Source organism: Triturus cristatus, chromosome 11 (genome assembly GCF_964204655.1).
Source record: "Triturus cristatus chromosome 11, aTriCri1.1, whole genome shotgun sequence".
In the NCBI taxonomy this organism is placed as follows: Eukaryota; Metazoa; Chordata; class Amphibia; order Caudata; family Salamandridae; genus Triturus; species Triturus cristatus.
This window is the reverse complement of record NC_140594.1, coordinates 207,510,340-207,582,428: the sequence shown is the minus strand read 5'-3', so window position 1 is coordinate 207,582,428 and position 72,089 is coordinate 207,510,340.

Here is a 72,089-nt window from a genome sequence, read left to right as displayed (position 1 = left end):
GGGCGATTTTACATCTCTGGCCATCTGGTCACCCTATAGAAACTAATTTTGTTTATAATCAAGTGAGTTTTTATGCTATTACGCTCATAATGCATCACATTAATCCTTATCATGTCTATAATGAGCTACAATTGAACAATAGATGAAAATGCATTCTAAACCATTTTTTTTTTACCTTAAAAATCCTCATTGAAATAGACTTGTTACACCTATGCAGCTTTTAGCTTATGTGTAATAAGAAAATGTGCCATAAAAAAGTGAAAATGACACATAGAGGTGTTTTTTCATCTGTTTATACAGCCTAATGTGAAAACAAGTCAAACCAATGTTTTACTTTACAAAAAATAAATTCCCAAATTTCCGCATTTTACCACTTACTTAAAACATCTCCTGAGAAAGTTGCATATAAATGAGTCAGGGTACATTTTTTTTTTTAACGTTTCCGGCTTGAGAATCAACATAACAAAAGGCTTAATTTGATATATCACATACCCTAAAAAAAAATCACAATATTGATTTTTTTGCATTTTTCCAAGCTCAATGTAAAACATCCGTTGCACTGGTGCTACGAAAGGTTAAGTCGGAAAACGGAAACAGCTATAAAAAAAAATCTGAAATATATATTTCAAAAATTCCTTTTGTTTCTTTGGCCTAAACCCAAAAGGCTTCCAAAAACACCTTTTTTTCAAAAATCGAACAATGTAAAAACTGTCCTGCGAACTTTTTTTCTTTTAAAAATATTGTCAAAAATAGTAATTTTTAGTATAAATAAGTGAGCGTTTGAGATTTTTTCACCAGATAAAGTTTTTTATGGTCACTGTACACTTAGGCTTCGGGTCCACATGTTTTCAATTTTTTGGTTGACCCAGAAAAAAAAAATCTTTTTTCAAAAAACTGCACTGGTGTAGCTTTCTGAAAAAAGGCACGCCCGAATATTTTTTTCTGAAAAAAGGGGGGTGCATATGAAAGAGGGCGTCGAAATATTATGATTGAGCACGATTTTTTTTTCCAACATGGGCGAATTGCAGTATGTAGCTAAGACATGTACACTTTATAGTGGCAACTCTGATGTTTGTGGCTTATAGGGACAAGGTACAAATCACGTGTAACCTTCAGGTTGATTTTTCTTTTTCACCTTCATGTATGTTGAAGAACTCTTTTTGCTTTTGGCTATAATTCACAATATATATATGATAGAGACATAATTTAAACAACACATTGTTCCTAGTCTTGTGCTACTTACCCATGTGAATTATCATGTTTGTGGCATATTGGATAGTAGTCAAAATGTGAAGTTGAATGTATGATGTTTTTCAATTACGTCATAATTTCGAAAAAGTATGCCTTACATTTTGGCCCATAATTCTGAAACCATACAATCTGGATCTCAATTCAAAGTGCCGCATAATAATAACATCATGCCACTGTTCTGTGTCCATTTTCATGCTTGTGCCATGCTTAGAAGTGGTGAGAATCTTTCAGTGATTAAATGCATGTTTTAAATACAAAAAATCTCAATTTATTTCAAACATTTCACGTATATTGTGTCATAATTCATGATCCATACTAGATAGAGCTTCATTTGCAAATGCAACACATTCTATAGAATATCCCACTGCAGGATGCCAAATTACATGCCTCTAGGATGTAGAGAAAGTACATAAAACTAACATTGACTCCATACTGGGTGATTTTACATCTCCGGCCATCTGGTCACCCTATAGAAACTAATTTTGTTTATAATCAAGTGAGTTTTTATGCTATTACGCTCATAATGCATCACATTAATCCTTATCATGTCTATAATGAGCTACAATTGAACAATAGATGAAAATGCATTCTAAACCATGTTTTTTTTTCCTTAAAAATCCTCATTGAAATAGACTCGTTACACCTATGCAGCTTTTAGCTTATGTGTAATAAGAAAATGTGCCATAAAAAAGTGAAAATGACACATAGAGGTGTTTTTTCATCTGTTTATGCAGCCTAATGTGAAAACAAGTCAAACCAATGTTTTACTTTACAAAAAATAAATTCCCAAATTTCCGCATTTTACCACTTACATAAAACATCTCCTGAGAAAGTTGCATATAAATGAGTCAGGGTACATTTTTTTTTTTAAACGTTTCCGGCTTGAGAATCAACATAACAAAAGGCTTAATTTGATATATCACATACCCTAAAAAAAATCACAATATTGATTTTTTTGCATTTTTCCCAAGCTCAATGTAAAACATCCGTTGCACTGGTGCTACGAAAGGTTAAGTCGGAAAACGGAAACAGCTATAAAAAAAAATCTGAAATATATATTTCAAAAATTCCTTTTGTTTCTTTGGCCTAAACCCAAAAGGCTTCCAAAAACACCTTTTTTTCAAAAATCGAACAATGTAAAAACTGTCCTGCAAACTTTTTTTCTTCTCAAAATATTGTCAAAAATAGTAATTTTTAGTATAAATAAGTGAGCGTTTGAGATTTTTTCACCAGATAAAGTTTTTTATGGTCACTGTACACTTAGGCTTTGGGTCCACATGTTTTCAATTTTTTGGTTGACCCAGAAAAAAAAATTCTTTTTTCAAAAAGCTGCACTGGTGTAGCTCTCTGAAAAAAGGCACGCCCGAATATTTTTTTCTGAAAAAAGGGGGGTGCATATGAAAGAGGGCGTCGAAATATTATGATTGAGCACGATTTTTTTTTCCGACATGGGCGAATTGCAGTATGTAGCTAAGACATGTACACTTCATAGTGGCAACTCTGATGTTTGTGGCTTATAGGGACAAGGTACAAATCAAGTGTAACCTTCAGGTTGGTTTTTCTTTTTCACCTTCATGTATGTTGAAGAACTCTTTTTGCTTTTGGCTATAATTCACAATCTATATATGATAGAGACATAATTTAAACAACACATTCTTCCTAGTCTTGTGCTACTTACCCATGTGAATTATCATGTATGAGGCATATTGGATAGTAGTCAAAATGTGAAGTTGAATGTATGATGTTTTTCAATTACGTCATAATTTCGAAAAAGTATGCCTTACATTTTGGCCCATAATTCTGAAACCATACAATCTGGATCCCCAATTCAAAGTGCAGCATAAAGCTTACATCATGCCACTGTTCTGTGTCCATTTTCATGCTTGTGCCATGCTTAAAAGTGGTGAGAATCTTTCAGTGATTAAATGCATGTTTTAAATACAAAAAATCTCAATTTATTTCAAACATTTGACGTATATTGTGTCATAATTCATGATCCATACTAGATAGAGCTTCATTTGCACATGCAACACATTCTATAGAATATCCCACTGCAGGATGCCAAATTACATGCCTCTAGGATGTAGAGAAAGTACATAAAACTAACATTGACTCCATACTGGGCGATTTTACATCTCCGGCCATCTGGTCACCCTATAGAAACTAATTTTGTTTATAATCAAGTGAGTTTTTATGCTATTACACTCATAATGCATCACATTAATCCTTATCATGTCTATAATGAGCTACAATTGAACAATAGATGAAAATGCATTCTAAACCATTTTTTTTTTTACCTTAAAAATCCTCATTGAAATAGACTTGTTACACCTATGCAGCTTTTAGCTTATGTGTAATTAGAAAATGTGCCATAAAAAAGTGAAAATGACACATAGAGGTGTTTTTTCATCTGTTTATACAGCCTAATGTGAAAACAAGTCAAACCAATGTTTTACTTTACAAAAAATAAATTGCCAAATTTCCGCATTTTACCACTTACATAAAACATCTCCTGAGAAAGTTGCATATAAATGAGTCAGGGTACATTTTTTTTTAAACGTTTCCGGGTTGAGAATCAACATAACAAAAGGCTTAATTTGATATATCAAATACCCTAAAAAAAAATCACAATATTGATTTTTTTGCATTTTTCCCAAGCTCAATGTAAAACATCCGTTGCACTGGTGCAACGAAAGGTTAAGTCGGAAAACGGAAACAGCTATAGAAAAAAATCTGAAATATATATTTCAAAAATTCCTTTTGTTTCTTTGGCCTAAACCCAAAAGGCTTCTAACAACACCTTTTTTTCAAAAATCGAACAATATAAAAATGTCCTGCAAACTTTTTTTCTTCTCAAAATATTGTCAAAAATAGTCATTTTTAGTATAAATAAGTGAGCGTTTGAGATGTTTTCACCAGATAAAGTTTTTTATGGTCACTGTACACTTAGGCTTCGGGTCCACATGTTTTCAATTTTTTGGTTGACCCAGAAAAAAAAAATCTTTTTTCAAAAAGCTGCACTGGTGTAGCTCTCTGAAAAAAGGCACGCCCGAATATTTTTTTCTGAAAAAAGGGGGGTGCATATGAAAGAGGGCGTCGAAATATTATGATTGAGCACAATTTTGTTTTTTACATGGGCGAATTGCAGTATGTAGCTAAGACATGTACACTTTATAGTGGCAACTCTGATGTTTGTGGCTTATAGGGACAAGGTACAAATCAAGTGTAACCTTCAGGTTGGTTTTTCTTTTTCACCTTCATGTATGTTGAAGAACTCTTTTTGCTTTTGGCTATAATTCACAATCTATATATGATAGAGACATAATTTAAACAACACATTCTTCCTAGTCTTGTGCTACTTACCCATGTGAATTATCATGTATGAGGCATATTGGATAGTAGTCAAAATGTGAAGTTGAATGTATGATGTTTTTCAATTACGTCATAATTTCGAAAAAGTATGCCTTACATTTTGGCCCATAATTCTGAAACCATACAATCTGGATCCCCAATTCAAAGTGCAGCATAAAGCTAACATCATGCCACCATTCTGTGTCCATTTCCATGCGTGTGCCATGCTTAGAAGTGGTGAGAATCTTTCAGTGATTAAATGCATGTTTTAAATACAAAAAATCTCAATTTATTTCAAACATTTCACGTATATTGTGTCATAATTCATGATCCATACTAGATAGAGCTTCATTTGCAAATGGAACACATTCTATAGAATATCCCACTGCAAGATGCCAAATTACATGCCTCTAGGATGTAGAGAAAGTACAAAAAACTAACATTGACTCCATACTGGGCGATTTTACATCTCTGGCCATCTGGTCACCCTATAGAAACTAATTTTGTTTATAATCAAGTGAGTTTTTATGCTATTACGCTCATAATGCATCACATTAATCCTTATCATGTCTATAATGAGCTACAATTGAACAATAGATGAAAATGCATTCTAAACCATTTTTTTTTACCTTAAAAATCCTCATTGAAATAGACTTGTTACACCTATGCAGCTTTTAGCTTATGTGTAATAAGAAAATGTGCCATAAAAAAGTGAAAATGACACATAGAGGTGTTTTTTCATCTGTTTATGCAGCCTAATGTGAAAACAAGTCAAACCAATGTTTTACTTTACAAAAAATAAATTCCCAAATTTCCGCATTTTACCACTTACATAAAACATCTCCTGAGAAAGTTGCATATAAATGAGTCAGGGTACATTTTTTTTTTTTAACGTTTCCGGCTTGAGAATCAACATAACAAAAGGCTTAATTTGATATATCACATACCCTAAAAAAAAATCACAATATTGATTTTTTTGCATTTTTCCCAAGCTCAATGTAAAACATCCGTTGCACTGGTGCTACGAAAGGTTAAGTCGGAAAACGGAAACAGCTATAAAAAAAAATCTGAAATATATATTTCAAAAATTCCTTTTGTTTCTTTGGCCTAAACCCAAAAGGCTTCCAAAAACACCTTTTTTTCAAAAATCGAACAATGTAAAAACTGTCCTGCAAACTTTTTTTCTACTCAAAATATTGTCAAAAATAGTAATTTTTAGTATAAATAAGTGAGCGTTTGAGATTTTTTCACCAGATAAAGTTTTTTATGGTCACTGTACACTTAGGCTTCGGGTCCACATGTTTTCAATTTTTTGGTTGACCCAGAAAAAAAAAATCTTTTTTCAAAAAGCTGCACTGGTGTAGCTCTCTGAAAAAAGGCACGCCCGAATATTTTTTTCTGAAAAAAGGGGGGTGCATATGAAAGAGGGCGTCGAAATATTATGATTGAGCACGATTTTTTTTTCCGACATGGGCGAATTGCAGTATGTAGCTAAGACATGTACACTTTATAGTGGCAACTCTGATGTTTGTGGCTTATAGGGACAAGGTACAAATCAAGTGTAACCTTCAGGTTGGTTTTTCTTTTTCACCTTCATGTATGTTGAAGAACTCATTTTGCTTTTGGCTATAATTCACAATCTATATATGATAGAGACATAATTTAAACAACACATTGTTCCTAGTCTTGTGCTACTTACCCATGTGAATTATCATGTATGTGGCATATTGGATAGTAGTCAAAATGTGAAGTTGAATGTATGATGTTTTTCAATTACGTCATAATTTCGAAAAAGTATGCCTTACATTTTGGCCCATAATTCTGAAACCATACTATCTGGATCTCAATTCAAAGTGCCGCATAATAATAACATCATGCCACTGTTCTGTGTCCATTTTCATGCTTGTGCCATGCTTAGAAGTGGTGAGAATCTTTCAGTGATTAAATGCATGTTTTAAATACAAAAAATCTCAATTTATTTCAAACATTTCACGTATATTGTGTCATAATTCATGATCCATACTAGATAGAGCTTCATTTGCAAATGGAACACATTCTATAGAATATCCCACTGCAGGATGCCAAATTACATGCCTCTAGGATGTAGAGAAAGTACAAAAAACTAACATTGACTCCATACTGGGCGATTTTACATCTCTGGCCATCTGGTCACCCTATAGAAACTAATTTTGTTTATAATCAAGTGAGTTTTTATGCTATTACGCTCATAATGCATCACATTAATCCTTATCATGTCTATAATGAGCTACAATTGAACAATAGATGAAAATGCATTCTAAACCATTTTTTTTTTACCTTAAAAATCCTCATTGAAATAGGCTTGTTACACCTATGCAGCTTTTAGCTTATGTGTAATAAGAAAATGTGCCATAAAAAAGTGAAAATGACACATAGAGGTGTTTTTTCATCTGTTTATGCAGCCTAATGTGAAAACAAGTCAAACCAATGTTTTACTTTACAAAAAATAAATTCCCAAATTTCCGCATTTTACCACTTACATAAAACATCTCCTGAGAAAGTTGCATATAAATGAGTCAGGGTACATTTTTTTTTTTTAACGTTTCCGGCTTGAGAATCAACATACCAAAAGGCTTAATTTGATATATCACATACCCTAAAAAAAAATCACAATATTGATTTTTTTGCATTTTTCCCAAGCTCAATGTAAAACATCCGTTGCACTGGTGCTACGAAAGGTTAAGTCGGAAAACGGAAACAGCTATAAAAAAAAATCTGAAATATATATTTCAAAAATTCCTTTTGTTTCTTTGGCCTAAACCCAAAAGGCTTCCAAAAACACCTTTTTTTTCAAAAATCGAACAATGTAAAAACTGTCCTGCAAACTTTTTTTCTTCTCAAAATATTGTCCAAAATAGTAATTTTTAGTATAAATAAGTGAGCGTTTGAGATTTTTTCACCAGATAAAGTTTTTTATGGTCACTGTACACTTAGGCTTTGGGTCCACATGTTTTCAATTTTTTGGTTGACCCAGAAAAAAAAATTATTTTTTCAAAAAGCTGCACTGGTGTAGCTCTCTGAAAAAAGGCACGCCCGAATATTTTTTTCTGAAAAAAGGGGGGTGCATATGAAAGAGGGCGTCGAAATATTATGATTGAGCACGATTTTGTTTTCCGACATGGGCGAATTGCAGTATGTAGCTAAGACATGTACACTTTATAGTGGCAACTCTGATGTTTGTGGCTTATAGGGACAAGGTACAAATCAAGTGTAACCTTCAGGTTGGTTTTTCTTTTTCACCTTCATGTATGTTGAAGAACTCATTTTGCTTTTGGCTATAATTCACAATCTATATATGATAGAGACATAATTTAAACAACACATTGTTCCTAGTCTTGTGCTACTTACCCATGTGAATTATCATGTATGTGGCATATTGGATAGTAGTCAAAATGTGAAGTTGAATGTATGATGTTTTTCAATTACGTCACAAGTTCGAAAAAGTATGCCTTACATTTTGGCCCATAATTCTGAAACCATACAATCTGGATCCCCAATTCAAAGTGCAGCATAAAGCTAACATCATGCCACTGTTCTGTGTCCATTTTCATGCTTGTGCCATGCTTAGAAGTGGTGAGAATCTTTCAGTGATTAAATGCATGTTTTAAATACAAAAAATCTCAATTTATTTCAAACATTTCACATATATTGTGTCATAATTCATGATCCGTACTAGATAGAGCTTCATTTGCAAATGGAACACATTCTATAGAATATCCCACTGCAGGATGCCAAATTACATGCCTCTAGGATGTAGTGAAAGTACATAAAACTAACATTGACTCCATACTGGGCGATTTTACATCTCTGGCCATCTGGTCACCCTATAGAAACTAATTTTGTTTATAATCAAGTGAGGTTTTATGCTATTACGCTCATAATGCATCACATTAATCCTTATCATGTCTATAATGAGCTACAATTGAACAATAGATGAAAATGCATTCTAAACCATTTTTTTTTACCTTAAAAATCCTCATTGAAATAGACTTGTTACACCTATGCAGCTTTTAGCTTATGTGTAATAAGAAAATGTGCCATAAAAAAGTGAAAATGACACATAGATGTGTTTTTTCATCTGTTTATGCAGCCTAATGTGAAAACAAGTCAAACCAATGTTTTACTTTACAAAAAATAAATTCCCAAATTTCCGCATTTTACCACTTACATAAAACATCTCCTGAGAAAGTTGCATATAAATGAGTCAGGGTACATTTTTTTTTTTTAACGTTTCCGGCTTGAGAATCAACATAACAAAAGGCTTAATTTGATATCACATACCCTAAAAAAAAATCACAATATTGATTTTTTTGCATTTTTCCAAGCTCAATGTAAAACATCCGTTGCACTGGTGCTACGAAAGGTTAAGTCGGAAAACGGAAACAGCTATAAAAAAAATCTGAAATATATATTTCAAAAATTCCTTTTGTTTCTTTGGCCTAAACCCAAAAGGCTTCCAAAACACCTTTTTTTCAAAAATCGAACAATGTAAAAACTGTCCTGCGAACTTTTTTTCTTCTCAAAATATTGTCAAAAATTGTAATTTTTAGTATAAATAAGTGAGCGTTTGAGATTTTTTCACCGGATAAAGTTTTTTATGGTCACTGTACACTTAGGCTTCGGGTCCACATGTTTTCAATTTTTTGGTTGACCCAGAAAAAAAAAATCTTTTTTCAAAAAGCTGCACTGGTGTAGCTCTCTGAAAAAAGGCACGCCCGAATATTTTTTTCTGAAAAAAGGGGGGTGCATATGAAAGAGGGCGTCGAAATATTTTGATTGAGCACGATTTTTTTTCCGACATGGGCAAATTGCAGTATGTAGCTAAGACATGTACACTTTATAGTGGCAACTCTGATGTTTGTGGCTTATAGGGACAAGGTACAAATCAAGTGTAACCTTCAGGTTGGTTTTTCTTTTTCACCTTCATGTATGTTGAAGAACTCATTTTGCTTTTGGCTATAATTCACAATCTATATATGATAGAGACATAATTTAAACAACACATTCTTCCTAGTCTTGTGCTACTTACCCATGTGAATTATCATGTATGTGGCATATTGGATAGTAGTCAAAATGTGAAGTTGAATGTATGATGTTTTTCAATTACGTCATAATTTCGAAAAAGTATGCCTTACATTTTGGCCCATAATTCTGAAACCATACAATCTGGATCTCAATTCAAAGTGCCGAATAATAATAACATCATGCCACTGTTCTGTGTCCATTTGCATGCTTGTGCCATGCTTAGAAGTAGTGAGAATCTTTCAGTGATTAAATGCATGTTTTAAATACAAAAAATCTCAATTTATTTCAAACATTTCACGTATATTGTGTCATAATTCATGATCCATACTAGATAGAGCTTCATTTGCAAATGCAACACATTCTATAGAATATCCCACTGCAGGATGCCAAATTACATGCCGCTAGGATGTAGAGAAAGTACATAAAACTAACATTGACTCCATACTGGGCGATTTTACATCTCCGGCCATCTGGTCACCCTATAGAAACTAATTTTGTTTATAATCAAGTGAGTTTTTATGCTATTACGCTCATAATGCATCACATTAATCCTTATCATGTCTATAATGAGCTACAATTGAACAATAGATGAAAATGCATTCTAAACCATGTTTCTTTTTACCTTAAAAATCCTCATTGAAATAGACTTGTTACACCTATGCAGCTTTTAGCTTATGTGTAATAAGAAAATGTGCCATAAAAAAGTGAAAATGACACATAGAGGTGTTTTTTCATCTGTTTATGCAGCCTAATGTGAAAACAAGTCAAACCAATGTTTTACTTTACAAAAAATAAATTCCCAAATTTCCGCATTTTACCACTTACATAAAACATCTCCTGAGAAAGTTGCATATAAATGAGTCAGGGTACATTTTTTAAAAAAAAACCTTTCCGGCTTGAGAATCAACATAACAAAAGGCTTAATTTGATATATCACATACCCTAAAAAAAATCACAATATTGATTTTTTTGCATTTTTCCCAAGCTCAATGTAAAACATCCGTTGCACTGGTGCAAAGAAAGGTTAAGTCGAAAAACGGAAACAGCTATAAAAAAAAATCTGAAATATATATTTCAAAAATTCCTTTTGTTTCTTTGGCCTAAACCCAAAAGGCTTATAACAACACCTTTTTTTCAAAAACGAACAATGTAAAAATGTCCTGCAAACTGTATTTCTTCTCAAAATATTGTCAAAAATAGTCATTTTTAGTATAAATAAGTGAGCGTTTGAGATTTTTTCACCAGATAAAGTTTTTTATGGTCACTGTACACTTAGGCTTCGGGTCCACATGTTTTCAATTTTTGGGTGACCCAGAAAAAAACATTCTTTTTTCAAAAAGCTGCACTGGTGTAGCTCTCTGAAAAAAGGCACGCCCGAATATTTTTTTCTGAAAAAAGGGGGGTGCATATGAAAGAGGGCGTCAAAATATTATGGTTGAGCACGATTTTTTTTTCCGACATGGGCGAATTGCAGTATGTAGCTAAGACATGTACACTTTATAGTGGCAACTCTGATGTTTGTGGCTTATAGGGACAAGGTACAAATCAAGTGTAACCTTCAGGTTGGTTTTTCTTTTTCACCTTCATGTATGTTGAAGAACTCATTTTGCTTTTGGCTATAATTCACAATCTATATATGATAGAGACATAATTTAAACAACACATTGTTCCTAGTCTTGTGCTACTTACCCATGTGAATTATCATGTATGTGGCATATTGGATAGTAGTCAAAATGTGAAGTTGAATGTATGATGTTTTTCAATTACGTCACAAGTTCGAAAAAGTATGCCTTACATTTTGGCCCATAATTCTGAAACCATACAATCTGGATCTCAATTCAAAGTACCGAATAATAATAACATCATGCCACTGTTCTGTGTCCATTTTCATGCTTGTGCCATGCTTAGAAGTAGTGAGAATCTTTCAGTGATTAAATGCATGTTTTAAATACAAAAAATCTCAATTTATTTCAAACATTTCACGTATATTGTGTCATAATTCATGATCCATACTAGATAGAGCTTCATTTGCAAATGCAACACATTCTATAGAATATCCCACTGCAGGATGCCAAATTACATGCCGCTAGGATGTAGAGAAAGTACATAAAACTAACATTGACTCCATACTGGGCGATTTTACATCTCCGGCCATCTGGTCACCCTATAGAAACTAATTTTGTTTATAATCAAGTGAGTTTTTATGCTATTACGCTCATAATGCATCACATTAATCCTTATCATGTCTATAATGAGCTACAATTGAACAATAGATGAAAATGCATTCTAAACCATGTTTCTTTTTACCTTAAAAATCCTCATTGAAATAGACTTGTTACACCTATGCAGCTTTTAGCTTATGTGTAATAAGAAAATGTGCCATAAAAAAGTGAAAATGACACATAGAGGTGTTTTTTCATCTGTTTATGCAGCCTAATGTGAAAACAAGTCAAACCAATGTTTTACTTTACAAAAAATAAATTCCCAAATTTCCGCATTTTACCACTTACATAAAACATCTCCTGAGAAAGTTGCATATAAATGAGTCAGGGTACATTTTTTAAAAAAAAACCTTTCCGGCTTGAGAATCAACATAACAAAAGGCTTAATTTGATATATCACATACCCTAAAAAAAATCACAATATTGATTTTTTTGCATTTTTCCCAAGCTCAATGTAAAACATCCGTTGCACTGGTGCAAAGAAAGGTTAAGTCGAAAAACGGAAACAGCTATAAAAAAAAATCTGAAATATATATTTCAAAAATTCCTTTTGTTTCTTTGGCCTAAACCCAAAAGGCTTATAACAACACCTTTTTTTCAAAAACGAACAATGTAAAAATGTCCTGCAAACTGTATTTCTTCTCAAAATATTGTCAAAAATAGTCATTTTTAGTATAAATAAGTGAGCGTTTGAGATTTTTTCACCAGATAAAGTTTTTTATGGTCACTGTACACTTAGGCTTCGGGTCCACATGTTTTCAATTTTTGGGTGACCCAGAAAAAAACATTCTTTTTTCAAAAAGCTGCACTGGTGTAGCTCTCTGAAAAAAGGCACGCCCGAATATTTTTTTCTGAAAAAAGGGGGGTGCATATGAAAGAGGGCGTCAAAATATTATGGTTGAGCACGATTTTTTTTTCCGACATGGGCGAATTGCAGTATGTAGCTAAGACATGTACACTTTATAGTGGCAACTCTGATGTTTGTGGCTTATAGGGACAAGGTACAAATCAAGTGTAACCTTCAGGTTGGTTTTTCTTTTTCACCTTCATGTATGTTGAAGAACTCATTTTGCTTTTGGCTATAATTCACAATCTATATATGATAGAGACATAATTTAAACAACACATTGTTCCTAGTCTTGTGCTACTTACCCATGTGAATTATCATGTATGTGGCATATTGGATAGTAGTCAAAATGTGAAGTTGAATGTATGATGTTTTTCAATTACGTCACAAGTTCGAAAAAGTATGCCTTACATTTTGGCCCATAATTCTGAAACCATACAATCTGGATCCCCAATTCAAAGGGCAGCATAAAGCTAACATCATGCCACTGTTCTGTGTCCATTTTCATGCTTGTGCCATGCTTAGAAGTGGTGAGAATCTTTCAGTGATTAAATGCATGTTTTAAATACAAAAAATCTCAATTTATTTCAAACATTTCACATATATTGTGTCATAATTCATGATCCATACTAGATAGAGCTTCATTTGCAAATGGAACACATTCTATAGAATATCCCACTGCAGGATGCCAAATTACATGCCTCTAGGATGTAGAGAAAGTACATAAAACTAACATTGACTCCATACTGGGCGATTTTACATCTCTGGCCATCTGGTCACCCTATAGAAACTAATTTTGTTTATAATCAAGTGAGTTTTTATGCTATTACGCTCATAATGCATCACATTAATCCTTATCATGTCTATAATGAGCTACAATTGAACAATAGATGAAAATGCATTCTAAACCATTTTTTTTACCTTAAAAATCCTCATTGAAATAGACTTGTTACACCTATGCAGCTTTTAGCTTATGTGTAATAAGAAAATGTGCCATAAAAAAGTGAAAATGACACATAGATGTGTTTTTTCATCTGTTTATGCAGCCTAATGTGAAAACAAGTCAAACCAATGTTTTACTTTACAAAAAATAAATTCCCAAATTTCCGCATTTTACCACTTACATAAAACATCTCCTGAGAAAGTTGCATATAAATGAGTCAGGGTACTTTTTTTTTTTTTAACGTTTCCGGCTTGAGAATCAACATAACAAAAGGCTTAATTTGATATATCACATACCCTAAAAAAAAATCACAATATTGTTTTTTTGCATTTTTCCAAGCTCAATGTAAAACATCCGTTGCACTGGTGCTACGAAAGGTTAAGTCGGAAAACGGAAACAGCTATAAAAAAAATCTGAAATATATATTTCAAAAATTCCTTTTGTTTCTTTGGCCTAAACCCAAAAGGCTTCCAAAACACCTTTTTTTCAAAAATCGAACAATGTAAAAACTGTCCTGCGAACTTTTTTTCTTCTCAAAATATTGTCAAAAATTGTAATTTTTAGTATAAATAAGTGAGCGTTTGAGATTTTTTCACCAGATAAAGTTTTTTATGGTCACTGTACACTTAGGCTTCGGGTCCACATGTTTTCAATTTTTTGGTTGACCCAGAAAAAAAAAACTTTTTTCAAAAAGCTGCACTGGTGTAGCTCTCTGAAAAAAGGCACGCCCGAATATTTTTTTCTGAAAAAAGGGGGGTGCATATGAAAGAGGGCGTCGAAATATTATGATTGAGCACGATTTTTTTTTCCGACATGGGCGAATTGCAGTATGTAGCTAAGACATGTACACTTTATAGTGGCAACTCTGATGTTTGTGGCTTATAGGGACAAGGTACAAATCAAGTGTAACCTTCAGGTTGGTTTTTCTTTTTCAACTTCATGTATGTTGAAGAACTCATTTTGCTTTTGGCTATAATTCACAATCTATATATGATAGAGACATAATTTAAACAACACATTGTTCCTAGTCTTGTGCTACTTACCCATGTGAATTATCATGTATGTGGCATATTGGATAGTAGTCAAAATGTGAAGTTGAATGTATGATGTTTTTCAATTAAGTCACAAGTTCGAAAAAGTATGCCTTACATTTTGGCCCATAATTCTGAAACCATACAATCTGGATCTCAATTCAAAGTGCCGCATAATGCTAACATCATGCCACTGTTCTGTGTCCCTTTTCATGCTTATGCCATGCTTAGAAGTGGTGAGAATCTTTCAGTGATTAAATGCATGTTTTAAATACAAAAAATCTCAATTTATTTCAAACATTTCACGTATATTGTGTCATAATTCATGATCCATACTAGATAGAGCTTCATTTGCAAATGCAACACATTCTACAGAATATCCCACTGCAGGATGCCAAATAACATGCCTCTAGGATGTAGAGAAAGTACATAAAACTAACATTGACTCCATACTGGGCGATTTTATATCTCCGGCCATCTGGTCACCCTATAGAAATTAATTTTGTTTATAATCAAGTGAGTTTTTATGCTATTATGCTCATAATGCATCACATTAATCCTTATCATGTCTATAATGAGCTACAATTGAACAATAGATGAAAATGCATTCTAAACCATGTTTTTTTTACCTTAAAAATCCTCATTGAAATAGACTTGTTACACCTATGCAGCTTTTAGCTTATGTGTAATAAGAAAATGTGCCATAAAAAAGTGAAAATGACACATAGAGGTGTTTTTTCATCTGTTTATGCAGCCTAATGTGAAAACAAGTCAAACCAATGTTTTACTTTACAAAAACTAAATTCCCAAATTTCCGCATTTTACCACTTACATAAAACATCTCCTGAGAAAGTTGCATATAAATGAGTCAGGGTACATTTTTTTAAAAAAACGTTTCCGGCTTGAGAATCAACATAACAAAAGGCTTAATTTGATATATCACATACCCTAAAAAAAAATCACAATATTGATTTTTTTGCATTTTTCCCAAGCTCAATGTAAAACATCCGTTGCACTGGTGCAACGAAAGGTTAAGTCGAAAAACGGAAACAGCTATATTTCAAAAATTCCTTTTGTTTTTTTGGCCTAAACCCAAAAGGCTTCTAACAACACCTTTTTTTCAAAAATCGAACAATGTAAAAATGTCCTGCGAAATTTTTTTCTTCTCAAAATATTGTCAAAAATAGTCATTTTTAGTATAAATAAGTGAGCGTTTGAGATTTTTTCACCAGATAACGTTTTTTATGGTCACTGTACACTTAGGCTTCGGGTCCACATGTTTTCAATTTTTTGGTTGACCCAGAAAAAAAAAATCTTTTTTCAAAAAGCTGCACTGGTGTAGCTCTCTGAAAAAAGGCACGCCCGAATATTTTTTTCTGAAAAAAGGGGGGTGCATATGAAAGAGGGCGTCGAAATATTATGATTGAGCACGATTTTTTTTTTTACATGGGCGAATTGCAGTATGTAGCTAAGACATGTACACTTTATAGTGGCAACTCTGATGTTTGTGGCTTATAGGGACAAGGTACAAATCGAATGTGTAACCTTCAGGTTGGTTTTTCTTTTTCACCTTCATGTATGTTGAAGAACTCTTTTTGCTTTTGGCTATAATTCACAATCTATATATGATAGAGACATAATTTAAACAACACATTCTTCCTAGTCTTGTGCTACTTACCCATGTGAATTATCATGTATGTGGCATATTGGATAGTAGTCAAAATGTGAAGTTGAATGTATGATGTTTTTCAATTACGTCATAATTTCGAAAAAGTATGCCTTACATTTTGGCCCATAATTCTGAAACCATACAATCTGGATCTCAATTCAAAGTGCCGCATAATAATAACATCATGCCACTGTTCTGTGTCCATTTTCATGCTTGTGCCATGCTTAGAAGTAGTGAGAATCTTTCAGTGATTAAATGCATGTTTTAAATACAAAAAATCTCAATTTATTTCAAACATTTCACGTATATTGTGTCATAATTCATGATCCATACTAGATAGAGCTTCATTTGCAAATGCAACACATTCTATAGAATATCCCACTGCAGGATGCCAAATTACATGCCGCTAGGATGTAGAGAAAGTACATAAAACTAACATTGACTCCATACTGGGCGATTTTACATCTCCGGCCATCTGGTCACCCTATAGAAACTAATTTTGTTTATAATCAAGTGAGTTTTTATGCTATTACGCTCATAATGCATCACATTAATCCTTATCATGTCTATAATGAGCTACAATTGAACAATAGATGAAAATGCATTCTAAACCATGTTTTTTTTTTACCTTAAAAATCCTCATTGAAATAGACTTGTTACACCTATGCAGCTTTTAGCTTATGTGTAATAAGAAAATGTGCCATAAAAAAGTGAAAATGACACATAGAGGTGTTTTTTCATCTGTTTATGCAGCCTAATGTGAAAACAAGTCAAACCAATGTTTTACTTTACAAAAAATAAATTCCCAAATTTCCGCATTTTACCACTTACATAAAACATCTCCTGAGAAAGTTGCATATAAATGAGTCAGGGTACATTTTTAAAAAAAAAACCTTTCCGGCTTGAGAATCAACATAACAAAAGGCTTAATTTGATATATCACATACTCTAAAAAAAAATCACAATATTGATTTTTTTGCATTTTTCCCAAGCTCAATGTAAAACATCCGTTGCACTGGTGCAACGAAAGGTTAAGTCGAAAAACGGAAACAGCTATAAAAAAAATCTGAAATATATATTTCAAAAATTCCTTTTGTTTCTTTGGCCTAAACCCAAAAGGCTTATAACAACACCTTTTTTTCAAAAATCGAACAATGTAAAAATGTCCTGCAAACTTTTTTTCTTCTCAAAATATTGTCAAAAATAGTCATTTTTAGTATAAATAAGTGAGCGTTTGAGATTTTTTCACCAGATAAAGTTTTTTATGGTCACTGTACACTTAGGCTTCGGGTCCACATGTTTTCAATTTTTTGGTTGACCCAGAAAAATAAAATCTTTTTTCAAAAAGCTGCACTGGTGTAGCTCTCTGAAAAACGGCACACCCGAATATTTTTTTCTGAAAAAAGGGGGGTGCATATGAAAGAGGGCGTCGAAATATTATGATTGAGCACGATTTTTTTTTTTACATGGGCGAATTGCAGTATGTAGCTAAGACATGTACACTTTATAGTGGCAACTCTGATGTTTGTGGCTTATAGGGACAAGGTACAAATCAAGTGTAACCTTCGGGTTGGTTTTTCTTTTTCACCTTCATGTATGTTGAAGAACTCTTTTTGCTTTTGGCTATAATTCACAATCTATATATGATAGAGACATAATTTAAACAACACATTCTTCCTAGTCTTGTGCTACTTACCCATGTGAATTATCATGTATGTGGCATATTGGATAGTAGTCAAAATGTGAAGTTGAATGTATGATGTTTTTCAATTACGTCATAATTTCGAAAAAGTATGCCTTACATTTTGGCCCATAATTCTGAAACCATACAATCTGGATCCCCAATTCAAAGTGCAGCATAAAGCTAACACCATGCCACTGTACTGTGTCCATTTTCATGCTTGTGCCATGCTTAGAAGTGGTGAGAATCGTTCAGTGATTAAATGCATGTTTTAAATACAAAAAATCTCAATTTATTTCAAACATTTCACGTATATTGTGTCATAATTCATGATCCATACTAGATAGAGCTTCATTTGCAAATGGAACACATTCTATAGAATATCCCACTGCAGGATGCCAAATTACATGCCTCTAGGATGTAGAGAAAGTACATAAAACTAACATTGACTCCATACTGGGCGATTTTACATCTCTGGCCATCTGGTCACCCTATAGAAACTAATTTTGTTTATAATCAAGTGAGTTTTTATGCTATTACGCTCATAATGCATCACATTAATCCTTATCATGTCTATAATGAGCTACAATTGAACAATAGATGAAAATGCATTCTAAACCATTTTTTTTTACCTTAAAAATCCTCATCGAAATGGGCTTGTTACACCTATGCAGCTTTTAGCTTATGTGTAATAAGAAAATGTGCCATAAAAAAGTGAAAATGACACATAGAGGTGTTTTTTCATCTGTTTATGCAGCCTAATGTGAAAACAAGTCAAACCAATGTTTTACTTTACAAAAAATAAATTCCCAAATTTCCGCATTTTACCACTTACATAAAACATCTCCTGAGAAAGTTGCATATAAATGAGTCAGGGTACATTTTTTTTTTTTAACGTTTCCGGCTTGAGAATCAACATAACAAAAGGCTTAATTTGATATATCACATACCCTAAAAAAAATCACAATATTGATTTTTTTGCATTTTTCCCAAGCTCAATGTAAAACATCCGTTGCACTGGTGCTACGAAAGGTTAAGTCGGAAAACGGAAACAGCTATAAAAAAAAATCTGAAATATATATTTCAAAAATTCCTTTTGTTTCTTTGGCCTAAACCCAAAAGGCTTCCAAAAACACCTTTTTTTCAAAAATCGAACAATGTAAAAACTGTCCTGCGAACTTTTTTTCTTCTCAAAATATTGTCCAAAATAGTAATTTTTAGTATAAATAAGTGAGCGTTTGAGATTTTTTCACCAGATAAAGTTTTTTATGGTCACTGTACACTTAGGCTTTGGGTCCACATGTTTTCAATTTTTTGGTTGACCCAGAAAAAAAAATTCTTTTTTCAAAAAGCTGCACTGGTGTAGCTCTCTGAAAAAAGGCACGCCCGAATATTTTTTTCTGAAAAAAGGGGGGTGCATATGAAAGAGGGCGTCGAAATATTATGATTGAGCACGATTTTTTTTTCCGACATGGGCGAATTGCAGTATGTAGCTAAGACATGTACACTTTATAGTGGCAACTCTGATGTTTGTGGCTTATAGGGACAAGGTACAAATCAAGTGTAACCTTCAGGTTGGTTTTTCTTTTTCACCTTCATGTATGTTGAAGAACTCTTTTTGCTTTTGGCTATAATTCACAATCTATATATGATAGAGACATAATTTAAACAACACATTCTTCCTAGTCTTGTGCTACTTACCCATGTGAATTATCATGTATGTGGCATATTGGATAGTAGTCAAAATGTGAAGTTGAATGTATGATGTTTTTCAATTACGTCATAATTTTGAAAAAGTATGCCTTACATTTTGGCCCATAATTCTGAAACCATACAATCTGGATCCCCAATTCAAAGTGCAGCATAAAGCTAACGTCATGCCACTGTTCTGTGTCCATTTTCATGCTTGTGCCATGCTTAGAAGTGGTGAGAATCTTTCAGTGATTAAATGCATGTTTTAAATACAAAAAAATCTCAATTTATTTCAAACATTTCACGTATATTGTGTCATAATTCATGATCCATACTAGATAGAGCTTCATTTGCAAATGCAACACATTCTATAGAATATCCCACTGCAGGATGCCAAATTACATGCCGCTAGGATGTGGAGAAAGTACATAAAACTAACATTGACTCCATACTGGGCGATTTTACATCTCCGGCCATCTGGTCACCCTATAGAAACTAATTTTGTTTATAATCAAGTGAGTTTTTATGCTATTACGCTCATAATGCATCACATTAATCCTTATCATGTCTATAATGAGCTACAATTGAACAATAGATGAAAATGCATTCTAAACCATGTTTTTTTTTACCTTAAAAATCCTCGTTGAAATAGACTTGTTACACCTATGCAGCTTTTAGCTAATGTGTAATAAGAAAATGTGCCATAAAAAAGTGAAAATGACACATAGAGGTGTTTTTTCATCTGTTTATGCAGCCTAATGTGAAAACAAGTCAAACCAATGTTTTACTTTACAAAAAATAAATTCCCAAATTTCCGCATTTTACCACTTACATAAAACATCTCCTGAGAAAGTTGCATATAAATGAGTCAGGGTACATTTTTTTAAAAAAACGTTTCCGGCTTGAGAATCAACATAACAAAAGGCTTAATTTGATATATCACATACCCTAAAAAAAAATCACAATATTGATTTTTTTGCATTTTTCCCAAGCTCAATGTAAAACATCCGTTGCACTGGTGCAACGAAAGGTTAAGTCGAAAAACGGAAACAGCTATAAAACAAAATCTGAAATATATATTTCAAAAATTCCTTTTGTTTCTTTGGCCTAAACCCAAAAGGCTTCTAACAACACCTTTTTTTCAAAAATCGAACAATGTAAAAATGTAATGCGAACTTTTTTTCTTCTCAAAATTTTGTCAAAAATAGTCATTTTTAGTATAAATAAGTGAGCGTTTGAGATTTTTTCACCAGATAAAGTTTTTTATGGTCACTGTACACTTAGGCTTCGGGTCCACATGTTTTCAGTTTTTTGGTTGACCCAGAAAAAAAAATTCTTTTTTCAAAAAGCTGCACTGGTGTAGCTCTCTGAAAAAAGGCACGCCCGAATATTTTTTTCTGAAAAAAGGGGGGTGCATATGAAAGAGGGCGTCGAAATATTACGATTGAGCACGATTTTTTTTTCCGACATGGGAGAATTGCAGTATGTAGCTAAGACATGTACACTTCATAGTGGCAACTCTGATGTTTGTGGCTTATAGGGACAAGGTACAAATCAAGTGTAACCTTCAGGTTGGTTTTTCTTTTTCACCTTCATGTATGTTGAAGAACTCTTTTTGCTTTTGGCTATAATTCACAATCTATATATGATAGAGACATAATTTAAACAACACATTCTTCCTAGTCTTGTGCTACTTACCCATGTGAATTATCATGTATGTGGCATATTGGATAGTAGTCAAAATGTGAAGTTGAATGTATGATGTTTTTCAATTACGTCATAATTTCGAAAAAGTATGCCTTACATTTTGGCCCATAATTCTGAAACCATACAATCTGGATCCCCAATTCAAAGTGCAGCATAAAGATAACGTCATGCCACTGTTCTGTGTCCATTTTCATGCTTGTGCCATGCTTAGAAGTGGTGAGAATCTTTCAGTGATTAAATGCATGTTTTAAATACAAAAAATCTCAATTTATTTCAAATATTTCACGTATATTGTGTCATAATTCATGATCCATACTAGATAGAGCTTCATTTGCAAATGCAACACATTCTATAGAATATCCCACTGCAGGATGCCAAATTACATGCCTCTAGGATGTAGAGAAAGTACATAAAACTAACATTGACTCCATACTGGGCGATTTTACATCTCCGGCCATCTGGTCACCCTATAGAAACTAATTTTGTTTATAATCAAGTGAGTTTTTATGCTATTACGCTCATAATGCATCACATTAATCCTTATCATGTCTATAATGAGCTACAATTGAACAATAGATGAAAATGCATTCTAAACCATGTTTTTTTACCTTAAAAATCCTCATTGAAATAGACTTGTTACACCTATGCAGCTTTTAGCTTAAGTGTAATAAGAAAATGTGCCATAAAAAAGTGAAAATGACATATAGAGGTGTTTTTTCATCTGTTTATGCAGCCTAATGTGAAAACAAGTCAAACCAATATTTTACTTTACAAAAAATAAATTCCCAAATTTCCGCATTTTACCACTTACATAAAAAATCTCCCGAGAAAGTTGCATATAAATGAGTCAGGGTACATTTTTTTTTTTTTAAAGTTTCCGGCTTGAGAATCAACATAACAAAAGGCTTAATTTGATATATCACATACCCTAAAAAAAAATCACAATATTGATTTTTTTGCATTTTTCCCAAGCTCAATGTAAAACATCCGTTGCACTGGTGCTACGAAAGGTTAAGTCGAAAAACGGAAACAGCTATAAAAAAAAATCTGAAATATATATTTCAAAAATTCCTTTTGTTTCTTTGGCCTAAACCCAAAAGGCTTCCAAAAACACCTTTTTTTCAAAAATCGAACAATGTAAAAACTGTCCTGCGAACTTTTTTTCTTCTCAAAATATTGTCAAAAATAGTAATTTTTAGTATAAATAAGTGAGCGTTTGAGATTTTTTTCACCAGATAAAGTTTTTTATGGTCACTGTACACTTAGGCTTCGGGTCCACATGTTTTCAATTTTTTGGTTGACTAAGAAAAAAAAATTATTTTTTCAAAAAGCTGCACTGGTGTAGCTCTCTGAAAAAGGCACGCCCGAATATTTTTTTCTGAAAAAAGGGGGGTGCATATGAAAGAGGTCGTCGAAATATTATGATTGAGCACGATTTTGTTTTCCGACATGGGCGAATTGCAGTATGTAGCTAAGACATGTACACTTTATAGTGGCAACTCTGATGTTTGTGGCTTATAGGGACAAGGTACAAATCAAGTGTAACCTTCAGGTTGGTTTTTCTTTTTCACCTTCATGAATGTTGAAGAACTCTTTTTGCTTTTGGCTATAATTCACAATCTATATATGATAGAGACATAATTTAAACAACACATTGTTCCTAGTCTTGTGCTACTTACCCATGTGAACTATCATGTATGTGGCATATTGGATAGTAGTCAAAATGTGAAGTTGAATGTATGATGTTTTTCAATTACGTCACAAGTTCGAAAAAGTATGCCTTACATTTTGGCCCATAATTCTGAAACCATACAATCTGGATCCTCAATTCAAAGTGCAGCATAAAGCTAACATCATGCCACTGTTCTGTGTCCATTGTCATGCTTGTGCCATGCTTGGAAGTGGTGAGAATCTTTCAGTAATTAAATGCATGTTTTAAATACAAAAATATCTCAATTTATTTCAAATATTTCACGTATGTTGTGTCATAATTCATGATCCATACTAGATAGAGCTTCATTTGCAAAGGCAACACATTCTATAGAATATCCCACTGCAGGATGCCAAATTACATGCCTCTAGGAAGTAGAGAAAGTACATAAAACTAACATTGACTCCATACTGGGCGATTTTACATCTCCGGCCATCTGGTCACCCTATAGAAACTAATTTTGTTTATAATCAAGTGAGTTTTTATGCTATTACGCTCATAATGCATCACATTAATCCTTATCATGTCTATAATGAGCTACAATTGAACAATAGATGAAAATGCATTCTAAACCATGTTTTTTTTACCTTAAAAATCCTCATTGAAATAGACTTGTTACACCTATGCAGCTTTTAGCTTATGTGTAATAAGAAAATGTGCCATAAAAAAGTGAAAATGACACATAGAGGTGTTTTTTCATCTGTTTATGCAGCCTAATGTGAAAACAAGTCAAACCAATGTTTTACTTTATAAAAAATAAATTCCCAAATTTCCGCATTTTACCACTTACTTAAAACATCTTCTGAGAAAATTGCATATAAATGATTCAGGGTACATGTTTTTAAAAAAACGTTTCCGGCTTGAGAATCAACATAACAAAAGGCTTAATTTGATATATCACATACCCTAAAAAAAAATCACAATGTTGATTTTTTTGCATTTTTCCCAAGCTCAATGTAAAAAATCCGTTGCACTGGTGCAACGAAAGGTTAAGTCGAAAAACAGAAACAGCTAAAAAAAAATCTGAAATATATATTTCAAAAATTCCTTTTGTTTCTTTGGCCTAAACCCAAAAGGCTTCTAACAACACCTTTTTTTCAAAAATCGAACAATGGAAAAATGTCCTGCGAACTTTTTTTCTTCTCAAAATATTGTCAAAAATAGTCATTTTTAGTACAAATAAGTGAGCGTTTGAGATTTTTTCACCAGATAAAGTTTTTTATGGTCACTGTACACTTAGGCTTCGGGTCCACATGTTTTCAATTTTTTGGTTGACCCAGAAAAAAAAAATCTTTTTTCAAAAAGCTGCACTGGTGTAGCTCTCTGAAAAAAGGCACGCCCGAATATTTTTTTCTGAAAAAAGGGGGGTGCATATGAAAGAGGGCGTCGAAATATTATGATTGAGCACGATTTTTTTTTCCGACATGGGTGAATTGCAGTATGTAGCTAAGACATGTACACTTTATAGTGGCAACTCTGATGTTTGTGGCTTATAGGGACAAGGTACAAATCAAGTGTAACCTTCAGGTTGGTTTTTCTTTTTCACCTTCATGTATGTTGAAGAACTCTTTTTGCTTTTGGCTATAATTCACAATCTATATATGATAGAGACATAATTTAAACAACACATTGTTCCTAGTCTTGTGCTACTTACCCATGTGAACTATCATGTATGTGGCATATTGGATGGTAGTCAAAATGTGAAGTTGAATGTATGATGTTTTTCAATTACGTCACAAGTTCGAAAAAGTATGCCTTACATTTTGGCCAATAATTCTGAAACCATACAATCTGGATCCTCAATTCAAAGTGCCGCATAAATCTAACATCATGCCACTGTTCTGTGTCCATTTTCATGCTTGTGCCATGCTTAGAAGTGGTGAGAATCTTTCAGTGATTAAATGCATGTTTTAAATACAAAATATCTCAATTTATTTCAAACATTTCACGTATATTGTGTCATAATTCATGATCCATACGAGATAGAGCTTCATTTGCAAATGCAACACATTCTATAGAATATCCCACTGCAGGATGCCAAATTACATGCCTCTAGGATGTAGAGAAAGTACATAAAACTAACGTTGACTCCATACTGGGCGATTTTACTACTCCGGCCATCTGGTCACCCTATAGAAACTAATTTTGTTGATAATCAAGTGAGTTTTTATGCTATTACGCTCATAATGCATCACATTAATCCTTATCATGTCTATAATGAGCTACAATTGAACAATACATGAAAATGCATTCTAAACCATGTTTTTTTACCTTAATAATCCTCATTGAAATAGACTTCTTACACCTATGCAGCTTTTAGCTTATGTGTAATAAGAAAATGTGCCATAAAAAAGTGAAAATGACACATAGAGGTGTTTTTTCATCTGTTTATGCAGCCTAATGTGAAAACAAGTCAAACCAATGTTTTACTTTACAAAAAATAAATTCCCAAATTTCCGCATTTTACCACTTACTTAAAACATCTTCTGAGAAAATTGCATATAAATGAGTCAGGGTACATTTTTTTAAAAAAACGTTTCCGGCTTGAGAATCAACATAACAAAAGGCTTAATTTGATATATCACATACCCTAAAAAAAAATCACAATGTTGATTTTTTTGCATTTTTCCCAAGCTCAATGTAAAAAATCCGTTGCACTGGTGCAACGAAAGGTTACGTCGAAAAACAGAAACAGCTAAAAAAAAATCTGAAATATATATTTCAAAAATTCCTTTTGTTTCTTTGGCCTAAACCCAAAAGGCTTCTAACAACACCTTTTTTTCAAAAATCGAACAATGTAAAAATGTCCTGCGAACTTTTTTTCTTCTCAAAATATTGTCAAAAATAGTCATTTTTAGTACAAATAAGTGAGCGTTTGAGATTTTTTCACCAGATAAAGTTTTTTATGGTCACTGTACACTTAGGCTTCGGGTCCACATGTTTTCAATTTTTTGGTTGACCCAGAAAAAAAAAATCTTTTTTCAAAAAGCTGCACTGGTGTAGCTCTCTGAAAAAAGGCACGCCCGAATATTTTTTTCTGAAAAAAGGGGGGTGCATATGAAAGAGGGCGCCGAAATATTATGATTGAGCACGATTTGTTTTTCCGACATGGGTGAATTGCAGTATGTAGCTAAGACATGTACACTTTATAGTGGCAACTCTGATGTTTGTGGCTTATAGGGACAAGGTACAAATCAAGTGTAACCTTCAGGTTGGTTTTTCTTTTTCACCTTCATGTATGTTGAAGCACTCTTTTTGCTTTTGGCTATAATTCACAATCTATATATGATGGAGACATAATTTAAACAACACATTGTTCCTAGTCTTGTGCTACTTACCCATGTGAATTATCATGTATGTGGCATATTGGATAGTAGTCAAAATGTGAAGTTGAATGTATGATGTTTTTCAATTACGTCACAAGTTCGAAAAAGTATGCCTTACATTTTGGCCCATAATTCTGAAACCATACAATCTGGATCCTCAATTCAAAGTGCAGCATAAAGCTAACATCATGCCACTGTTCTGTGTCCATTTGCATGCTTGTGCCATGCTTAGAAGTGGTGAGAATCTTTCAGTGATTAAATGCATGTTTTAAATACAAAAAAATCTCAATTTATTTCAAATATTTCACGTATATTGTATCATAATTCATGATCCATACTAGATAGAGCTTCATTTGCACATGCAACACATTCTATAGAATATCCCACTGCAGTATGCCAAATTACATGCCTCTAGGAAGTAGAGAAAGTACATAAAACTAACATTGACTCCATACTGGGCGATTTTACATCTCCGGCCATCTGGTCACCCTATAGAAACTAATTTTGTTTATAATCAAGTGAGTTTTTATGCTATTACGCTCATAATGCATCACATTAATCCTTATCATGTCTATAATGAGCTACAATTGAACAATAGATGAAAATGCATTCTAAACCATGTTTTTTTACCTTAAAAATCCTCATTGAAATAGACTTGTTACACCTATGCAGCTTTTAGCTTATGTGTAATAAGAAAATGTGCCATAAAAAAGTGAAAATGACACATAGAGGTGTTTTTTCATCTGTTTATGCAGCCTAATGTGAAAACAAGTCAAACCAATGTTTTACTTTACAAAAAATAAATTCCCAAATTTCCGCATTTTACCACTTACATAAAACATCTTCTGAGAAAATTGCATATAAATGAGTCAGGGTACATTTTTTTTAAAAAACGTTTCCGGCTTGAGAATCAACATAACAAAAGGCTTAATTTGATATATCACATACCCTAAAAAAAAATCACAATGTTGATTTTTTTGCATTTTTCCCAAGCTCAATGTAAAAAATCCGTTGCACTGGTGCAACGAAAGGTTAAGTCGAAAAACAGAAACAGCTATAAAAAAAATCTGAAATATATATTTCAAAAATTCCTTTTGTTTCTTTGGCCTAAACCCAAAAGGCTTCTAACAACACCTTTTTTTCAAAAATCGAACAATGTAAAAATGTCCTGCGAACTTTTTTTCTTCTCAAAATATTGTCAAAAATAGTCATTTTTAGTATAAATAAGTGAGCGTTTGAGATTTTTTCACCAGATAAAGTTTTTTATGGTCACTGTACACTTAGGCTTCGGGTTCACATGTTTTCAATTTTTTGGTTGACCCAGAAAAAAAAAATCTTTTTTCAAAAAGCTGCACTGGTGTAGCTCTCTGAAAAAAGGCATGCCCGAATATTTTTTTCTGAAAAAAGGGGGGTGCATATGAAAGAGGGCGTCGAAATATTATGATTGAGCACGATTTTTTTTTCCGACATGGGCGAATTGCAGTATGTAGCTAAGACATGTACACTTTATAGTGGCAACTCTGATGTTTGTGGCTTATAGGGACAATGTACAAATCAAGTGTAACCTTCAGGTTGGTTTTTCTTTTTCACCTTCATGTATGTTGAAGAACTCTTTTTGCTTTTGGCTATAATTCACAATCTATATATGATAGAGACATAATTTAAACAACACATTGTTCCTAGTCTTGTGCTACTTACCCATGTGAACTATCATGTATGTGGCATATTGGATGGTAGTCAAAATGTGAAGTTGAATGTATGATGTTTTTCAATTACGTCACAAGTTCGAAAAAGTATGCCTTACATTTTGGCCAATAATTCTGAAACCATACAATCTGGATCCTCAATTCAAAGTGCCGCATAAAGCTAACACCATGCCACTGTTCTGTGTCCATTGTCATGCTTGTGCCATGCTTAGAAGTGGTGAGAATCTTTCAGTGATTAAATGCATGTTTTAAATACAAAATATCTCAATTTATTTCAAACATTTCACGTATATTGTGTCATAATTCATGATCCATACGAGATAGAGCTTCATTTGCAAATGCAACACATTCTATAGAATATCCCACTGCAGGATGCCAAATTACATGCCTCTTGGATGTAGAGAAAGTACATAAAACTAACATTGACTCCATACTGGGCGATTTTACATCTCCGGCCATCTGGTCACCCTATAGAAACCAATTTTCTTTATAATCAAGTGAGTTTTTATGCTATTACGCTCATAATGCATCACATTAATCCTTATCATGTCTATAATGAGCTACAATTGAACAATACATGAAAATGCATTCTAAACCATGTTTTTTTTACCTTAATAATTCTCATTGAAATAGACTTGTTACACCTATGCAGCTTTTAGCTTATGTGTAATAAGAAAATGTGCCATAAAAAAGTGAAAATGACACATAGAGGTGTTTTTTCATCTGTTTATGCAGACTAATGTGAAAACAAGTCAAACCAATGTTTTACTTTACAAAAAATAAATTCCCAAATTTCCGCATTTTACCACTTACATAAATCATCTCCTGAGAAAGTTGCATATAAATGAGTCAGGGTACATTTTTTTTTTAAACTTTTCCGGCTTGAGAATCAACATAACAAAAGGCTTAATTTGATATATCACATACCCTAAAAAAACATCACAATATTGATTTTTTTGCATTTTTCCCAAGCTCAATGTAAAACATCCGTTACACTGGTGCAACGAAAGGTTAAGTCGAAAAACGGAAACAGCTATAAAAAAAAATCTGAAATATATATTTAAAAAATTCCTTTTGTTTCTTTGGCCTAAACCCAAAAGGCTTCCAACAACACCTTTTTTTCAAAAATCGAACAATGTAAAAATGTCCTGCAAACTTTTTTTTCTTCTCAAAATATTGTCAAAAATAGTCATTTTTAGTATAAATAAGTGAGCGTTTGAGATCTTTTCACTAGATAAAGTTTTTTATGGTCACTGTACACTTAGGCTTCGGGTCCACATGTTTTCAATTTTTTGGTTGACTAAGAAAAAAAAAATCTTTTTTCAAAAGCTGCACTGGTGTAGCTCTCTGAAAAAGGCACGCCGGAATATTTTTTTCTGAAAAAAGGGGGGTGCATATGAAAGAGGGCGTCGAAATATTATGATTGAGCACGATTTTTTTTTTGACATGGGCGAATTGCAGTATGTAGCTAAGACATGTACACTTTATAGTGGCAACTCTGATGTTTGTGGCTTATAGGGACAAGGTACAAATCAAGTGTAACCTTCAGGTTGGTTTTTCTTTTTCACCTTCATGTATGTTGAAGAACTCTTTTTGCTTTTGGCTATAATTCACAATCTATATATGATAGAGACATAATTTAAACAACACATTGTTCCTAGTCTTGTGCTACTTACCCATGTGAATTATCATGTATGTGGCATATTGGATAGTAGTCAAAATGTGACGTTGAATGTATGATGTTTTTCAATTACGTCACAAGTTCGAAAAAGTATGCCTTACATTGTGGCCCATAATTGTGAAACCATACAATCTGGATCCTCAATTCAAAGTGCAGCATAAAGCTAACATCATGCCACTGTTCAGTGTCCATTTTCATGCTTGTGCCATGCTTAGAAGGGGTGAGAATCTTTCAGTGATTAAATGCATGCTTTAAATACAAAAAATCTCAATTTATTTCAAATATGTCACGTATATTGTGTCATAATTCATGATCCGTACTAGATAGAGCTTCATTTGCAAATGCAGCACATTCTATAGAATATACCACTGCAGGATGCCAAATTACATGCCTCTAGGATGTAGAGAAAGTACATAAAACTAACATTGACTCCATACTGGGCGATTTTACATCTCCGGCCATCTGGTCACCCTATAGAAACTAATTTTGTTTATAATCAAGTGAGTTTTTATGCTATTACGCTCATAATGCATCACATTAATCCTTATCATGTCTATAATGAGCTACAGTTGAACAATAGAGGAAATGCATTCTAAACCATGTTTTTGTACCTTAACAATCCTCATTGAAATAGACTTGTTACACCTATGCCACTTTTAGCTTATGTGTAATAAGAAAATGTGCCATAAAAAAGTGAAAATGACACATAGAGGTGTTTTTTCATCTGTTTATGGAGCCTAATGTGAAAACAAGTCAAACCAATGTTTTACTTTACAAAAAATAAATTCCCAAATTTCCGCATTTTACCACTTACATAAAACATCTCCTGAGAAAGTTGCATATAAATGAGTCAGGGTACATTTTTTTTTAAAACGTTTCCGGCTTGAGAATCAACATAACAAAAGGCTTAATTTGATATATCACATACCCTAAAACAAAAAATCACAATATTGATTTTTTTGCGTTTTTCCCAAGCTCAATGTAAAACATCCGTTGCACTATTGCAACGAAAGGTTAAGTCGAAAAACGGAAACAGCTATAAAAAAAAATTGAAATATATATTTCAAAAATTCCTTTTGTTTCTTTGGCCTAAACCCAAGAGGCTTCCAACAACACCTTTTTTTCAAAAATCGAACAATGTAAAAATGTCCTGCGAACTTTTTTTTTTCTCAAAATATTGTCAAAAATAGCCATTTTTAATATAAATAAGTGAGCGTTTGAGATTTTTTCACCAGATACATTTTTTATGGTCACTGTACACTTAGGCTTCGGGTCCACATGTTTTCAATTTTTTGGTTGACTAAGAAAAAAAAATTCTTTTTTCAAAAAGCTGCACTGGTGTAGCTCTCTGAAAAAGGCACGCCCGAATATTTTTTTCTGAAAAAAGGGGGGTGCATATGAAAGAGGTCGTCGAAATATTATGATTGAGCACGATTTTGTTTTCCGACATGGGCGAATTGCAGTATGTAGCTAAGACATGTACACTTTATAGTGGCAACTCTGATGTTTGTGGCTTATAGGGACAAGGTACAAATCAAGTGTAACCTTCAGGTTGGTTTTTCTTTTTCACCTTCATGAATGTTGAAGAACTCTTTTTGCTTTTGGCTATAATTCACAATCTATATATGATAGAGACATAATTTAAACAACACATTGTTCCTAGTCTTGTGCTACTTACCCATGTGAACTATCATGTATGTGGCATATTGGATAGTAGTCAAAATGTGAAGTTGAATGTATGATGTTTTTCAATTACGTCACAAGTTCGAAAAAGTATGCCTTACATTTTGGCCCATAATTCTGAAACCATACAATCTGGATCCTCAATTCAAAGTGCAGCATAAAGCTAACATCATGCCACTGTTCTGTGTCCATTGTCATGCTTGTGCCATGCTTGGAAGTGGTGAGAATCTTTCAGTAATTAAATGCATGTTTTAAATACAAAAATATCTCAATTTATTTCAAATATTTCACGTATGTTGTGTCATAATTCATGATCCATACTAGATAGAGCTTCATTTGCAAAGGCAACACATTCTATAGAATATCCCACTGCAGGATGCCAAATTACATGCCTCTAGGAAGTAGAGAAAGTACATAAAACTAACATTGACTCCATACTGGGCGATTTTACATCTCCGGCCATCTGGTCACCCTATAGAAACTAATTTTGTTTATAATCAAGTGAGTTTTTATGCTATTACGCTCATAATGCATCACATTAATCCTTATCATGTCTATAATGAGCTACAATTGAACAATAGATGAAAATGCATTCTAAACCATGTTTTTTTTACCTTAAAAATCCTCATTGAAATAGACTTGTTACACCTATGCAGCTTTTAGCTTATGTGTAATAAGAAAATGTGCCATAAAAAAGTGAAAATGACACATAGAGGTGTTTTTTCATCTGTTTATGCAGCCTAATGTGAAAACAAGTCAAACCAATGTTTTACTTTATAAAAAATAAATTCCCAAATTTCCGCATTTTACCACTTACTTAAAACATCTTCTGAGAAAATTGCATATAAATGATTCAGGGTACATGTTTTTAAAAAAACGTTTCCGGCTTGAGAATCAACATAACAAAAGGCTTAATTTGATATATCACATACCCTAAAAAAAAATCACAATGTTGATTTTTTTGCATTTTTCCCAAGCTCAATGTAAAAAATCCGTTGCACTGGTGCAACGAAAGGTTAAGTCGAAAAACAGAAACAGCTAAAAAAAAATCTGAAATATATATTTCAAAAATTCCTTTTGTTTCTTTGGCCTAAACCCAAAAGGCTTCTAACAACACCTTTTTTTCAAAAATCGAACAATGGAAAAATGTCCTGCGAACTTTTTTTCTTCTCAAAATATTGTCAAAAATAGTCATTTTTAGTACAAATAAGTGAGCGTTTGAGATTTTTTCACCAGATAAAGTTTTTTATGGTCACTGTACACTTAGGCTTCGGGTCCACATGTTTTCAATTTTTTGGTTGACCCAGAAAAAAAAAATCTTTTTTCAAAAAGCTGCACTGGTGTAGCTCTCTGAAAAAAGGCACGCCCGAATATTTTTTTCTGAAAAAAGGGGGGTGCATATGAAAGAGGGCGTCGAAATATTATGATTGAGCACGATTTTTTTTTCCGACATGGGTGAATTGCAGTATGTAGCTAAGACATGTACACTTTATAGTGGCAACTCTGATGTTTGTGGCTTATAGGGACAAGGTACAAATCAAGTGTAACCTTCAGGTTGGTTTTTCTTTTTCACCTTCATGTATGTTGAAGAACTCTTTTTGCTTTTGGCTATAATTCACAATCTATATATGATAGAGACATAATTTAAACAACACATTGTTCCTAGTCTTGTGCTACTTACCCATGTGAACTATCATGTATGTGGCATATTGGATGGTAGTCAAAATGTGAAGTTGAATGTATGATGTTTTTCAATTACGTCACAAGTTCGAAAAAGTATGCCTTACATTTTGGCCAATAATTCTGAAACCATACAATCTGGATCCTCAATTCAAAGTGCCGCATAAATCTAACATCATGCCACTGTTCTGTGTCCATTTTCATGCTTGTGCCATGCTTAGAAGTGGTGAGAATCTTTCAGTGATTAAATGCATGTTTTAAATACAAAATATCTCAATTTATTTCAAACATTTCACGTATATTGTGTCATAATTCATGATCCATACGAGATAGAGCTTCATTTGCAAATGCAACACATTCTATAGAATATCCCACTGCAGGATGCCAAATTACATGCCTCTTGGATGTAGAGAAAGTACATAAAACTAACATTGACTCCATACTGGGCGATTTTACATCTCCGGCCATCTGGTCACCCTATAGAAACCAATTTTCTTTATAATCAAGTGAGTTTTTATGCTATTACGCTCATAATGCATCACATTAATCCTTATCATGTCTATAATGAGCTACAATTGAACAATACATGAAAATGCATTCTAAACCATGTTTTTTTTACCTTAATAATTCTCATTGAAATAGACTTGTTACACCTATGCAGCTTTTAGCTTATGTGTAATAAGAAAATGTGCCATAAAAAAGTGAAAATGACACATAGAGGTGTTTTTTCATCTGTTTATGCAGACTAATGTGAAAACAAGTCAAACCAATGTTTTACTTTACAAAAAATAAATTCCCAAATTTCCGCATTTTACCACTTACATAAATCATCTCCTGAGAAAGTTGCATATAAATGAGTCAGGGTACATATTTTTTTTTAAACGTTTCCGGCTTGAGAATCAACATAACAAAAGGCTTAATTTGATATATCACATACCCTAAAAAAACATCACAATATTGATTTTTTTGCATTTTTCCCAAGCTCAATGTAAAACATCCGTTACACTGGTGCAACGAAAGGTTAAGTCGAAAAACGGAAACAGCTATAAAAAAAAATCTGAAATATATATTTAAAAAATTCCTTTTGTTTCTTTGGCCTAAACCCAAAAGGCTTCCAACAACACCTTTTTTTCAAAAATCGAACAATGTAAAAATGTCCTGCAAACTTTTTTTTCTTCTCAAAATATTGTCAAAAATAGTCATTTTTAGTATAAATAAGTGAGCGTTTGAGATCTTTTCACTAGATAAAGTTTTTTATGGTCACTGTACACTTAGGCTTCGGGTCCACATGTTTTCAATTTTTTGGTTGACTAAGAAAAAAAAAATATTTTTTCAAAAAGCTGCACTGGTGTAGCTCTCTGAAAAAGGCACGCCCGAATATTTTTTTCTGAAAAAAGGGGGGTGCATATGAAAGAGGGCGTTGAAATATTATGATTGAGCACGTTTTTTTTTTTTGACATGGGCGAATTGCAGTATGTAGCTAAGACATGTACACTTTATAGTGGCAACTCTGATGTTTGTGGCTTATAGGGACAAGGTACAAATCAAGTGTAACCTTCAGGTTGGTTTTTCTTTTTCACCTTCATGTATGTTGAAGAACTCTTTTTGCTTTTGGCTAAAATTCACAATCTATATATGATAGAGACATAATTTAAACAACACATTGTTCCTAGTCTTGTGCTACTTACCCATGTGAATTATCATGTATGTGGCATATTGGATAGTAGTCAAAATGTGAAGTTGAATGTATGATGTTTTTCAATTACGTCACAAGTTCGAAAAAGTATGATTACATTGTGGCCCATAATTGTGAAACCATACAATCTGGATCCTCAATTCAAAGTGCAGCATAAAGCTAACATCATGCCACTGTTCTGTGTCCATTTTCATGCTTGTGCCATGCTTAGAAGGGGTGAGAATCTTTCAGTGATTAAATGCATGCTTTAAATACAAAAAATCTCAATTTATTTCAAATATTTCACGTATATTGTGTCATAATTCATGATCCGTACTAGATAGAGCTTCATTTGCAAATGCAGCACATTCTATAGAATATCCCACTGCAGGATGCCAAATTACATGCCTCTAGGATGTAGAGAAAGTACATAAAACTAACATTGACTCCATACTGGGCGATTTTACATCTCCGGCCATCTGGTCACCCTATAGAAACTAATTTTGTTTATAATCAAGTGAGTTTTTATGCTATTACGCTCATAATGCATCACATTAATCCTTATCATGTCTATAATGAGCTACAGTTGAACAATAGAGGAAATGCATTCTAAACCATGTTTTTTTACCTTAAAAATCCTCATTGAAATAGACTTGTTACACCTATGCCACTTTTAGCTTATGTGTAATAAGAAAATGTGCCATAAAAAAGTGAAAATGACACATAGAGGTGTTTTTTCATCTGTTTATGGAGCCTAATGTGAAAACAAGTCAAACCAATGTTTTACTTTACAAAAAATAAATTCCCAAATTTCCGCATTTTACCACTTACATAAAACATCTCCTGAGAAAGTTGCATATAAATGAGTAGGGTACATTTTTTTTTAAAACGTTTCCGGCTTGAGAATCAACATAACAAAAGGCTTAATTTGATATATCACATACCCTAAAACAAAAAATCACAATATTGATTTTTTTTGCGTTTTTCCCAAGCTCAATGTAAAACATCCGTTGCACTATTGCAACGAAAGGTTAAGTCGAAAAACGGAAACAGCTATAAAAAAAACATTGAAATATATATTTCAAAAATTCCTTTTGTTTCTTTGGCCTAAACCCAAGAGGCTTCCAACAACACCTTTTTTTCAAAAATCGAACAATGTAAAAATGTCCTGCGAACTTTTTTTCTTCTCAAAATATTGTCAAAAATAGTCATTTTTAGTATAAATAAGTGAGCGTTTGAGATTTTTTCACCAGATAACGTTTTTTATGGTCACTGTACACTTAGGCTTCGGGTCCACATGTTTTAAATTTTTTGGTTGACCAAGAAAAAAATTTTTTTTTTTAAAAAGCTTCACTGGTGTAGCTCTCTGAAAAAAGGCACGCCCGAATATTTTTTTCTGAAAAAAGGGGGGTGCATATGAAAGAGGGCGTCGAAATATTATGATTGAGCACGATTTTTTTTCCGACATGGGTGAATTGCAGTATGTAGCTAAGACATGTACACTTTATAGTGGCAACTCTGATGTTTGTGGCTTATAAGGACAAGGTACAAATCAAGTGTAACCTTCAGGTTGGTTTTTCTTTTTCACCTTCATGTATGTTGAAGAACTCTTTTTGCTTTTGGCTATAATTCACAATCTATATATGATAGAGACATAATTTAAACAACACTTTGTTCCTAGTCTTGTGCTACTTACCCATGTGAACTATCATGTATGTGGCATATTGGATAGTAGTCAAAATGTGAAGTTGAATGTATGATGTTTTTCAATTACGTCACAAGTTTGAAAAAGTATGCCTTACATTTTGGCCCTTAATTCTGAAACCATACAATTTGGATCCTCAATTCAAAGTGCCGCATAAAGCTAACATCATGCCACTGTTCTGTGTCCATTTTCATGCTTGTGCCATGCTTAGAAGTGGTGAGAATCTTTCAGTGATTAAATGCATGTTTTAAATACAAAAAATCTCAATTTATTTCAAACATTTCACGTATATTATGTCATAATTCATGATCCATACTAGATAGAGCTTCATTTGCAAATGCAACACATTCTATAGAATATCCCACTGCAGGATGCCAAATTACATGCCTCTAGGATGTAGAGAAAGTACATAAAACTAACATTGACTCCATACTGGGCGATTTTACATCTCCGGCCATCTGGTCACCCTATAGAAACTAATTTTGTTTATAATCAAGTGAGTTTTTATGCTATTACGCTCATAATGCATCACATTAATCCTTATCATGTCTATAATGAGCTACAATTGAATAATACATGAAAATGCATTCTAAACCATGTTTTTTTTACCTTAATAATCCTCATTGAAATAGACTTGTTACACCTATGCAGCTTTTAGCTTATGTGTAATAAGAAAATGTGCCATAAAAAAGTGAAAATGACACATAGAGGTGTTTTTTCATCTGTTTATGCAGACTAATGTGAAAACAAGTCAAACCAATGTTTTACTTTACAAAAAATAAATTCCCAAATTTCCGCATTTTACCACTTACATAAAACATCTCCTGAGAAAGTTGCATATAAATGAGTCAGGGTACATTTTTTTTTTAAACGTTTCCGGCTTGAGAATCAACATAACAAAAGGCTTAATTTGATATATCACATACCCTAAAAAAACATCCTAATATTGATTTTTTTGCATTTTTCCCAAGCTCAATGTAAAACATCCGTTACACTGGTGCAACGAAAGGTTAAGTCGAAAAACGGAAACAGCTATAAAAAAAAATCTGAAATATATATTTAAAAAATTCCTTTTGTTTCTTTGGCCTAAACCCAAAAGGCTTCCAACAACACCTTTTTTTCAAAAATCGAACAATGTAAAAATGTCCTGCAAACTTTTTTTTCTTCTCAAAATATTGTCAAAAATAGTCATTTTTAGTATAAATAAGTGAGCGTTTGAGATCTTTTCACTAGATAAAGTTTTTTATGGTCACTGTACACTTAGGCTTCGGGTCCACATGTTTTCAATTTTTTGGTTGACTAAGAAAAAAAAAATATTTTTTCAAAAAGCTGCACTGGTGTAGCTCTCTGAAAAAGGCACGCCCGAATATTTTTTTCTGAAAAAAGGGGGGTGCATATGAAAGAGGGCGTTGAAATATTATGATTGAGCACGTTTTTTTTTTTGACATGGGCGAATTGCAGTATGTAGCTAAGACATGTACACTTTATAGTGGCAACTCTGATGTTTGTGGCTTATAGGGACAAGGTACAAATCAAGTGTAACCTTCAGGTTGGTTTTTCTTTTTCACCTTCATGTATGTTGAAGAACTCTTTTTGCTTTTGGCTAAAATTCACAATCTATATATGATAGAGACATAATTTAAACAACACATTGTTCCTAGTCTTGTGCTACTTACCCATGTGAATTATCATGTATGTGGCATATTGGATAGTAGTCAAAATGTGAAGTTGAATGTATGATGTTTTTCAATTACGTCACAAGTTCGAAAAAGTATGATTACATTGTGGCCCATAATTGTGAAACCATACAATCTGGATCCTCAATTCAAAGTGCAGCATAAAGCTAACATCATGCCACTGTTCTGTGTCCATTTTCATGCTTGTGCCATGCTTAGAAGGGGTGAGAATCTTTCAGTGATTAAATGCATGCTTTAAATACAAAAAATCTCAATTTATTTCAAACATTTCACATATATTGTGTCATAATTCATGATCCATACTAGATAGAGCTTCATTTGCAAATGCAACACATTCTATAGAGTATCCCACTGCAGGATGCCAAATTACATGCCTCTAGGATGTAGAGAAAGTACATAAAACTAACATTGACTCCATACTGGGCGATTTTACATCTCCGGCCATCTGGTCACCCTATAGAAACCAATTTTGTTTATAATCAAGTGAGTTTTTATGCTATTACGCTCATAATGCATCACATTAATCCTTATCATGTCTATAATGAGCTACAATTGAACAATACATGAAAATGAATTCTAAACCATGTTTTTTTTACCTTAATAATCCTCATTGAAATAGACTTGTTACACCTATGCAGCTTTTAGCTTATGTGTAATTGTGCCATAAAAAAGTGAAAATGACACATAGAGGTGTTTTTTCATCTGTTTATGCAGACTAATGTGAAAACAAGTCAAACCAATGTTTTACTTTACAAAAAATAAATTCCCAAATTTCCGCATTTTACCACTTACATAAAACATCTCCTGAGAAAGTTGCATATAAATGAGTCAGGGTACATTTTTTTTTTAAACGTTTCCGGCTTGAGAATCAACATAACAAACGGCTTAATTTGATATATCACATACCCTAAAAAAACATCACAATATTGATTTTTTTGCATTTTTCCCAAGCTCAATGTAAAACATCCGTTACACTGGTGCAACGAAAGGTTAAGTCGAAAAACGGAAACAGCTATAAAAAAAAATCTGAAATATATATTTAAAAAATTCCTTTTGTTTCTTTGGCCTAAACCCAAAAGGCTTCCAACAACACCTTTTTTTCAAAAATCGAACAATGTAAAAATGTCCTGCAAACTTTTTTTTCTTCTCAAAATATTGTCAAAAATAGTCATTTTTAGTATAAATAAGTGAGCGTTTGAGATCTTTTCACTAGATAAAGTTTTTTATGGTCACTGTACACTTAGGCTTCGGGTCCACATGTTTTCAATTTTTTGGTTGACTAAGAAAAAAAATAATCTTTTTTCAAAAGCTGCACTGGTGTAGCTCTCTGAAAAAGGCACGCCGGAATATTTTTTTCTGAAAAAAGGGGGGTGCATATGAAAGAGGGCGTCGAAATATTATGATTGAGCACGATTTTTTTTTTTGACATGGGCGAATTGCAGTATGTAGCTAAGACATTTACACTTTATAGTGGCAACTCTGATGTTTGTGGCTTATAGGGACAAGGTACAAATCAAGTGTAACCTTCAGGTTGGTTTTTCTTTTTCACCTTCATGTATGTTGAAGAACTCTTTTTGCTTTTGGCTATAATTCACAATCTATATATGATAGAGACATAATTTAAACAACACATAGTTCCTAGTCTTGTGCTACTTACCCATGTGAATTATCATGTATGTGGCATATTGGATAGTAGTCAAAATGTGAAGTTGAATGTATGATGTTTTTCAATTACGTCACAAGTTCGAAAAAGTATGCCTTACATTGTGGCCCATAATTGTGAAACCATACAATCTGGATCCTCAATTCAAAGTGCAGCATAAAGCTAACATCATGCCACTGTTCTGTGTCCATTTTCATGCTTGTGCCATGCTTAGAAGGGGTGAGAATCTTTCAGTGATTAAATGCATGCTTTAAATACAAAAAATCTCAATTTATTTCAAATATTTCACGTATATTGTGTCATAATTCATGATCCGTACTAGATAGAGCTTCATTTGCAACTGCAGCACATTCTATAGAATATACCACTGCAGGATGCCAAATTACATGCCTCTAGGATGTAGAGAAAGTACATAAAACTAACATTGACTCCATACTGGGCGATTTTACATCTCCAGCCATCTGGTCACCCTATAGAAACTAATTTTGTTTATAATCAAGTGAGTTTTTATGCTATTACGCTCATAATGCATCACATTAATCCTTATCCTGTCTATAATGAGCTACAGTTGAACAATAGAGGAAATGCATTCTAAACCATGTTTTTTTACCTTAAAAATCCTCATTGAAATAGACTTGTTACACCTATGCCACTTTTAGCTTATGTGTAATAAGAAAATGTGCCATAAAAAAGTGAAAATGACACATAGAGGTGTTTTTTCATCTGTTTATGGAGCCTAATGTGAAAACAAGTCAAACCAATGTTTTACTTTACAAAAAATAAATTTCTGCATTTTACCACTTACATAAAACATCTCCTGATTAAGTTGCATATAAATGAGTCAGGGTACATTTTTTTTTTAAAAACGTTTCCGGCTTGAGAATCAACATAACAAAAGGCTTAATTTGATATATCACATACCCTAAAAAAAAAATCACAATATTGATTTTTTTGCGTTTTTCCCAAGCTCAATGTAAAACATCCGTTGCACTATTGCAACGAAAGGTTAAGTCGAAAAACGGAAACAGCTATAAAAAAAATTTGAAATATATATTTCAAAAATTCCTTTTGTTTCTTTGGCCTAAACCCAAGAGGCTTCCAACAACACCTTTTTTTCAAAAATCGAACAATGTAAAAATGTCCTGCGATCTTTTTTTTCCCTCAAAATATTGTCAAAAATAGCCATTTTTAATATAAATAAGTGAGCGTTTGAGATTTTTTCACCAGATACATTTTTTATGGTCACTGTACACTTAGGCTTCGGGTCCACATGTTTTCAATTTTTTGGTTGACTAAGAAAAAAAAATTCTTTTTTCAAAAAGCTGCACTGGTGTAGCTCTCTGAAAAAGGCACGCCCGAATATTTTTTTCTGAAAAAAGGGGGGTGCATATGAAAGAGGGCGTCGAAATATTATGATTGAGCACGATTTTTTTTTCCGACATGGGCGAATTGCAGTATGTAGCTAAGACATGTACACTTTATAGTGGCAACTCTGATGTTTGTGGCTTATAGGAACAAGGTACAAATCAAGTGTAACCTTCAGGTTGGTTTTTCTTTTTCACCTTCATGTATGTTGAAGAACTCTTTTTGCTTTTGGCTATTATTCACAATCTATATATGATAGAGACATAATTTAAACAACACATTGTTCCTAGTCTTGTGCTACTTACCCATGTGAATTATCATGTATGTGGCATATTGGATAGTAGTCAAAATGTGAAGTTGAATGTATGATGTTTTTCAAATACGTCACAAGTTCGAAAAAGTATGCCTTACATTTTGGCCGATAATTGTGAAACCATACAATCTGGATCCTCTATTCAAAGTGCAGCATAAAGCTAACTTCATGCCACTGTTCTGTGTCCATTTGCATGCTTGTGCCATGCTTAGAAGTGGTGAGAATCTTTCAGTGATTAAATGCATGTTTTAAATACAAACAAATCTCAATTTATTTCAAATATTTCACGTATATTGTGTCATAATTCATGATCCATACTAGATAGAGCTTCATTTGCAAATGCAACACATTCTATAGAATATCCCACTGCAGGATGCCAATTTACATGCTTCTAGGAAGTCGAGAAAGTACATAAAACTAACATTGACTCCATACTGGGTGATTTTACATCTCCGGCCATCTGGTCACCCTATAGAAAATAATTTTGTTTATAATCAAGTGAGTTTTTATGCTATTACGCTCATAATGCATCACATTAATCCTTATCATGTCTATAATGAGCTACAATTGAACAATAGATGAAAATGCATTCTAAACCATGTTTTTTTACCTTAAAAATCCTCATTGAAATAGACTTGTTACACCTATGCAGCTTTTAGCTTATGTGTAATAAGAAAATGTGCCATAAAAAAGTGAAAATGACACATAGAGGTGTTTTTTCATCTGTTTATGCAGCCTAATGTGAAAACAAGTCAAACCAATGTTTTACTTTACAAAAAATAAATTCCCAAATTTCCGCATTTTACCACTTACATAAAACATCTTCTGAGAAAATTGCATATAAATGAGTCAGGGTACATTTTTTTAAAAAAACGTTTCCGGCTTGAGAATCAACATAACAAAAGGCTTAATTTGATATATCACATACCCTAAAAAAAAATCACAATGTTGATTTTTTTGCATTTTTCCCAAGCTCAATGTAAAAAATCCGTTGCACTGGTGCAACGAAAGGTTAAGTCGAAAAACGGAAACAGCTATAAAAAAAATCTAAAATATATATTTCAAAAATTCCTTTTGTTTCTTTGGCCTAAACCCAAGAGGCTTCCAACAACACCTTTTTTTCAAAAATCGAACAATGTAAAAATGTCCTGCGATCTTTTTTTTCCCTCAAAATATTGTCAAAAATAGCCATTTTTAATATAAATAAGTGAGCGTTTGAGATTTTTTCACCAGATACATTTTTTATGGTCACTGTACACTTAGGCTTCGGGTCCACATGTTTTCAATTTTTTGGTTGACTAAGAAAAAAAAATTCTTTTTTCAAAAAGCTGCACTGGTGTAGCTCTCTGAAAAAGGCACGCCCGAATATTTTTTTCTGAAAAAAGGGGGGTGCATATGAAAGAGGGCGTCGAAATATTATGATTGAGCACGATTTTTTTTTCCGACATGGGCGAATTGCAGTATGTAGCTAAGACATGTACACTTTATAGTGGCAACTCTGATGTTTGTGGCTTATAGGAACAAGGTACAAATCAAGTGTAACCTTCAGGTTGGTTTTTCTTTTTCACCTTCATGTATGTTGAAGAACTCTTTTTGCTTTTGGCTATTATTCACAATCTATATATGATAGAGACATAATTTAAACAACACATTGTTCCTAGTCTTGTGCTACTTACCCATGTGAATTATCATGTATGTGGCATATTGGATAGTAGTCAAAATGTGAAGTTGAATGTATGATGTTTTTCAAATACGTCACAAGTTCGAAAAAGTATGCCTTACATTTTGGCCGATAATTGTGAAACCATACAATCTGGATCCTCTATTCAAAGTGCAGCATAAAGCTAACTTCATGCCACTGTTCTGTGTCCATTTGCATGCTTGTGCCATGCTTAGAAGTGGTGAGAATCTTTCAGTGATTAAATGCATGTTTTAAATACAAACAAATCTCAATTTATTTCAAATATTTCACGTATATTGTGTCATAATTCATGATCCATACTAGATAGAGCTTCATTTGCAAATGCAACACATTCTATAGAATATCCCACTGCAGGATGCCAATTTACATGCTTCTAGGAAGTCGAGAAAGTACATAAAACTAACATTGACTCCATACTGGGTGATTTTACATCTCCGGCCATCTGGTCACCCTATAGAAAATAATTTTGTTTATAATCAAGTGAGTTTTTATGCTATTACGCTCATAATGCATCACATTAATCCTTATCATGTCTATAATGAGCTACAATTGAACAATAGATGAAAATGCATTCTAAACAATGTTTTTTTACCTTAAAAATCCTCATTGAATTAGACTTGTTACACCTATGCAGCTTTTAGCTTATGTGTAATAAGAAAATGTGCCATAAAAAAGTGAAAATGACACATAGAGGTGTTTTTTCATCTGTTTATGCAGCCTAATGTGAAAACAAGTCAAACCAATGTTTTACTTTACAAAAAATAAATTCCCAAATTTCCGCATTTTACCACTTACATAAAACATCTTCTGAGAAAATTGCATATAAATGAGTCAGGGTACATTTTTTTAAAAAAACGTTTCCGGCTTGAGAATCAACATAACAAAAGGCTTAATTTGATATATCACATACCCTAAAAAAAAATCACAATGTTGATTTTTTTGCATTTTTCCCAAGCTCAATGTAAAAAATCCGTTGCACTGGTGCAACGAAAGGTTAAGAAGAAAAACGGAAACAGCTATAAAAAAAATCTAAAATATATATTTCAAAAATTCCTTTTGTTTCTTTGGCCTAAACCCAAAAGGCTTCTAACAACACCTTTTTTTCAAAAATCGAACAATGTAAAAATGTCCTGCGAACTTTTTTTCTTCTCAAAATATTGTCAAAAATAGTCATTTTTAGTATAAATAAGTGAGCGTTTGAGATTTTTTCACCAGATAACGTTTTTTATGGTCACTGTACACTTAGGCTTCGGGTCCACATGTTTTAAATTTTTTGGTTGACCCAGAAAAAAAAATATTTTTTCAAAAAGCTGCACTGGTGTAGCTCTCTGAAAAAAGGCACGCCCGAATATTTTTTTCTGAAAAAAGGGGGGTGCATATGAAAGAGGGCGTTGAAATATTATGATTGAGCACGATTTTTTTTCCGACATGGGCGAATTGCAGTATGTAGCTAAGACATGTACACTTTATAGTGGCAACTCTGATGTTTGTGGCTTATAAGGACAAGGTACAAATCAAGTGTAACCTTCAGGTTGGTTTTTCTTTTTCACCTTCATGTATGTTGAAGAACTCTTTTTGCTTTTGGCTATAATTCACAATCTATATATGATAGAGACATAATTTAAACAACACATTGTTCCTAGTCTTGTGCTACTTACCCATGTGAACTATCATGTATGTGGCATATTGGATAGTAGTCAAAATGTGAAGTTGAATGTATGATGTTTTTCAATTACGTCACAAGTTTGAAAAAGTATGCCTTACATTTTGGCCCTTAATTCTGAAACCATACAATCTGGATCCTCAATTCAAAGTGCCGCATAAAGCTAACATCATGCCACTGTTCTGTGTCCATTTTCATGCTTGTGCCATGCTTAGAAGTGGTGAGAATCTTTCAGTGATTAAATGCATGTTTTAAATACAAAAAATCTCAATTTATTTCAAACATTTCACGTATATTGTGTCATAATTCATGATCCATACTAGATAGAGCTTCATTTGCAAATGCAACACATTCTATAGAATATCCCACTGCAGGATGCCAAATTACATGCCTCTAGGATGTAGAGAAAGTACATAAAACTAACATTGACTCCATACTGGGCGATTTTACATCTCCGGCCATCTGGTCACCCTATAGAAACTAATTTTGTTTATAATCAAGTGAGTTTTTATGCTATTACGCTCATAATGCATCACATTAATCCTTATCATGTCTATAATGAGCTACAGTTGAACAATAGAGGAAATGCATTCTAAACCATGTTTTTTTACCTTAAAAATCCTCATTGAAATAGAGTTGTTACACCTATGCCACTTTTAGCTTATGTGTAATAAGAAAATGTGCCATAAAAAAGTGAAAATGACACATAGAGGTGTTTTTTCATCTGTTTATGGAGCCTAATGTGAAAACAAGTCAAAACAATGTTTTACTTTACAAAAAATAAATTTCTGCATTTTACCACTTACATAAAACATCTCCTGATTAAGTTGCATATAAATGAGTCAGGGTACATTTTTTTTTAAAAAACGTTTCCGGCTTGAGAATCAACATAACAAAAGGCTTAATTTGATATATCACATACCCTAAAAAAAAAAATCACAATATTGATTTTTTTGCGTTTTTCCCAAGCTCAATGTAAAACATCCGTTGCACTATTGCAACGAAAGGTTAAGTCGAAAAACGGAAACAGCTATAAAAAAAATTTGAAATATATATTTCAAAAATTCCTTTTGTTTCTTTGGCCTAAACCCAAGAGGCTTCCAACAACACCTTTTTTTCAAAAATCGAACAATGTAAAAATGTCCTGCGATCTTTTTTTTTCCTCAAAATATTGTCAAAAATAGCCATTTTTAATATAAATAAGTGAGCGTTTGAGATTTTTTCACCAGATACATTTTTTATGGTCACTGTACACTTAGGCTTTGGGTCCACATGTTTTCAATTTTTTGGTTGACTAAGAAAAAAAAATTCTTTTTTCAAAAAGCTGCACTGGTGTAGCTCTCTGAAAAAGGCACGCCCGAATATTTTTTTCTGAAAAAAGGGGGGTGCATATGAAAGAGGGCGTTGAAATATTATGATTGAGCACGATTTTTTTTCCGACATGGGCGAATTGCAGTATGTAGCTAAGACATGTACACTTTATAGTGGCAACTCTGATGTTTGTGGCTTATAAGGACAAGGTACAAATCAAGTGTAACCTTCAGGTTGGTTTTTCTTTTTCACCTTCATGTATGTTGAAGAACTCTTTTTGCTTTTGGCTATAATTCACAATCTATATATGATAGAGACATAATTTAAACAACACATTGTTCCTAGTCTTGTGCTACTTACCCATGTGAACTATCATGTATGTGGCATATTGGATAGTAGTCAAAATGTGAAGTTGAATGTATGATGTTTTTCAATTACGTCACAAGTTTGAAAAAGTATGCCTTACATTTTGGCCCTTAATTCTGAAACCATACAATCTGGATCCTCAATTCAAAGTGCCGCATAAAGCTAACATCATGCCACTGTTCTGTGTCCATTTTCATGCTTGTGCCATGCTTAGAAGTGGTGAGAATCTTTCAGTGATTAAATGCATGTTTTAAATACAAAAAATCTCAATTTATTTCAAACATTTCACGTATATTGTGTCATAATTCATGATCCATACTAGATAGAGCTTCATTTGCAAATGCAACACATTCTATAGAATATCCCACTGCAGGATGCCAAATTACATGCCTCTAGGATGTAGAGAAAGTACATAAAACTAACATTGACTCCATACTGGGCGATTTTACATCTCCGGCCATCTGGTCACCCTATAGAAACTAATTTTGTTTATAATCAAGTGAGTTTTTATGCTATTACGCTCATAATGCATCACATTAATCCTTATCATGTCTATAATGAGCTACAGTTGAACAATAGAGGAAATGCATTCTAAACCATGTTTTTTTACCTTAAAAATCCTCATTGAAATAGAGTTGTTACACCTATGCCACTTTTAGCTTATGTGTAATAAGAAAATGTGCCATAAAAAAGTGAAAATGACACATAGAGGTGTTTTTTCATCTGTTTATGGAGCCTAATGTGAAAACAAGTCAAACCAATGTTTTACTTTACAAAAAATAAATTTCTGCATTTTACCACTTACATAAAACATCTCCTGATTAAGTTGCATATAAATGAGTCAGGGTACATTTTTTTTAAAAAACGTTTCCGGCTTGAGAATCAACATAACAAAAGGCTTAATTTGATATATCACATACCCTAAAAAAAAAATCACAATATTGATTTTTTTGCGTTTTTCCCAAGCTCAATGTAAAACATCCGTTGCACTATTGCAACGAAAGGTTAAGTCGAAAAACGGAAACAGCTATAAAAAAAATTTGAAATATATATTTCAAAAATTCCTTTTGTTTCTTTGGCCTAAACCCAAGAGGCTTCCAACAACACCTTTTTTTCAAAAATCGAACAATGTAAAAATGTCCTGCGATCTTTTTTTTTCCTCAAAATATTGTCAAAAATAGCCATTTTTAATATAAATAAGTGAGCGTTTGAGATTTTTTCACCAGATACATTTTTTATGGTCACTGTACACTTAGGCTTCGGGTCCACATGTTTTCAATTTTTTGGTTGACTAAGAAAAAAAAAATCTTTTTTCAAAAAGCTGCACTGGTGTAGCTCTCTGAAAAAGGCACGCCCGAATATTTTTTTCTGAAAAAAGGGGGGTGCATATGAAAGAGGGCGTCGAAATATTATGATTGAGCACGATTTTTTTTTCCGACATGGGCGAATTGCAGTATGTAGCTAAGACATGTACACTTTATAGTGGCAACTCTGATGTTTGTGGCTTATAGGAACAAGGTACAAATCAAGTGTAACCTTCAGGTTGGTTTTTCTTTTTCACCTTCATGTATGTTGAAGAACTCTTTTTGCTTTTGGCTATTATTCACAATCTATATATGATAGAGACATAATTTAAACAACACATTGTTCCTAGTCTTGTGCTACTTACCCATGTGAACTATCATGTGTGTGGCATATTGGATAGTAGTCAAAATGTGAAGTTGAATGTATGATGTTTTTCAATTACGTCACAAGTTCGAAAAAGTATGCCTTACATTTTGGCCCATAATTCTGAAACCATACAATCTGGATCCTCAATTCAAAGTGCCGCATAAAGCTAACATCATGCCACTGTTCTGTGTCCATTTTCATGCTTGTGCCATGCTTAGAAGTGGTGAGAATCTTTCAGTGATTAAATGCATGTTTTAAATACAAACAAATCTCAATTTATTTCAAATATTTCACGTATATTGTGTCATAATTCATGATCCATACTAGATAGAGCTTCATTTGCAAATGCAACACATTCTATAGAATATCCCACTGCAGGATGCCAATTTACATGCTTCTAGGAAGTCGAGAAAGTACATAAAACTAACATTGACTCCATACTGGGTGATTTTACATCTCCGGCCATCTGGTCACCCTATAGAAAATAATTTTGTTTATAATCAAGTGAGTTTTTATGCTATTACGCTCATAATGCATCACATTAATCCTTATCATGTCTATAATGAGATACAATTGAACAATAGATGAAAATGCATTCTAAACCATGTTTTTTTACCTTAAAAATCCTCATTGAAATAGACTTGTTACACCTATGCAGCTTTTAGCTTATGTGTAAAAAGAAAATGTGCCATAAAAAAGTGAAAATGACACATAGAGGTGTTTTTTCATCTGTTTATGCAGCCTAATGTGAAAACAAGTCAAACCAATGTTTTACTTTACAAAAAATAAATTCCCAAATTTCCGCATTTTACCACTTACATAAAACATCTCCTGAGAAAGTTGCATATAAATGAGTCAGGGTACATTTTTTTTTAAAAACGTTTCCGGCTTGAGAATCAACATAACAAAAGGCTTAATTTGATATATCACATACCCTAAAAAAACATCACAATATTGATTTTTTTGCATTTTTCCCAAGCTCAATGTAAAACATCCGTTACACTGGTTCAACGAAAGGTTAAGTCGAAAAACGGAAACAGCTATAAAAAAAAATCTGAAATATATATTTAAAAAATTCCTTTTGTTTCTTTGGCCTAAACCCAAAAGGCTTCCAACAACACCTTTTTTTTCAAAAATCGAACAATGTAAAAATGTCCTGCAAACTTTTTTTTCTTCTCAAAATATTGTCAAAAATAGTCATTTTTAGTATAAATAAGTGAGCGTTTGAGATCTTTTCACTAGATAAAGTTTTTTATGGTCACTGTACACTTAGGCTTCGGGTCCACATGTTTTCAATTTTTTGGTTGACTAAGAAAAAAAAAATATTTTTCAAAAAGCTGCACTGGTGTAGCTCTCTGAAAAAGGCACGCCCGAATATTTTTTTCTGAAAAAAGGGGGGTGCATATGAAAGAGGGCGTTGAAATATAATGATTGAGCACGATTTTTTTTTTGACATGGGCGAATTGCAGTATGTAGCTAAGACATGTACACTTTATAGTGGCAACTCTGATGTTTGTGGCTTATAGGGACAAGGTACAAATCAAGTGTAACCTTCAGGTTGGTTTTTCTTTTTCACCTTCATGTATGTTGAAGAACTCTTTTTGCTTTTGGCTAAAATTCACAATCTATATATGATAGAGACATAATTTAAACAACACATTGTTCCTAGTCTTGTGCTACTTACCCATGTGAATTATCATGTATGTGGCATATTGGATAGTAGTCAAAATGTGAAGTTGAATGTATGATGTTTTTCAATTACGTCACAAGTTCGAAAAAGTATGCCTTACATTGTGGCCCATAATTGTGAAACCATACAATCTGGATCCTCAATTCAAAGTGCAGCATAAAGCTAACATCATGCCACTGTTCTGTGTCCATTTTCATGCTTGTGCCATGCTTAGAAGGGGTGAGAATCTTTCAGTGATTAAATGCATGCTTTAAATACAAAAAATCTCAATTTATTTCAAATATTTCACGTATATTGTGTCATAATTCATGATCCGTACTAGATAGAGCTTCATTTGCAAATGCAGCACATTCTATAGAATATCCCACTGCAGGATGCCAAATTACATGCCTCTAGGATGTAGAGAAAGTACATAAAACTAACATTGACTCCATACTGGGCGATTTTACATCTCCGGCCATCTGGTCACCCTATAGAAACCAATTTTGTTTATAATCAAGTGAGTTTTTATGCTATTACGCTCATAATGCATCACATTAATCCTTATCATGTCTATAATGAGCTACAATTGAACAATACATGAAAATGAATTCTAAACCATGTTTTTTTTACCTTAATAATCCTCATTGAAATAGACTTGTTACACCTATGCAGCTTTTAGCTTATGTGTAATTGTGCCATAAAAAAGTGAAAATGACACATAGAGGTGTTTTTTCATCTGTTTATGCAGACTAATGTGAAAACAAGTCAAACCAATGTTTTACTTTACAAAAAATAAATTCCCAAATTTCCGCATTTTACCACTTACATAAAACATCTCCTGAGAAAGGTGCATATAAATGAGTCAGGGTACATTTTTTTTTTAAACGTTTCCGGCTTGAGAATCAACATAACAAACGGCTTAATTTGATATATCACATACCCTAAAAAAACATCACAATATTGATTTTTTTGCATTTTTCCCAAGCTCAATGTAAAACATCCGTTACACTGGTGCAACGAAAGGTTAAGTCGAAAAACGGAAACAGCTATAAAAAAAAATCTGAAATATATATTTAAAAAATTCCTTTTGTTTCTTTGGCCTAAACCCAAAAGGCTTCCAACAACACCTTTTTTTCAAAAATCGAACAATGTAAAAATGTCCTGCAAACTTTTTTTTCTTCTCAAAATATTGTCAAAAATAGTCATTTTTAGTATAAATAAGTGAGCGTTTGAGATCTTTTCACTAGATAAAGTTTTTTATGGTCACTGTACACTTAGGCTTCGGGTCCACATGTTTTCAATTTTTTGGTTGACTAAGAAAAAAAATAATCTTTTTTCAAAAGCTGCACTGGTGTAGCTCTCTGAAAAAGGCACGCCGGAATATTTTTTTCTGAAAAAAGGGGGGTGCATATGAAAGAGGGCGTCGAAATATTATGATTGAGCACGATTTTTTTTTTTGACATGGGCGAATTGCAGTATGTAGCTAAGACATTTACACTTTATAGTGGCAACTCTGATGTTTGTGGCTTATAGGGACAAGGTACAAATCAAGTGTAACCTTCAGGTTGGTTTTTCTTTTTCACCTTCATGTATGTTGAAGAACTCTTTTTGCTTTTGGCTATAATTCACAATCTATATATGATAGAGACATAATTTAAACAACACATAGTTCCTAGTCTTGTGCTACTTACCCATGTGAATTATCATGTATGTGGCATATTGGATAGTAGTCAAAATGTGAAGTTGAATGTATGATGTTTTTCAATTACGTCACAAGTTCGAAAAAGTATGCCTTACATTGTGGCCCATAATTGTGAAACCATACAATCTGGATCCTCAATTCAAAGTGCAGCATAAAGCTAACATCATGCCACTGTTCTGTGTCCATTTTCATGCTTGTGCCATGCTTAGAAGGGGTGAGAATCTTTCAGTGATTAAATGCATGCTTTAAATACAAAAAATCTCAATTTATTTCAAATATTTCACGTATATTGTGTCATAATTCATGATCCGTACTAGATAGAGCTTCATTTGCAAATGCAGCACATTCTATAGAATATACCACTGCAGGATGCCAAATTACATGCCTCTAGGATGTAGAGAAAGTACATAAAACTAACATTGACTCCATACTGGGCGATTTTACATCTCCAGCCATCTGGTCACCCTATAGAAACTAATTTTGTTTATAATCAAGTGAGTTTTTATGCTATTACGCTCATAATGCATCACATTAATCCTTATCCTGTCTATAATGAGCTACAGTTGAACAATAGAGGAAATGCATTCTAAACCATGTTTTTTTACCTTAAAAATCCTCATTGAAATAGACTTGTTACACCTATGCCACTTTTAGCTTATGTGTAATAAGAAAATGTGCCATAAAAAAGTGAAAATGACACATAGAGGTGTTTTTTCATCTGTTTATGGAGCCTAATGTGAAAACAAGTCAAACCAATGTTTTACTTTACAAAAAATAAATTTCTGCATTTTACCACTTACATAAAACATCTCCTGATTAAGTTGCATATAAATGAGTCAGGGTACATTTTTTTTTTAAAAACGTTTCCGGCTTGAGAATCAACATAACAAAAGGCTTAATTTGATATATCACATACCCTAAAAAAAAAATCACAATATTGATTTTTTTGCGTTTTTCCCAAGCTCAATGTAAAACATCCGTTGCACTATTGCAACGAAAGGTTAAGTCGAAAAACGGAAACAGCTATAAAAAAAATTTGAAATATATATTTAAAAAATTCCTTTTGTTTCTTTGGCCTAAACCCAAAAGGCTTCCAACAACACCTTTTTTTCAAAAATCGAACAATGTAAAAATGTCCTGCAAACTTTTTTTTCCCTCAAAATATTGTCAAAAATAGCCATTTTTAATATAAATAAGTGAGCGTTTGAGATCTTTTCACTAGATAAAGTTTTTTATGGTCACTGTACACTTAGGCTTCGGGTCCACATGTTTTCAATTTTTTGGTTGACTAAGAAAAAAAAAATATTTTTCAAAAAGCTGCACTGGTGTAGCTCTCTGAAAAAGGCACGCCCGAATATTTTTTTCTGAAAAAAGGGGGGTGCATATGAAAGAGGGCGTTGAAATATAATGATTGAGCACGATTTTTTTTTTTGACATGGGCGAATTGCAGTATGTAGCTAAGACATGTACACTTTATAGTGGCAACTCTGATGTTTGTGGCTTATAGGGACAAGGTACAAATCAAGTGTAACCTTCAGGTTGGTTTTTCTTTTTCACCTTCATGTATGTTGAAGAACTCTTTTTGCTTTTGGCTAAAATTCACAATCTATATATGATAGAGACATAATTTAAACAACACATTGTTCCTAGTCTTGTGCTACTTACCCATGTGAATTATCATGTATGTGGCATATTGGATAGTAGTCAAAATGTGAAGTTGAATGTATGATGTTTTTCAATTACGTCACAAGTTCGAAAAAGTATGCCTTACATTGTGGCCCATAATTGTGAAACCATACAATCTGGATCCTCAATTCAAAGTGCAGCATAAAGCTAACATCATGCCACTGTTCTGTGTCCATTTTCATGCTTGTGCCATGCTTAGAAGGGGTGAGAATCTTTCAGTGATTAAATGCATGCTTTAAATACAAAAAATCTCAATTTATTTCAAATATTTCACGTATATTGTGTCATAATTCATGATCCGTACTAGATAGAGCTTCATTTGCAAATGCAGCACATTCTATAGAATATCCCACTGCAGGATGCCAAATTACATGCCTCTAGGATGTAGAGAAAGTACATAAAACTAACATTGACTCCATACTGGGCGATTTTACATCTCCGGCCATCTGGTCACCCTATAGAAACCAATTTTGTTTATAATCAAGTGAGTTTTTATGCTATTACGCTCATAATGCATCACATTAATCCTTATCATGTCTATAATGAGCTACAATTGAACAATACATGAAAATGAATTCTAAACCATGTTTTTTTTACCTTAATAATCCTCATTGAAATAGACTTGTTACACCTATGCAGCTTTTAGCTTATGTGTAATTGTGCCATAAAAAAGTGAAAATGACACATAGAGGTGTTTTTTCATCTGTTTATGCAGACTAATGTGAAAACAAGTCAAACCAATGTTTTACTTTACAAAAAATAAATTCCCAAATTTCCGCATTTTACCACTTACATAAAACATCTCCTGAGAAAGGTGCATATAAATGAGTCAGGGTACATTTTTTTTTTAAACGTTTCCGGCTTGAGAATCAACATAACAAACGGCTTAATTTGATATATCACATACCCTAAAAAAACATCACAATATTGATTTTTTTGCATTTTTCCCAAGCTCAATGTAAAACATCCGTTACACTGGTGCAACGAAAGGTTAAGTCGAAAAACGGAAACAGCTATAAAAAAAAATCTGAAATATATATTTAAAAAATTCCTTTTGTTTCTTTGGCCTAAACCCAAAAGGCTTCCAACAACACCTTTTTTTCAAAAATCGAACAATGTAAAAATGTCCTGCAAACTTTTTTTTCTTCTCAAAATATTGTCAAAAATAGTCATTTTTAGTATAAATAAGTGAGCGTTTGAGATCTTTTCACTAGATAAAGTTTTTTATGGTCACTGTACACTTAGGCTTCGGGTCCACATGTTTTCAATTTTTTGGTTGACTAAGAAAAAAAATAATCTTTTTTCAAAAGCTGCACTGGTGTAGCTCTCTGAAAAAGGCACGCCGGAATATTTTTTTCTGAAAAAAGGGGGGTGCATATGAAAGAGGGCGTCGAAATATTATGATTGAGCACGATTTTTTTTTTTGACATGGGCGAATTGCAGTATGTAGCTAAGACATTTACACTTTATAGTGGCAACTCTGATGTTTGTGGCTTATAGGGACAAGGTACAAATCAAGTGTAACCTTCAGGTTGGTTTTTCTTTTTCACCTTCATGTATGTTGAAGAACTCTTTTTGCTTTTGGCTATAATTCACAATCTATATATGATAGAGACATAATTTAAACAACACATAGTTCCTAGTCTTGTGCTACTTACCCATGTGAATTATCATGTATGTGGCATATTGGATAGTAGTCAAAATGTGAAGTTGAATGTATGATGTTTTTCAATTACGTCACAAGTTCGAAAAAGTATGCCTTACATTGTGGCCCATAATTGTGAAACCATACAATCTGGATCCTCAATTCAAAGTGCAGCATAAAGCTAACATCATGCCACTGTTCTGTGTCCATTTTCATGCTTGTGCCATGCTTAGAAGGGGTGAGAATCTTTCAGTGATTAAATGCATGCTTTAAATACAAAAAATCTCAATTTATTTCAAATATTTCACGTATATTGTGTCATAATTCATGATCCGTACTAGATAGAGCTTCATTTGCAAATGCAGCACATTCTATAGAATATACCACTGCAGGATGCCAAATTACATGCCTCTAGGATGTAGAGAAAGTACATAAAACTAACATTGACTCCATACTGGGCGATTTTACATCTCCAGCCATCTGGTCACCCTATAGAAACTAATTTTGTTTATAATCAAGTGAGTTTTTATGCTATTACGCTCATAATGCATCACATTAATCCTTATCCTGTCTATAATGAGCTACAGTTGAACAATAGAGGAAATGCATTCTAAACCATGTTTTTTTACCTTAAAAATCCTCATTGAAATAGACTTGTTACACCTATGCCACTTTTAGCTTATGTGTAATAAGAAAATGTGCCATAAAAAAGTGAAAATGACACATAGAGGTGTTTTTTCATCTGTTTATGGAGCCTAATGTGAAAACAAGTCAAACCAATGTTTTACTTTACAAAAAATAAATTTCTGCATTTTACCACTTACATAAAACATCTCCTGATTAAGTTGCATATAAATGAGTCAGGGTACATTTTTTTTTTAAAAACGTTTCCGGCTTGAGAATCAACATAACAAAAGGCTTAATTTGATATATCACATACCCTAAAAAAAAAATCACAATATTGATTTTTTTGCGTTTTTCCCAAGCTCAATGTAAAACATCCGTTGCACTATTGCAACGAAAGGTTAAGTCGAAAAACGGAAACAGCTATAAAAAAAATTTGAAATATATATTTCAAAACTTCCTTTTGTTTCTTTGGCCTAAACCCAAGAGGCTTCCAACAACACCTTTTTTTCAAAAATCGAACAATGTAAAAATGTCCTGCGATCTTTTTTTTCCCTCAAAATATTGTCAAAAATAGCCATTTTTAATATAAATAAGTGAGCGTTTGAGATTTTTTCACCAGATACATTTTTTATGGTCACTGTACACTTAGGCTTCGGGTCCACATGTTTTCAATTTTTTGGTTGACTAAGAAAAAAAAATTCTTTTTTCAAAAAGCTGCACTGGTGTAGCTCTCTGAAAAAGGCACGCCCGAATATTTTTTTCTGAAAAAAGGGGGGTGCATATGAAAGAGGGCGTCGAAATATTATGATTGAGCACGATTTTTTTTTCCGACATGGGCGAATTGCAGTATGTAGCTAAGACATGTACACTTTATAGTGGCAACTCTGATGTTTGTGGCTTATAGGAACAAGGTACAAATCAAGTGTAACCTTCAGGTTGGTTTTTCTTTTTCACCTTCATGTATGTTGAAGAACTCTTTTTGCTTTTGGCTATTATTCACAATCTATATATGATAGAGACATAATTTAAACAACACATTGTTCCTAGTCTTGTGCTACTTACCCATGTGAATTATCATGTATGTGGCATATTGGATAGTAGTCAAAATGTGAAGTTGAATGTATGATGTTTTTCAAATACGTCACAAGTTCGAAAAAGTATGCCTTACATTTTGGCCGATAATTGTGAAACCATACAATCTGGATCCTCTATTCAAAGTGCAGCATAAAGCTAACTTCATGCCACTGTTCTGTGTCCATTTGCATGCTTGTGCCATGCTTAGAAGTGGTGAGAATCTTTCAGTGATTAAATGCATGTTTTAAATACAAACAAATCTCAATTTATTTCAAATATTTCACGTATATTGTGTCATAATTCATGATCCATACTAGATAGAGCTTCATTTGCAAATGCAACACATTCTATAGAATATCCCACTGCAGGATGCCAATTTACATGCTTCTAGGAAGTCGAGAAAGTACATAAAACTAACATTGACTCCATACTGGGTGATTTTACATCTCCGGCCATCTGGTCACCCTATAGAAAATAATTTTGTTTATAATCAAGTGAGTTTTTATGCTATTACGCTCATAATGCATCACATTAATCCTTATCATGTCTATAATGAGCTACAATTGAACAATAGATGAAAATGCATTCTAAACCATGTTTTTTTACCTTAAAAATCCTCATTGAAATAGACTTGTTACACCTATGCAGCTTTTAGCTTATGTGTAATAAGAAAATGTGCCATAAAAAAGTGAAAATGACACATAGAGGTGTTTTTTCATCTGTTTATGCAGCCTAATGTGAAAACAAGTCAAACCAATGTTTTACTTTACAAAAAATAAATTCCCAAATTTCCGCATTTTACCACTTACATAAAACATCTTCTGAGAAAATTGCATATAAATGAGTCAGGGTACATTTTTTTAAAAAAACGTTTCCGGCTTGAGAATCAACATAACAAAAGGCTTAATTTGATATATCACATACCCTAAAAAAAAATCACAATGTTGATTTTTTTGCATTTTTCCCAAGCTCAATGTAAAAAATCCGTTGCACTGGTGCAACGAAAGGTTAAGAAGAAAAACGGAAACAGCTATAAAAAAAATCTAAAATATATATTTCAAAAATTCCTTTTGTTTCTTTGGCCTAAACCCAAAAGGCTTCTAACAACACCTTTTTTTCAAAAATCGAACAATGTAAAAATGTCCTGCGAACTTTTTTTCTTCTCAAAATATTGTCAAAAATAGTCATTTTTAGTATAAATAAGTGAGCGTTTGAGATTTTTTCACCAGATAACGTTTTTTATGGTCACTGTACACTTAGGCTTCGGGTCCACATGTTTTAAATTTTTTGGTTGACCCAGAAAAAAAAATATTTTTTCAAAAAGCTGCACTGGTGTAGCTCTCTGAAAAAAGGCACGCCCGAATATTTTTTTCTGAAAAAAGGGGGGTGCATATGAAAGAGGGCGTTGAAATATTATGATTGAGCACGATTTTTTTTCCGACATGGGCGAATTGCAGTATGTAGCTAAGACATGTACACTTTATAGTGGCAACTCTGATGTTTGTGGCTTATAAGGACAAGGTACAAATCAAGTGTAACCTTCAGGTTGGTTTTTCTTTTTCACCTTCATGTATGTTGAAGAACTCTTTTTGCTTTTGGCTATAATTCACAATCTATATATGATAGAGACATAATTTAAACAACACATTGTTCCTAGTCTTGTGCTACTTACCCATGTGAACTATCATGTATGTGGCATATTGGATAGTAGTCAAAATGTGAAGTTGAATGTATGATGTTTTTCAATTACGTCACAAGTTTGAAAAAGTATGCCTTACATTGGCCCTTAATTCTGAAACCATACAATCTGGATCCTCAATTCAAAGTGCCGCATAAAGCTAACATCATGCCACTGTTCTGTGTCCATTTTCATGCTTGTGCCATGCTTAGAAGTGGTGAGAATCTTTCAGTGATTAAATGCATGTTTTAAATACAAAAAATCTCAATTTATTTCAAACATTTCACGTATATTGTGTCATAATTCATGATCCATACTAGATAGAGCTTCATTTGCAAATGCAACACATTCTATAGAATATCCCACTGCAGGATGCCAAATTACATGCCTCTAGGATGTAGAGAAAGTACATAAAACTAACATTGACTCCATACTGGGCGATTTTACATCTCCGGCCATCTGGTCACCCTATAGAAACTAATTTTGTTTATAATCAAGTGAGTTTTTATGCTATTACGCTCATAATGCATCACATTAATCCTTATCATGTCTATAATGAGCTACAGTTGAACAATAGAGGAAATGCATTCTAAACCATGTTTTTTTACCTTAAAAATCCTCATTGAAATAGAGTTGTTACACCTATGCCACTTTTAGCTTATGTGTAATAAGAAAATGTGCCATAAAAAAGTGAAAATGACACATAGAGGTGTTTTTTCATCTGTTTATGGAGCCTAATGTGAAAACAAGTCAAAACAATGTTTTACTTTACAAAAAATAAATTTCTGCATTTTACCACTTACATAAAACATCTCCTGATTAAGTTGCATATAAATGAGTCAGGGTACATTTTTTTTTAAAAAACGTTTCCGGCTTGAGAATCAACATAACAAAAGGCTTAATTTGATATATCACATACCCTAAAAAAAAAATCACAATATTGATTTTTTTGCGTTTTTCCCAAGCTCAATGTAAAACATCCGTTGCACTATTGCAACGAAAGGTTAAGTCGAAAAACGGAAACAGCTATAAAAAAAATTTGAAATATATATTTCAAAAATTCCTTTTGTTTCTTTGGCCTAAACCCAAGAGGCTTCCAACAACACCTTTTTTTCAAAAATCGAACAATGTAAAAATGTCCTGCGATCTTTTTTTTTCCTCAAAATATTGTCAAAAATAGCCATTTTTAATATAAATAAGTGAGCGTTTGAGATTTTTTCACCAGATACATTTTTTATGGTCACTGTACACTTAGGCTTTGGGTCCACATGTTTTCAATTTTTTGGTTGACTAAGAAAAAAAATTCTTTTTTCAAAAAGCTGCACTGGTGTAGCTCTCTGAAAAAGGCACGCCCGAATATTTTTTTCTGAAAAAAGGGGGGTGCATATGAAAGAGGGCGTTGAAATATTATGATTGAGCACGATTTTTTTTCCGACATGGGCGAATTGCAGTATGTAGCTAAGACATGTACACTTTATAGTGGCAACTCTGATGTTTGTGGCTTATAAGGACAAGGTACAAATCAAGTGTAACCTTCAGGTTGGTTTTTCTTTTTCACCTTCATGTATGTTGAAGAACTCTTTTTGCTTTTGGCTATAATTCACAATCTATATATGATAGAGACATAATTTAAACAACACATTGTTCCTAGTCTTGTGCTACTTACCCATGTGAACTATCATGTATGTGGCATATTGGATAGTAGTCAAAATGTGAAGTTGAATGTATGATGTTTTTCAATTACGTCACAAGTTTGAAAAAGTATGCCTTACATTTTGGCCCTTAATTCTGAAACCATACAATCTGGATCCTCAATTCAAAGTGCCGCATAAAGCTAACATCATGCCACTGTTCTGTGTCCATTTTCATGCTTGTGCCATGCTTAGAAGTGGTGAGAATCTTTCAGTGATTAAATGCATGTTTTAAATACAAAAAATCTCAATTTATTTCAAACATTTCACGTATATTGTGTCATAATTCATGATCCATACTAGATAGAGCTTCATTTGCAAATGCAACACATTCTATAGAATATCCCACTGCAGGATGCCAAATTACATGCCTCTAGGATGTAGAGAAAGTACATAAAACTAACATTGACTCCATACTGGGCGATTTTACATCTCCGGCCATCTGGTCACCCTATAGAAACTAATTTTGTTTATAATCAAGTGAGTTTTTATGCTATTACGCTCATAATGCATCACATTAATCCTTATCATGTCTATAATGAGCTACAGTTGAACAATAGAGGAAATGCATTCTAAACCATGTTTTTTTACCTTAAAAATCCTCATTGAAATAGAGTTGTTACACCTATGCCACTTTTAGCTTATGTGTAATAAGAAAATGTGCCATAAAAAAGTGAAAATGACACATAGAGGTGTTTTTTCATCTGTTTATGGAGCCTAATGTGAAAACAAGTCAAACCAATGTTTTACTTTACAAAAAATAAATTTCTGCATTTTACCACTTACATAAAACATCTCCTGATTAAGTTGCATATAAATGAGTCAGGGTACATTTTTTTTTAAAAAACGTTTCCGGCTTGAGAATCAACATAACAAAAGGCTTAATTTGATATATCACATACCCTAAAAAAAAAATCACAATATTGATTTTTTTGCGTTTTTCCCAAGCTCAATGTAAAACATCCGTTGCACTATTGCAACGAAAGGTTAAGTCGAAAAACGGAAACAGCTATAAAAAAAATTTGAAATATATATTTCAAAAATTCCTTTTGTTTCTTTGGCCTAAACCCAAGAGGCTTCCAACAACACCTTTTTTTCAAAAATCGAACAATGTAAAAATGTCCTGCGATCTTTTTTTTTCCTCAAAATATTGTCAAAAATAGCCATTTTTAATATAAATAAGTGAGCGTTTGAGATTTTTTCACCAGATACATTTTTTATGGTCACTGTACACTTAGGCTTCGGGTCCACATGTTTTCAATTTTTTGGTTGACTAAGAAAAAAAAATTCTTTTTTCAAAAAGCTGCACTGGTGTAGCTCTCTGAAAAAGGCACGCCCGAATATTTTTTTCTGAAAAAAGGGGGGTGCATATGAAAGAGGGCGTCGAAATATTATGATTGAGCACGATTTTTTTTTCCGACATGGGCGAATTGCAGTATGTAGCTAAGACATGTACACTTTATAGTGGCAACTCTGATGTTTGTGGCTTATAGGAACAAGGTACAAATCAAGTGTAACCTTCAGGTTGGTTTTTCTTTTTCACCTTCATGTATGTTGAAGAACTCTTTTTGCTTTTGGCTATTATTCACAATCTATATATGATAGAGACATAATTTAAACAACACATTGTTCCTAGTCTTGTGCTACTTACCCATGTGAACTATCATGTGTGTGGCATATTGGATAGTAGTCAAAATGTGAAGTTGAATGTATGATGTTTTTCAATTACGTCACAAGTTCGAAAAAGTATGCCTTACATTTTGGCCCATAATTCTGAAACCATACAATCTGGATCCTCAATTCAAAGTGCCGCATAAAGCTAACATCATGCCACTGTTCTGTGTCCATTTTCATGCTTGTGCCATGCTTAGAAGTGGTGAGAATCTTTCAGTGATTAAATGCATGTTTTAAATACAAACAAATCTCAATTTATTTCAAATATTTCACGTATATTGTGTCATAATTCATGATCCATACTAGATAGAGCTTCATTTGCAAATGCAACACATTCTATAGAATATCCCACTGCAGGATGCCAATTTACATGCTTCTAGGAAGTCGAGAAAGTACATAAAACTAACATTGACTCCATACTGGGTGATTTTACATCTCCGGCCATCTGGTCACCCTATAGAAAATAATTTTGTTTATAATCAAGTGAGTTTTTATGCTATTACGCTCATAATGCATCACATTAATCCTTATCATGTCTATAATGAGATACAATTGAACAATAGATGAAAATGCATTCTAAACCATGTTTTTTTACCTTAAAAATCCTCATTGAAATAGACTTGTTACACCTATGCAGCTTTTAGCTTATGTGTAAAAAGAAAATGTGCCATAAAAAAGTGAAAATGACACATAGAGGTGTTTTTTCATCTGTTTATGCAGCCTAATGTGAAAACAAGTCAAACCAATGTTTTACTTTACAAAAAATAAATTCCCAAATTTCCGCATTTTACCACTTACATAAAACATCTCCTGAGAAAGTTGCATATAAATGAGTCAGGGTACATTTTTTTTTAAAAACGTTTCCGGCTTGAGAATCAACATAACAAAAGGCTTAATTTGATATATCACATACCCTAAAAAAACATCACAATATTGATTTTTTTGCATTTTTCCCAAGCTCAATGTAAAACATCCGTTACACTGGTTCAACGAAAGGTTAAGTCGAAAAACGGAAACAGCTATAAAAAAAAATCTGAAATATATATTTAAAAAATTCCTTTTGTTTCTTTGGCCTAAACCCAAAAGGCTTCCAACAACACCTTTTTTTTCAAAAATCGAACAATGTAAAAATGTCCTGCAAACTTTTTTTTCTTCTCAAAATATTGTCAAAAATAGTCATTTTTAGTATAAATAAGTGAGCGTTTGAGATCTTTTCACTAGATAAAGTTTTTTATGGTCACTGTACACTTAGGCTTCGGGTCCACATGTTTTCAATTTTTTGGTTGACTAAGAAAAAAAAAATATTTTTCAAAAAGCTGCACTGGTGTAGCTCTCTGAAAAAGGCACGCCCGAATATTTTTTTCTGAAAAAAGGGGGGTGCATATGAAAGAGGGCGTTGAAATATAATGATTGAGCACGATTTTTTTTTTTGACATGGGCGAATTGCAGTATGTAGCTAAGACATGTACACTTTATAGTGGCAACTCTGATGTTTGTGGCTTATAGGGACAAGGTACAAATCAAGTGTAACCTTCAGGTTGGTTTTTCTTTTTCACCTTCATGTATGTTGAAGAACTCTTTTTGCTTTTGGCTAAAATTCACAATCTATATATGATAGAGACATAATTTAAACAACACATTGTTCCTAGTCTTGTGCTACTTACCCATGTGAATTATCATGTATGTGGCATATTGGATAGTAGTCAAAATGTGAAGTTGAATGTATGATGTTTTTCAATTACGTCACAAGTTCGAAAAAGTATGCCTTACATTGTGGCCCATAATTGTGAAACCATACAATCTGGATCCTCAATTCAAAGTGCAGCATAAAGCTAACATCATGCCACTGTTCTGTGTCCATTTTCATGCTTGTGCCATGCTTAGAAGGGGTGAGAATCTTTCAGTGATTAAATGCATGCTTTAAATACAAAAAATCTCAATTTATTTCAAATATTTCACGTATATTGTGTCATAATTCATGATCCGTACTAGATAGAGCTTCATTTGCAAATGCAGCACATTCTATAGAATATCCCACTGCAGGATGCCAAATTACATGCCTCTAGGATGTAGAGAAAGTACATAAAACTAACATTGACTCCATACTGGGCGATTTTACATCTCCGGCCATCTGGTCACCCTATAGAAACTAATTTTGTTTATAATCAAGTGAGTTTTTATGCTATTACGCTCATAATGCATCACATTAATCCTTATCATGCCTATAATGAGCTACAGTTGAACAATAGAGGAAATGCATTCTAAACCATGTTTTTTTACCTTAAAAATCCTCATTGAAATAGACTTGTTACACCTATGCCACTTTTAGCTTATGTGTAATAAGAAAATGTGCCATAAAAAAGTGAAAATGACACATAGAGGTGTTTTTTCATCTGTTTATGGAGCGTAATGTGAAAACAAGTCAAACCAATGATTTACTTTACAAAAAATAAATTCCCAAATTTCCGCATTTTACCACTTACATAAAACATCTCCTGAGAAAGTTGCATATAAATGAGTCAGGGTACATTTTTTTTTAAAACGTTTCCGGCTTGAGAATCAACATAACAAAAGGCTTAATTTGATATATCACATACCCTAAAACAAAAAATCACAATATTGATTTTTTTGCGTTTTTCCCAAGCTCAATGTAAAACATCCGTTGCACTATTGCAACGAAAGGTTAAGTCGAAAAACGGAAACAGCTATAAAAAAAAATTGAAATATATATTTCAAAAATTCCTTTTGTTTCTTTGGCCTAAACCCAAGAGGCTTCCAACAACACCTTTTTTTCCAAAATCGAACAATGTAAAAATGTCCTGCGAACTTTTTTTTTTCTCAAAATATTGTCAAAAATAGCCATTTTTAATATAAATAAGTGAGCGTTTGAGATTTTTTCACCAGATACATTTTTTATGGTCACTGTACACTTAGGCTTCGGGTCCACATGTTTTCAATTTTTTGGTTGACTAAGAAAAAAAAATTCTTTTTTCAAAAAGCTGCACTGGTGTAGCTCTCTGAAAAAGGCACGCCCGAATATTTTTTTCTGAAAAAAGGGGGGTGCATATGAAAGAGGGCGTCGAAATATTATGATTGAGCACGATTTTTTTTTCCGACATGGGCGAATTGCAGTATGTAGCTAAGACATGTACACTTTATAGTGGCAACTCTGATGTTTGTGGCTTATAAGGACAAGGTACAAATCAAGTGTAACCTTCAGGTTGGTTTTTCTTTTTCACCTTCATGTATGTTGAAGAACTCTTTTTGCTTTTGGCTATAATTCACAATCTATATATGATAGAGACATAATTTAAACAACACATTGTTCCTAGTCTTGTGCTACTTACCCATGTGAATTATCATGTATGTGGCATATTGGATAGTAGTCAAAATGTGAAGTTGAATGTATGATGTTTTTCAATTACGTCACAAGTTTGAAAAAGTATGCCTTACATTTTGGCCCTTAATTCTGAAACCATACAATCTGGATCCTCAATTCAAAGTGCCGCATAAAGCTAACATCATGCCACTGTTCTGTGTCCATTTTCATGCTTGTGCCATGCTTAGAAGTGGTGAGAATCTTTCAGTGATTAAATGCATGTTTTAAATACAAAAAATCTCAATTTATTTCAAACATTTCACGTATATTGTGTCATAATTCATGATCCATACTAGATAGAGCTTCATTTGCAAATGCAACACATTCTATAGAATATCCCACTGCAGGATGCCAAATTACATGCCTCTAGGATGTAGAGAAAGTACATAAAACTAACATTGACTCCATACTGGGCGATTTTACATCTCCGGCCATCTGGTCACCCTAAAGAAACTAATTTTGTTTATAATCAAGTGAGTTTTTATGCTATTACGCTCATAATGCATCACATTAATCCTTATCATGTCTATAATGAGCTACAGTTGAACAATAGAGGAAATGCATTCTAAACCATGTTTTTTTACCTTAAAAATCCTCATTGAAATAGAGTTGTTACACCTATGCCACTTTTAGCTTATGTGTAATAAGAAAATGTGCCATAAAAAAGTGAAAATGACACATAGAGGTGTTTTTTCATCTGTTTATGGAGCCTAATGTGAAAACAAGTCAAACCAATGTTTTACTTTACAAAAAATAAATTTCTGCATTTTACCACTTACATAAAACATCTCCTGATTAAGTTGCATATAAATGAGTCAGGGTACATTTTTTTTTAAAAAACGTTTCCGGCTTGAGAATCAACATAACAAAAGGCTTAATTTGATATATCACATACCCTAAAAAAAAATCACAATATTGATTTTTTTGCGTTTTTCCCAAGCTCAATGTAAAACATCCGTTGCACTATTGCAACGAAAGGTTAAGTCGAAAAACGGAAACAGCTATAAAAAAAATTTGAAATATATATTTCAAAAATTCCTTTTGTTTCTTTGGCCTAAACCCAAGAGGCTTCCAACAACACCTTTTTTTCAAAAATCGAACAATGTAAAAATGTCCTGCGATCTTTTTTTTTCCTCAAAATATTGTCAAAAATAGCCATTTTTAATATAAATAAGTGAGCGTTTGAGATTTTTTCACCAGATACATTTTTTATGGTCACTGTACACTTAGGCTTCGGGTCCACATGTTTTCAATTTTTTGGTTGACTAAGAAAAAAAAAATCTTTTTTCAAAAAGCTGCACTGGTGTAGCTCTCTGAAAAAGGCACGCCCAAATATTTTTTTCTGAAAAAAGGGGGGTGCATATGAAAGAGGGCGTCGAAATATTATGATTGAGCACGATTTTTTTTTCCGACATGGGCGAATTGCAGTATGTAGCTAAGACATGTACACTTTATAGTGGCAACTCTGATGTTTGTGGCTTATAGGAACAAGGTACAAATCAAGTGTAACCTTCAGGTTGGTTTTTCTTTTTCACCTTCATGTATGTTGAAGAACTCTTTTTGCTTTTGGCTATTATTCACAATATATATATGATAGAGACATAATTTAAACAACACATTGTTCCTAGTCTTGTGCTACTTACCCATGTGAACTATCATGTGTGTGGCATATTGGATAGTAGTCAAAATGTGAAGTTGAATGTATGATGTTTTTCAATTACGTCACAAGTTCGAAAAAGTATGCCTTACATTTTGGCCCATAATTCTGAAACCATACAATCTGGATCCTCAATTCAAAGTGCCGCATAAAGCTAACACCATGCCACTGTTCTGTGTCCATTTTCATGCTTGTGCCATGCTTAGAAGTGGTGAGAATCTTTCAGTGATTAAATGCATGTTTTAAATACAAACAAATCTCAATTTATTTCAAATATTTCACGTATATTGTGTCATAATTCATGATCCATACTAGATAGAGCTTCATTTGCAAATGCAACACATTCTATAGAATATCCCACTGCAGGATGCCAATTTACATGCTTCTAGGAAGTCGAGAAAGTACATAAAACTAACATTGACTCCATACTGGGTGATTTTACATCTCCGGCCATCTGGTCACCCTATAGAAAATAATTTTGTTTATAATCAAGTGAGTTTTTATGCTATTACGCTCATAATGCATCACATTAATCCTTATCATGTCTATAATGAGCTACAATTGAACAATAGATGAAAATGCATTCTAAACCATGTTTTTTTACCTTAAAAATCCTCATTGAAATAGACTTGTTACACCTATGCAGCTTTTAGCTTATGTGTAATAAGAAAATGTGCCATAAAAAAGTGAAAATGACACATAGAGGTGTTTTTTCATCTGTTTATGCAGCCTAATGTGAAAACAAGTCAAACCAATGTTTTACTTTACAAAAAATAAATTCCCAAATTTCCGCATTTTACCACTTACATAAAACATCTCCTGAGAAAGTTGCATATAAATGAGTCAGGGTACATTTTTTTTTTAAAACGTTTCCGGCTTGAGAATCAACATAACAAAAGGCTTAATTTGATATATCACATACCCTAAAAAAACATCACAATATTGATTTTTTTGCATTTTTCCCAAGCTCAATGTAAAACATCCGTTACACTGGTTCAACGAAAGGTTAAGTCGAAAAACGGAAACAGCTATAAAAAAAAATCTGAAATATATATTTAAAAAATTCCTTTTGTTTCTTTGGCCTAAACCCAAAAGGCTTCCAACAACACCTTTTTTTTCAAAAATCGAACAATGTAAAAATGTCCTGCAAACTTTTTTTTCTTCTCAAAATATTGTCAAAAATAGTCATTTTTAGTATAAATAAGTGAGCGTTTGAGATCTTTTCACTAGATAAAGTTTTTTATGGTCACTGTACACTTAGGCTTCGGGTCCACATGTTTTCAATTTTTTGGTTGACTAAGAAAAAAAAAATATTTTTTCAAAAAGCTGCACTGGTGTAGCTCTCTGAAAAAGGCACGCCCGAATATTTTTTTCTGAAAAAGGGGGGTGCATATGAAAGAGGGCGTTGAAATATTATGATTGAGCACGATTTTTTTTTTGACATGGGCGAATTGCAGTATGTAGCTAAGACATGTACACTTTATAGTGGCAACTCTGATGTTTGTGGCTTATAGGGACAAGGTACAAATCAAGTGTAACCTTCAGGTTGGTTTTTCTTTTTCACCTTCATGTATGTTGAAGAACTCTTTTTGCTTTTGGCTATTATTCACAATATATATATGATAGAGACATAATTTAAACAACACATTGTTCCTAGTCTTGTGCTACTTACCCATGTGAACTATCATGTGTGTGGCATATTGGATAGTAGTCAAAATGTGAAGTTGAATGTATGATGTTTTTCAATTACGTCACAAGTTCGAAAAAGTATGCCTTACATTTTGGCCCATAATTCTGAAACCATACAATCTGGATCCTCAATTCAAAGTGCCGCATAAAGCTAACATCATGCCACTGTTCTGTGTCCATTTTCATGCTTGTGCCATGCTTAGAAGTGGTGAGAATCTTTCAGTGATTAAATGCATGTTTTAAATACAAACAAATCTCAATTTATTTCAAATATTTCACGTATATTGTGTCATAATTCATGATCCATACTAGATAGAGCTTCATTTGCAAATGCAACACATTCTATAGAATATCCCACTGCAGGATGCCAATTTACATGCTTCTAGGAAGTCGAGAAAGTACATAAAACTAACATTGACTCCATACTGGGTGATTTTACATCTCCGGCCATCTGGTCACCCTATAGAAAATAATTTTGTTTATAATCAAGTGAGTTTTTATGCTATTACGCTCATAATGCATCACATTAATCCTTATCATGTCTATAATGAGCTACAATTGAACAATAGATGAAAATGCATTCTAAACCATGTTTTTTTACCTTAAAAATCCTCATTGAAATAGACTTGTTACACCTATGCAGCTGTTAGCTTATGTGTAATAAGAAAATGTGCCATAAAAAAGTGAAAATGACACATAGAGGTGTTTTTTCATCTGTTTATGCAGCCTAATGTGAAAACAAGTCAAACCAATGTTTTACTTTACAAAAAATAAATTCCCAAATTTCCGCATTTTACCACTTACATAAAACATCTCCTGAGAAAGTTGCATATAAATGAGTCAGGGTACATTTTTTTTTAAAAACGTTTCCGGCTTGAGAATCAACATAACAAAAGGCTTAATTTGATATATCACATACCCTAAAAAAACATCACAATATTGATTTTTTTGCATTTTTCCCAAGCTCAATGTAAAACATCCGTTACACTGGTTCAACGAAAGGTTAAGTCGAAAAACGGAAACAGCTATAAAAAAAAATCTGAAATATATATTTAAAAAATTCCTTTTGTTTCTTTGGCCTAAACCCAAAAGGCTTCCAACAACACCTTTTTTTTCAAAAATCGAACAATGTAAAAATGTCCTGCAAACTTTTTTTTCTTCTCAAAATATTGTCAAAAATAGTCATTTTTAGTATAAATAAGTGAGCGTTTGAGATCTTTTCACTAGATAAAGTTTTTTATGGTCACTGTACACTTAGGCTTCGGGTCCACATGTTTTCAATTTTTTGGTTGACTAAGAAAAAAAAAATATTTTTTCAAAAAGCTGCACTGGTGTAGCTCTCTGAAAAAGGCACGCCCGAATATTTTTTTCTGAAAAAAGGGGGGTGCATATGAAAGAGGGCGTTGAAATATTATGATTGAGCACGATTTTTTTTTTTGACATGGGCGAATTGCAGTATGTAGCTAAGACATGTACACTTTATAGTGGCAACTCTGATGTTTGTGGCTTATAGGGACAAGGTACAAATCAAGTGTAACCTTCAGGTTGGTTTTTCTTTTTCACCTTCATGTATGTTGAAGAACTCTTTTTGCTTTTGGCTAAAATTCACAATCTATATATGATAGAGACATAATTTAAACAACACATTGTTCCTAGTCTTGTGCTACTTACCCATGTGAATTATCATGTATGTGGCATATTGGATAGTAGTCAAAATGTGAAGTTGAATGTATGATGTTTTTCAATTACGTCACAAGTTCGAAAAAGTATGCCTTACATTGTGGCCCATAATTGTGAAACCATACAATCTGGATCCTCAATTCAAAGTGCAGCATAAAGCTAACATCATGCCACTGTTCTGTGTCCATTTTCATGCTTGTGCCATGCTTAGAAGGGGTGAGAATCTTTCAGTGATTAAATGCATGCTTTAAATACAAAAAATCTCAATTTATTTCAAATATTTCACGTATATTGTGTCATAATTCATGATCCGTACTAGATAGAGCTTCATTTGCAAATGCAGCACATTCTATAGAATATCCCACTGCAGGATGCCAAATTACCTGCCTCTAGGATGTAGAGAAAGTACATAAAACTAACATTGACTCCATACTGGGCGATTTTACATCTCCGGCCATCTGGTCACCCTATAGAAACTAATTTTGTTTATAATCAAGTGAGTTTTTATGCTATTACGCTCATAATGCATCACATTAATCCTTATCATGCCTATAATGAGCTACAGTTGAACAATAGAGGAAATGCATTCTAAACCATGTTTTTTTACCTTAAAAATCCTCATTGAAATAGACTTGTTACACCTATGCCACTTTTAGCTTATGTGTAATAAGAAAATGTGCCATAAAAAAGTGAAAATGACACATAGAGGTGTTTTTTCATCTGTTTATGGAGCCTAATGTGAAAACAAGTCAAACCAATGTTTTACTTTACAAAAAATAAATTCCCAAATTTCCGCATTTTACCACTTACATAAAACATCTCCTGAGAAAGTTGCATATAAATGAGTCAGGGTACATTTTTTTTTAAAACGTTTCCGGCTTGAGAATCAACATAACAAAAGGCTTAATTTGATATATCACATACCCTAAAACAAAAAATCACAATATTGATTTTTTTGCGTTTTTCCCAAGCTCAATGTAAAACATCCGTTGCACTATTGCAACGAAAGGTTAAGTCGAAAAACGGAAACAGCTATAAAAAAAAATTGAAATATATATTTCAAAAATTCCTTTTGTTTCTTTGGCCTAAACCCAAGAGGCTTCCAACAACACCTTTTTTTCCAAAATCGAACAATGTAAAAATGTCCTGCGAACTTTTTTTTTTCTCAAAATATTGTCAAAAATAGCCATTTTTAATATAAATAAGTGAGCGTTTGAGATTTTTTCACCAGATTCATTTTTTATGGTCACTGTACACTTAGGCTTCGGGTCCACATGTTTTCAATTTTTTGGTTGACTAAGAAAAAAAAATTCTTTTTTCAAAAAGCTGCACTGGTGTAGCTCTCTGAAAAAGGCACGCCCGAATATTTTTTTCTGAAAAAAGGGGGGTGCATATGAAAGAGGGCGTCGAAATATTATGATTGAGCACGATTTTTTTTTCCGACATGGGCGAATTGCAGTATGTAGCTAAGACATGTACACTTTATAGTGGCAACTCTGATGTTTGTGGCTTATAAGGACAAGGTACAAATCAAGTGTAACCTTCAGGTTGGTTTTTCTTTTTCACCTTCATGTATGTTGAAGAACTCTTTTTGCTTTTGGCTATAATTCACAATCTATATATGATAGAGACATAATTTAAACAACACATTGTTCCTAGTCTTGTGCTACTTACCCATGTGAATTATCATGTATGTGGCATATTGGATAGTAGTCAAAATGTGAAGTTGAATGTATGATGTTTTTCAATTACGTCACAAGTTCGAAAAAGTATGCCTTACATTTTGGCCCATAATTGTGAAACCATACAATCTGGATCCTCTATTCAAAGTGCAGCATAAAGCTAACTTCATGCCACTG